Source organism: Oryzias latipes, chromosome 21 (assembly GCF_002234675.1).
Source record: "Oryzias latipes chromosome 21, ASM223467v1".
NCBI lineage: Eukaryota > Metazoa > Chordata > Actinopteri > Beloniformes > Adrianichthyidae > Oryzias > Oryzias latipes.
The window spans coordinates 27,480,128-27,552,216 of NC_019879.2; the positions used below are offsets into that span (position 1 = coordinate 27,480,128).

The 72,089-nt window shown below is 41.1% G+C and overlaps 1 protein-coding gene and 1 long non-coding RNA gene across 11 annotated transcripts; both read right to left on the reverse strand.

Moving 5' to 3' along the window:
* Window positions 1-4,723: 4,723 nt before the first annotated feature.
* Window positions 4,724-46,642, reverse strand: parp4 (poly(ADP-ribose) polymerase family member 4). Of its 10 annotated transcripts, none has more exons than XM_011489972.3 (48): window positions 46,542-46,642; window positions 45,403-45,529; window positions 45,128-45,332; window positions 44,389-44,452; window positions 43,936-44,014; window positions 42,478-42,576; window positions 41,733-41,888; window positions 39,836-39,973; window positions 39,591-39,761; window positions 39,367-39,518; window positions 39,159-39,290; window positions 36,974-37,072; window positions 36,669-36,852; window positions 36,459-36,597; window positions 35,585-35,727; window positions 35,377-35,508; window positions 35,208-35,294; window positions 34,964-35,128; window positions 33,200-33,246; window positions 31,136-31,217; window positions 29,951-30,088; window positions 29,421-29,610; window positions 29,240-29,310; window positions 28,402-28,589; window positions 27,973-28,072; window positions 27,066-27,236; window positions 25,583-25,663; window positions 25,425-25,505; window positions 25,264-25,359; window positions 25,078-25,191; window positions 23,359-23,409; window positions 21,935-21,958; window positions 21,329-21,364; window positions 21,168-21,218; window positions 18,983-19,018; window positions 18,815-18,847; window positions 17,257-17,298; window positions 15,535-15,588; window positions 13,057-13,155; window positions 12,260-12,349; window positions 10,667-10,708; window positions 9,058-9,285; window positions 8,733-8,786; window positions 7,306-7,547; window positions 7,156-7,210; window positions 5,304-5,406; window positions 5,076-5,205; window positions 4,724-4,995 (listed from the first exon to the last, which is right to left on the reverse strand). In XM_011489972.3, exons 2-48 carry the CDS (start codon window positions 45,526-45,528, stop codon window positions 4,788-4,790), a joined length of 5,208 nt encoding a protein of 1,735 aa, XP_011488274.1. In that variant the 5' UTR covers window position 45,529; window positions 46,542-46,642; the 3' UTR covers window positions 4,724-4,787. The 10 variants fall into 10 exon arrangements, with proteins under 10 accessions (XP_011488274.1, XP_011488273.1, XP_011488275.1 ...); XM_011489971.3 differs by having other exon boundaries at window positions 41,733-41,891; XM_011489973.3 differs by lacking the exon at window positions 21,935-21,958 and having other exon boundaries at window positions 41,733-41,891.
* A 995-nt stretch (window positions 46,643-47,637) lies between these two features.
* Window positions 47,638-52,894, reverse strand: LOC110017438. The gene is made up of 2 exons (XR_002872451.1): window positions 51,418-52,894; window positions 47,638-50,956 (listed from the first exon to the last, which is right to left on the reverse strand). It is a non-coding gene; the product is annotated as an uncharacterized LOC110017438 (long non-coding RNA).
* Between the last annotated feature and the right edge of the window lie 19,195 nt (window positions 52,895-72,089).

The following is a 72,089-nucleotide window of genomic DNA, read 5'->3' on the forward strand; positions in this document are numbered from 1 at the left end:
GTATGGGAAGTGAACTGTTTTAATTGAATAAATTGGGTGCGACCAGATAGGTAAGAGTGAAACCAGTTGAGAGGTATGTTTCTGATACCTATGGCGGACAGTCTGTCTAGGAGGAGGGTGTGGGAGATTGTATCGAAGGCTGAGCTCAAATCAAGTAGGAGGAGAATGGAAAGTAGTCCGGAGTCAGCAGCAAGGAGGAGATCATTGGAGATTTTAAGGAGAGCCGTTTCTGTGCTGTGAAGGGGACGGAAGCCGGACTGGAATTGTTCATATAGGTGATAGATGTATGCGGAGTTGTTCTGCAACGGTTTTTTCAAGGATTTTAGAGATGAATGGAAGATTAGAAATGGGGCGGAAATTGTTGAGGTTTGAGGGGTCTAATCCTGGTTTTTTGAGTATTGGGGTGACAGCAGCCTTTTTGAGAGTAGACGGAACAATTCCAGTGGTGAGAGAGGTCTGAATAAGGTTGGTGATGAGAGGGGACAGGGAGGGGAGAGTAGGTGATGTCTCAGCTTTTGTTGTTTCCTTGGTGGGAAAGTCCTAAAACTCGACCTTGACATGGTGTTTGGATCACCAAACAAACATGTGATAGTGCGGCTAAAAGTTGTCCTGATTTCATAAACAGAATTTCACAATTCTGCAAAAAGCAGGTCGATGAAAGATCTCTTGTTTCCATTTTGGGACATTTAATATAAGAAATCAGAAAGCCTTTATTATCATTGTTACACAGGAAACTTGTGACGACGAAATTTCCGGTGCTCTCCAGCTGCTTAAACAATATAAATAAGTAATATTCTAAAGAACAATAAAAAATTTGTTTAACTGAAAAATATACATATGTACATAGCTACTTAACTTTTCTATATTGCACATGGGAATTGTTTATATTGCACATTGGCTTCAAATATTGCACGATAAATGTGCAGGTTAGTGTTTAGGCTCAAAAAACAAGGGACGTTTCAGAGAAAATGTCAAGTGAACATATTTCTTCTGCTTTCAGTTTATTTTTTTATTCTTTTGCCCTGTCCAATAGCTCAGCAAACAGATGAGCGCTGAAAGCCTCTTGTGTTGGACATATTTTACTTTTACGATAGGGGTTATACATCTTTTGACACACCAGGTGTATATTTGAGTAAATCCCTTTTGTAATTTAGGTTAAACTTTATTCATCTTACTTATATTTGTTACAATTTTTGCTGGACTGGACGGAAAAGAAAAGGAGGGAAGAAAAGACAAGGATGTTAGAGAGAGGGGGGTAGGAGGGTGATTATAGAAGGGGGGGGGGGTGAAACCCTGAAGCAGCATATTGATGAAATGTTTCTTATGTGTTGGTCTGAAGGCATAAGTATGCGTGTGCGAACATTAGTTGTGTCGTACATGTCGACATATTCTGAATGTGAACATTTTTGGAGCCAACATGTATGTTTATAACATTTGAGAGTGTGTGGACAGGCCCCGCCCCCTTTTAGATTAATATTACTTATAAACCTGACTGTAATGATTGTAAACATGCAGCAACTTGTTGCTATATGCTGCTTCACGATTCTACCCGCCTTTTTTATCACCCAACTTAGCAGAGTAATACATGAGTAAACATAAAGATAAACATCAATAAGACATAAAAAAACAGGACAAAAAATACAGATAAACAGGATAAAAACAGGATAGAAAAACAGTCAAATGAGGTTGGGTTAACTGAATGGATTAACTGTATGATTGTTTGAAGAGATGAGTCTTGAGTTTGGATTTGAACAGTGGCAGCAAGTCAGTATTGCGTGAATCTGGAGGAAAAAATCCCATAATTGGGGGGGGGGCGACTGAAAGCTCTGCCCCCCATAGTGGCAATACGTACAGGTGGGACATGGAGTTGGAGAGAGGAAGTGGAGCGGAGAGATCGGGAGGGAACTGAAGTATGAAGAAGATCAGAATTGTAGGGTGGAGCCAGGTGATGGAGTGCTTTGAAGGTTAGGAGGAGAATCTTGAAACTTTTTTTTATGGGAAGCCAGTGTAAGTTTTGGAGAACTGGTGTGATGTGGCGGGATAACGGGGTCCTGGTGATGATGCGGGATGCAGAGTTTTGGAAAATCTGGAGTTTCTTGAGAGATTTATTGGGCAAACCAAACAGGACGGAATTACAGTAATCGATTCGAGAAGTGACAAGACTATGAACAAGAACAACAGTTGTATGAGGAGTGAGAGAAGGGCGGAGATATATATATATTGCGGAGATGAAAGTAAGCAGAACGGGTTATGTTGTTAATATAGGTTTATAAAAAACTTGGTTCAGACCAAGTAACAACTCGCTTTCTGGCTCCTCTCTCTCTCTGTGGGGTGGGTGGTGTGGGGCCTGGGGGGTCTGCGCTTCGGGAGGTGGGACCCCTGGGCTGAGGAGACATGGGCCCTATGCTGGGGGGGCTGGGGGATGGCTGTTTGACCACCGGGGGACAGTCTACCAGCTGTCCCCCGACTTACCCCCTTCCTCATATAATCTCTTATTAGGGTGAAGAGGTGGGGGGGTTTAGCCTGTAATGCAGGAGCTACTTGACCGTGGTCCCCCTCCCATGGTTGCCCTATGGAATGCCCCCCCCCCTCTCGGTTTTATTTGCACCTTAGACATGTAGGGCCCTTGGTAGGGGGGGTGCTTGGACATCACTGCCATCAAGCAGCAGATGTCCTCCTAGCACCCTACCCGCCAATTTTAACTACACCGTAGACCAGGGGTCGGGAACCTATGGCTCGCGAGCCATATATGGCTCTTTTGATGGTCACATGTGGCTCGCAGACAAATCTTTAATTATCCTTTTTTTTTTTTTCATCAGACCAGTCCTTTTCGTGCGCGATGCAATGCCAGAGGGGCGCAGTAGTAGCGGTGCTTGGAGAAAAAAATCTGCGCCAGCACTTAGTTTACTATTATCTACTATTTCACAGAGTTTGTACCAGCCGGAAACCTGTGAATTGCCGTGCCTTAAACTGCGCGCCCCCGTCTCTGAGAAAGAGCGCGCAGTTGCGGGGACGGGACGTGTGAGGAAGAAAGCAGAATTATTAATTATTGGCTACATGGTCCGTTAACAATGACGTCACGTCGTCACGATCGTAATGAGCATGTGCGGAGAGATTATTGTTCAATAAAAAAAAAATGTGCGAAGAAATTCAATTTCTTGAATTAACAATTTGATTTTGTTTTTTCCCTTTTAGAAAATACAATAAATGATCATGGCTTGACATTAAATAAAACTTTATAACGAATTTTACAACTTTGGTAAAAGTGCTTTCCAGAATAAACGCATAGTTCAGACCTAAACGACCAAAAGCATAACAAAGATCTTCTCGTAAAATTGTCTTCAACAACCCCAGCCCCACACACCTAACATGATATTAAAAATACCGGAAAATGTGGTCAATCGACGAGAGAGAAAAAAGGTTTTCATCAAGCCGAACGTTGGTTATCTTCTGAATGACAATGAATCATTTAAAAGTTGTTTCTGACGACAAAGGAGGTACATTTCTTAACCAAGTTGGACCTAAATGATGACAGAGTGGACTGCCCACTACCACAGATGATCTTTGTTCATCTGTTGAAACAAATGGCAGTGACTTTTTCTCCATTCTCATTATAGTTTATAGGTGATGTGGGGAGCATTTTCTACATCACTGAAAGTTAAAGTTAATCAATTAGTGATGATCTCGTTAGCCATTTCAGATGACATCTATCAACAATTGGTTTCTTCCAGATTACAACTAAATTTTTTTTTTTTTTTAACTAAAATACCCCAAAAAAACAATTTTATTCCACTATTCCTGGTGAACAAAAACCTGGAAGAAGCCAGGTAAAAACACACGCGACGGTTCTTGTCTTCCGTTAATAAGCCTACATATTTGAGGACATCAGTGAAAACGGATTCGGTGTGGCGACTCCTGACGGGAAGTGTTGAAAGGTGAACATGTTAATAATAATCATCTTCTATCTTCTCTTCCTTAGAAGCATCAAAAGTGTTTAAATAAATCCAGACACACTAGAATAAGGATTTTTATTATGTTTTCAACAGTGAAAGAAACAGATATCAGAATTATTTGCAAAAATGCTTTTAGCATGTAGAATCTGATGCTAAAATAATGTTTTAAACTGATGACAAATAAAGACGGAACTCCATAACAAAGACATGCTGTAAAAGAAATTATTAAATGCAAACAAGGAGATAAAAAGCTGTGATCCCACAGTCTGTCACACATGAAGAATTGCTCCCTCCCCAACCTGGTCATCTCTTTCAGCTGTTGAAGACCCGGGTGAAACCGGGTCGGTGTGTTCGGGTTTCAGAACACTGCTGTAGATGAATGGAAGAATAAACCTGAGACCACCATTCTTAGAGTCTCCCCAGCCCCATATGAGGACAAAGGAGTCCTAACGATCCGAAACCATGTAGGCTAAGTAGAAAAAACCATCCAGTTTCAGGTCTGACTCCTCCCCCATGACCACATATAAACCAGCTGTTTTTCCAGCAGAATGGATAAGAGGTGAAATTTCTTCAACTTTAAAAAAACTACGTCCAGATGACAACCTTTAAACCCACTACTATGATGGAATCAACCTGGATGAATGAGAGTCTTCATAAACATTTTTCTTAGTTATGGACAAAAGTTTGCTCACATCCAATAAACCATCCTTTTAGGGCGATCTTAAAAATTTATGTAAACATTTGATTGGAATAAAAGCATAAGAGAAGCATTATTTTTTTTCATGCAAGAGTGAGGCCGATGCAGGTGAGACTACTGAGGCTTGAGCTCTCATGTCACTGAACCAGCACGGGGGTGGGCGTCTCCCGCAGGTTCAGACCAATGAGAGGCGAGTACAGAGGCAGGCTGTCGAATCCCAGCAGCTGGCGGGTGGAGGACTCCCAGCTCCGACCAAACTCCAGCCGGCTGTAGATGCAGGGATACTGCCGGTCCGCCCAGCACACCCAGTCCACGGCCTTCTTCACCGCTTCCCAGCGGTCCAGCCTGAAGGAGAAGGATTTTCTGTTTACTTTCATAAAAAAACTGAACTGAACTTGCTGGTTCCTGTGTGGTGGTGAACTGACCTGGGCTGACTGTCTTCCAGGTGGAAGAGACTGCGCAGCAGCTTCCCTTCCTCCACATTCTCCACCCTCATCAGCTGCAGAACCAGCAGAGTGGCCAACATCCTCAGGATATCTCCATGGGCTTTTGGACCTTGAACACACAGAGAGTCAGTCGTCTGCCGAGAAACAGCTCAGTCTAGAAGCCTGAGGTCTTTGAAGGTGAAAGCACAGTTTGGTCAGAATTCTCACCCAGAGACTTGATGCCTTTGCTCTTCAGGAACACGTTCACAAAGACGTCCACGTTGAGGTTCAGCAGGTGACCCAGCTCGCTGGTCAACTCCCAGAATCCCTCCTGCAACACAAACACCAATCTGTCTGTCAGGGTGGGAACAAAGAGTGGATCCTGTGGAAAGAAAAATGTCTCCTGATCTTCTCAGCAGGTTGTTTTCAGGCTTCCTGAGGGTCAAATTTAGCAGCTTTGTCACTCCAACAATAAAAATGTGAGTTCTGCTGGAAGGAGCGCATTATTTTTTTTAAAATCCTGTCAATCTAATTTATAATCTAGAACTATTGCCGCCTTCTGAAGTACAAAACAAGAGTCCAGCTGTTTACCTGGATAAATTCTTTATCTGAACTCAACTGAAAAAGAATGTGTTTTACATCGTCCTCAGTGTCCCGTATGCAGAGCGTGTCCGTCACTGTTGTGATGTCATCAATGAGCGACTTTGTAGTTCTAAACAGAATTAGGTCCAAACGATGCCGTTAGGCCACAACTATTATCATTTATGTGAGCATAAAGCCCGATGTGGTGTTCATGGTAACGTAGAGGGCTGATCACCAAATGGACACCTTAAAGAGCATTTTCCAGCCTACGCCATGATTACTTACTATAAAAATAAATAATAAACCTGTTAGTACTTTCATCTTCAATTTGAATTGTTTTTAACCAAAAATGTTTTATTTTAAAGATCGTCTAGAAAAATTCATATTTTTATGTTCTATTTTTGGTTAAAAATGGTTTTCATTAGGGCTGCACGATATAAGGACAACCTGCGATATGCCATATTAGTGATTAATATTGCGATAACGATATAATTTTCTGCATATAGCAAAACAACCAAAAACATAATTTCCATTTCACTGCAACAGTTTAAAAATGACATTACAAATGACCAACATCTACATAGGAGACGAACATCTAACAGAAAAGGACTCCATCTGATTGGTCTATGATGGAAAGGAGTCCACTTGATTGGTCAAATACATAGAGGGATTTGTTTGTTTTGTTAAATACTTCAAGCTGCCATAAGATTGTTTTAGCATATTAAGGGTAACCATTTATTGTGATTTTTGCTGTCTTTTGCGAAATGCATATTGCACAGCTTGAAATTGCGATAACGATAAATGTGCTATATATTGTGCAGGCTTAGTTATCATCAAAGAAATTGGCCGTGCAGAACAGTCCTTAAGCTCCAAATAGGGTTTTTAACCTTTGCCAGTCTGATAGGTCTGACTTATATGATTTCCCTTTAGTTCCCAACTTTCAGTTGTATTTTAAGGATCTTTTGCTTTTTTAGGATTAACAGGTGATGCGTTTTCTTTGGACATGGTCATCTTTTTTTGGATTTCCTTAATTAGTAAATAAACTTTGTTTAAATTTTTTGTCAACTTGATATATTGTTGACCTAAAAAGAAGCAAAGAAAGTTCAGAATCACACCTAATGTCTTGCAGAGCATTTGTCCTCATAAAATATCCACGACATTAAATATTTTCTTTAATTAGTAAAATCTGAGCATATTTTTTATTAACTTTAAGGTGCTGTTAGTTGTTTTTGTATGTGAATGTTTCAAAGTATGTAAAGAAGGGGATTTTTGTTTTATTAAAGTCTTTTAAAAACTTTAAATTTATGATCTTGACTCATCAACCGACTGATGTTTCATTTAATTTTAGAATCACATTCAGAATCAGTTCAGATTTTTATGCAATAATTAGGTGGGTGTTAATTTTTCATCATTCATTCATTATTTGGTGACATGTCAACATCACATAACTTTTCTTTTTTCCGTCTGGTAAACCCAAAAGGAATGAAAAACTTCTCACCTGCTGCTGCAGCTGGAAGATCCTTGTCCATTTGCGTTTTGGGTCAACAGAAAACCTGCATGTTTTCAAAAACATGTGATCAGACTTTTACTTACAGCTGTTGTTCTTAACTTCCACTGGACTTGGACACAGAGGCAAAGAAACACAAACCTGCTTGAGAGCCATCGAAGACCAGCTGGAGAAAAATCAGCTGACTGCAGAGCAAAGCCCTGGTGGTGAGCAGGTAATTGGGAAGCTTCAGGGGAAGCTAGCATGAGCGAAGGATGATCTGGAGGACGCCTTCCCCTAAGAAAAGAACGAGGAGCTGATCGAGACATGGAACGCCTGATTAAACGGGCCTCTGTTCCGAAACTTCTTGGTTCCTGGTCGTCTGTTGGCGCTTCAGCTGGAATCTGGAAATCACGTTAGATTTAAAACTTTAAGATGAAATTCACCACAAAGATCAAAAGTTGAATACTGAGAAGCATGGAAGTAACAGACGCCAACTCTAAAAATAGACCAAAACAGCTTAAAAATAAGACTCTTGAACTCACTTTGGAGCAAGATTTGAGCAACCAGAGGGCGTAACCAACAACACATCAGCAATAGAAAGACCTTGTGTAGTAAAAAACATCTAAAAATTAAAGTCCCGGTAGTTGCGATTTTAAAATTTGCTCTCCAAATTTGACCATTGACTGTATCAGAGACCTGGACCGAGTGAGTTTGACGGCACCTGTAGGAAATGACTTGCTTGTAACCAAATGAAGTCAATTCAGTCGCCATCTTTTCACGAGGCGGACGCCGCCATGTTGGAACCAGACGTTGTCAGTAAGCTGCGATTGGTCACGAGTCGTTTCTGAGTCAACGTTTCTGTGGGAACCACTCTCACCAATTAAGGTATAATTAAAAAATATATTCTACTACTACTACTTTTTAATCTCTTGCTGATTCTTTTTGTCAATTTAGGGGGATTAAAAAAAAAGTTGCACTAAAAATAATACCTTCCGTTTTATAAAGAAAAAGATGGATCCAAGACTGATCCATCTTTTGGGGTGGTACCATAGAGCGATTAACTTCTGATCAGAAGATCGCAAGTTCGATTCCCGCCCCATGGGCAAGACACAGAATCCCACATTGCCCCAGTGTTGGTGGCAGTCTTCGGCAACACAAGCAGCAATGGTGCAGCGGCAGGGCGGTCGACCCATGATCGTAAGTTTGCAGGTTCAACTCCCGCCTTGCCCATTAGTCAAAGTGTCCTTGTGCAAGACGCTGAACCCCACCTCCACCTCTGGTGGAAGGTTGGCGCTTGTGTTGGGCAGCAGCATTTACCTCATTCATGGGTGTGAATGAGTGAATGGAACTGTGACTGTAAAGCGCTTTGGGCCTTCGAGCAAGAAAAGCGCCATGTAAGTCTACGCCATTTACCATTTCATCTTGGACTATGGACTCCGTGTTTTTAGAAATGATTTTGGATTATATGTGAACACACAGACTTTGTTTTGTTTTTAAGCAAACGATAAAGTGACACTAAACAGTAAAGAAATCACAGTCACCACAGGAAGATTGAAAGAGCAGGAAGAAGAGACTGAAGAACTTACCGAAAGAGCGGCTGGTCGTGGTGAGCTCATGGCGCCAAACAGGCCGTGCACTTCCTGTAAGAAACACATGACAAACCCAGAAATAAGTATTAATGTTATCTTACAGAAAACTGGATTCAACATTTCTGCAGTTTACAGACTGAATTCTGTTTTTTAATAATAGTTTGTGAACTAAATAAAAGCCTTATTTAATGTTTATCAATTTTGTAAAATTTAAGATTTTACTGTCACTACATGATCTTGATAAATCAAAGTTTACTAAAACACTCTCAGGAAACCAAAGTGCTTTACGAACGATAAAAAACAAAGATGACAGAACACTTACTGTAATAGAATCCCCAACATCCAGTTCTTCATTGAACTCAAATTCTGCAGGCCCATCAAACAATACGGCCCCTGGAGCAGTTGGAGCGTAGGCAGGCTCATGGCAGGGAGGAGGAGGAGGAGGAAGAGCATCCGAATAAGGACGAAGCGCATCAACGGAAAAGGATGAGAGACAGAATTCCGGCATCAGTGCAGGATAAACATCGACTTCAGAGACTTGAGCGCGTCTCTGTGGAAGGAATAAACATTTAAGGCTCAAATTCATGAACCTCACATTTTATCCACAATATGATAAGAACCTGTAGGATCTTATGATACATTTTATTAACAACTGTAGATCCAAAGCCAGTTTCTGAGCTCCACCTTTGTGGTTATCCTGATCTCTCCAGAGACAAGCAGATCGATGGGACAAATTAGCCTGACAGTTGTTAAAACACCACAAAGACTGATTTGAAGTGGACAATCACCTGTCAATCAAAAATGAAAAGAGTCGTTGGCGCACAGACAGCTAACACGACATCAAGTCGTACTATATACAGATCTGGGATGCCCAACAAGTTGTGGAAGTGTGGGCAGATTGCGGTCAATTAAAAATACATAAACAGAAATAAAAACATTTCCTTTTTTTTTTTAATTGCCGTCAGCCAATCATCATCATGCTCGCTTTGAGGTTCGTCACCTGATGGACATGCAGAACAGCCAATTGCCAATCCTTGGATAAACGTATCACTGCACAAGTAAACGCAGAGCTCCTCTGCGCTAGCAGAAAGAGTTTTCTTCTTCCTACACTTCATAAAGGTGTGAGCGTTCAGCGTAAGACTCCTAAGAGGCGATTTAGTTGCTAATGTGCCTTCCTTTTTCTCAACTGGTCAAAAAAGAAACAACGAACAGATCACACAAGTTGACTTAACAGATGTCTCTGTTTGCGGATAGGTCTCATATTAGTCTCACAGTAGCGTCATAGCAGTCTCATATTATAGGAAGAGTGTAAACAAAGGGATGATGGGATTTCAGTGGAGGCTAACTTCAGCACCAACAGTCCCGCCCACAACTTAGGGGTACGTTTCTGATGAAAACAATCGGTTTTCTTTCGTGCTTAAAAGAGGCATAATTCTAATCAAAGGACCCCTAGGAATGATTTTACAATAGATCAAAAAATGATCGGAGTGGGACTTGAAAGGAAACACTTAACTTAACACTCGGTGCGCCTTTTCTATGTGTCAAAGACTGAAATTCACCCATAACTGAGACCGCGCCCACTAACCCAGAGCGGCCTATGGTCGTGAAAATACGGTAGTCTCATTTTAGTCTTATTGTAGTATCATATTAGGCCAAATCCAAATTCTTCCACCAACCTCCATGGCTTCTCCCTGTTCCTCCAATTGTAGGGTCATTTGGAGGAACAGGGCTTTCAATAGTTTACCATAAAGAGTCTATGTAAACACGGTACATGTGTGTTTTGGGCTTCCATGTTCACAACTGTCATGTTCAAGAGTCACCACAAAATTCTGTTTTTTAAGAAAATGACACTAAACAGTAAATAAATTACAGTCACCACTTTAGGACACAAGAAGATTGAAAGAACAAGAAGGTGAGACTGAAGAACTTACTGAAAAACTGACGTTCAAAGGTGAGCCTACGGTGCCATACAGCTGTAAAAACACATGACAAAAACAGAAATAAGTATTATTGTCACCTTACAGATAACTGGATTTAGCAGACTTACAGTTTACAGAATAAACCATTTTTACTTTCAATATTAAATTCAGAAACTATGAATGCATAAAAATGTTTCTGGAAGTATTTTTACTGTTGGTGTTGCACAAAATTTTCTTTTATACACAATTAGATAAAGTATAAAACTAGAATAAACAGGTTTTAAAAAATTTAGCTCCTCTTTATTATGTTTCACAAGGATATTTGCTTCTATTTGACCTCACTTAGATTCATGACAATTAAAAAATCGAAAACAATTTACACTTTTGTTATTGATTTTGTTATTTCCTTTTTTATTGTTCCTAATATCATCAGTAATTATTACTAAAGTTGAATAAGAGTCCATTAGTTGATGTTTTTCTCTAACTGCAAAGATAGTGGATGTCATTTCATTAAAATGGGTTAAAGTTGGACTTTCAATCCAATCAGGAAGTAATCAACAATGGAACATAATTACTGATAATTATTCACTGATTAATATTTATAAAATAAATTACATTTCTTTGACATTCAAATGTGATTTTAGATTTAAAATTCTTATCAAAACATTTGGATTCTTGACATTAACATTGTCTAAAAGTGGACCAATAAGGAATAGGGGTGTGTTATAGCAAGAGTCTGGGGATACGATGCGTATCCAGATATTTTACCGAAACATGTTTTCTTTCTTTTTTTAAAAAATACAACTTTGAAAAAACAGAGCCTGAATTCAGGAGCCTGAATGGTGCTTCAAAAATAAAGGTGTGATGATGAGGCAGCATGACAGAACGAAGGAAAGCTGCTTTAATGTGACAAAGGTGCTTTGTTTACATATCAGTCAGCTCTACTACACTTTTGCAGCCACGCTTTACACGTGGAAGTAACCTAGTAACGCTGATCACCACGATGTCTGCCTTTTTTAAGAGCGTTGCACACATCCCTCTGATCCATCAAGTCGCTAAACTGGAATCCATTGTTGGGAGGTACTGCAGAACTTTAGCCCGCTTTGCCGATAGGATTTTAGCCGATGCTAAGCGCATTAGCCTATTAGCCGCTGCCGTACTTCACTCGTATTTATCTGATCCGCTAAAAAGCACCACAATCCACGTTTTATGTGTTACTGGCAGCAACATGGCACAGAGTTTCTGTTTGGTATCCATCCCAAGTAAAAACGAAGTGGTTCATGTCTCATAACAACAGAACAAGCTGCCTCTGGCTGCAGTCTTCCTGTTGTCTTGTGTGGTGTGGAGCTGCTCAAAGAGGCTTTGAGTTCTCTGCTGCCAACTAGCGGTCGGAGGGTGAAGTGGACAACAAGAGTCAGACACCGAAGGATGCTCAGAAAAAATTAAATAAATATCGTCCTGGCAGAATTTTGAATCGATACCAGTATCGCCAACTGAACTATTGCGATATTTTGCAGAATCGATTTTTCTTACACCCCTAGTAAGGAAGTTATTTGACCTTTTATCCTATAGGTAAGGATTTAAAAAAAAGGAAATGAATACAACCGATGCATAGGGCTTCCCAAATGTGAAGTCTGCCACAGCTGCAGATGCTAGTGGGGGTCCCTGTGAAAACACAGGTAATGGTGGGGGTCCCTGTGAAAACACAATCCAAACACAAATTCTGAACATTAAAAAAGGACACTGGTGAATTGTGAAAAACATCAGTTATTTGTTAAGCTATCACCATAAGGAATAATTATTTTGCCAGTGAATGAAAAGATAATTTTCTCTTCCTGCTCTTGCTGGAGTCAGATGCACTTTTCTTCTTCTCATCCTGTTTCTTTTGTCCGCTCTTCCCTCTGAGCCTGGATCTCTCACTTTAACCTTCTGGCTTTCCCACTCTGATAAAGGATCTAATGTCCATGACTTTGATCCACAAACATTTCTCTAGGCAGACCCTTCCTGCCCAAACTGAACCTTTTTTTGTCTCATATTAGTCTCACATGAACTTTCTTCATCTTAAAGTCTTTTAACTTTGAATAACTTTGTTACTTCTATCCTCTACATGTTTGTCCTTCAATTAGTCTCAGATTAATGTCAGATTAGTCTCAGTGATTTCAGTAAATCAGGAAGTAATCAACAATGGACCATTAATTATTGATAATTATTCACTGATTAATATTTATAAAAATAAAATACATTTCTTTAACATTAAAATCTGATTTCAATTTTTAAATTCTTATAAAAACGTTTAGATTCTTGACATTAAGGTTGTCTAAAAGTGGACCAATAAGGAGGGAGTTATTTGACGTTTTATCCTATAGCTAAGGATTTAAAAAAGAAAAGAAAATGAATACAACCGATGCAGAGGCCTTCCCAAATGTGAAGTCTGCCGCTGGTGCAGCTCCTGGTGGGGGTCCCTTTAAAAACACAGGTCCTGGTGGGGGTTCCATTAAACACTAAATCCAAACACAAATTCTGAACATTAAAAAAGGACACTGGTGAATTGTGAAAAACATCAGTTATTTGTTAAGCTATCACCATAAGGAATAATTATTTTGCCAGTGAATGAAAAGATAATTTTCTCTTCCTGCTCTTGCTGGAGTCAGACGCACTTTTACTGAAAAAAGGACACTCGACTGTGAGCTTGTGGTGCCAAACAGCTGTACGAAACGCATGACAAACACAGAAATGTTTATTATTGTTGCCTTACAGAAAACTGAATTCAGCAGACTTACAGTTTACAGAATAAAAAGTATTTTTATAATAATAGTTTATAAACTAAGGAAAAGCCTTTTTTCAACAGAGTTAAAACTTTTACTATTACTAAGCGACAGTAATGAATCAAAGTTTACTAAAATGCTCTCAGGAAACCACAGAGCAAACCACAGAACAAAGGTGACAAAAAGCTTTAGAAAAGACAGAAAAACAAATGAGCTTTTTGTGAAAAAATTATATAATAGTAAATGAATACAACCGATGCAGAAGGCTTCCCAAATGTGAAGTCTGCCACATCTGCAGGTGCTAGTGGGGATTAGAGGTAAGATCTTAAGCCTGAGCCCGAGTCAGAACTAAAATGACAATCATTACGTCCAGGTCGGGTCGGGCAGGGCTTCTCTCTCGCTGACTTTTTCATAAATTTAGTGTAACGACCCAGAGCTGGGGGTCGCCGGCGCCCTCCTCTGTCTGCCAGTTGCTGGACCACAGTGTATGTCATCCTGTGTGTGTGTGGGTTTGGTTAACGTTCTACCTTTGAGTAAGAAGAAAGCTGGCTGCGCTTTTTGGTTCGTGCGGTAACCGTTCTGACGTACTGGATTAATAAAGAGCTTTTTGACGACCGCCTGCCTAAGGAGCTTCTTTGCAGCCATTACAATATGTTTATAAAACAGTGATGAAAGTCAGGCAAGGAAAAAAATCGCTGAACTTTTCTTTGAGCGATATGGCGGGCGCGGAGCAAAATTTTTGAAAAATACATGGTCTTGGATGAATTCTGGTACATTCTGGCAGCTAGTTATTCACTTCTTAACCAAGAAACTAAGACTAATTGGAGCATCATGATTTGTCATTCAAACCACTAGTTTGACTTGCCATTAAGGACTTGCTGGTCCAAAAAAAGAATTTGGATAATTGCTAAAAGTAACACAATCCTACAACCTAAGCTTTTCCTAAAAGCTGCAAAACATACAATTGCTAAAATATAGTAACATCAAAGCCCCAAATGGCAAAAAGAACACCAGTAACTATGATATTCTATGAAAGTACCTCATTTATTTGAACCATTTCTGCTTTAGAAATACTGTTTTCTCAAACTAAAATTACATCAAAATATGGGATCTGCTTTACACTATCTTTCTATAAAATTATAGATCAATTCTTTAACACCAATACTTAGTAATCTGGGAAATATCAAAACAAACATACAAACAAAATTAAACATTGTAAACATTCTTTTTCTAAGGGAGTGTGGGTCCAAACCACCAAATACTTATAATTATAATTAATGTCAATAATGTTTTTGAGCAAAACTGAACTAAATCATGGTAATTAGGAAATACAAATAAATTAGATAGAGAAATGTATTCATGTATTTCAGTTTTGATCAATGTGGTCGGTTATTCTGCAGTCAGATCAAGAAAAACTCACAAAAAGCGGACTGTATGTTACGTGCGTCGCGCAGCACCACCGCTGCAGTCAAGATTCAGCGATATATATATGCTGATCGTGCCGATGGGTTGAATAAAGCATCAGTTCAGAGAGAAAGTTCATTTCTCATCCGAAAGCAACTAAAACATCCCGTCATTGGTCAATTAGGCTGGGAAGACGAAGACAAGATAGCCGCGCCCATAGAGAAAGCGATCCAAGGAGAAATACAGAAAATAAAGCGAAAGTTCGCAGATTTCAGACATTTTTTTCATCCGGAAAGCGATTTGTCCGTAGAGATCAGGTCTTTATTTCCCGTAACGTGCGCACGTGTCGTGAATGTAATCTTCCCTCTGCAGTAAAGCCTAGTGGGCTGCAGTATTTCTCCGTGTAATTAAGCGAGTGCGCATCAAGTTTTCTGTTTCACTCTCTTTGTCTGGCCTCTTATTCTGTTTTCCAGCGTTATTTCGTTGTGCAAATGCATTTATCATGATCATAAAAATATGTAGATTATCTTAACCTTAAGAAATCTTGTGGGTTTTTTTTCTGACAAAAATACTATGGGATAAATTGAAACTTCGGGTTTGCTTCGAGCTGGGCCTGCAAATCAAGTTAATTGGTCGGGCTCAGGCCGGGTTAAACTTTAATGCCCGCGGGCCTGGGTCGGGTCGGGCTGGATTTTTTAGGCCCGATCTTACCTGTTGTGGGGGTCCTTTTAAAAACACAGGTCCTGGTGGGGGTTCCATTAAACACTAAATCCAAACACAAATTCTGAACATTAAAAAAGGACACTGGTGAATTGTGAAAAACATCAGTTATTTGTTAAGCTATCACCATAAGGAATAATTATTTTGCCAGTGAATGAAAAGATAATTTTCTCTTCCTGCTCTTGCTGGAGTCAGATGCACTTTTCTTCTTCTCATCCTGTTTCTTTTGTCCGCTCTTCCCTCTGAGCCTGGATCTCTCACTTTAACCTTCTGGCTTTCCCACTCTGATAAAGGATCTAATGTCCATGACTTTGATCCACAAACATTTCTCTACGCTGAACAACAGGAAGGCAGACCCTTCCTGCCCAAACTGAACCTTTTTTTGTCTCATATTAGTCTCACATGAACTTTCTTCATCTTAAAGTCTTTTAACTTTGAATAACTTTGTTACTTCTATCCTCTACATGTTTGTCCTTCAATTAGTCTCAGATTAATGTCAGATTAGTCTCAGTAATTTCATAGTTTCATCATAAGTTTCATTGTAGTGACTGATCATTCTCACCTTAGTCTCTTAGTTATGCAATAGTAGTATCATTAGTTTCATGGTATTATCACATTAGTCGTATATGATTCTCAAAATAGTATCTGTTACAGCGTCAGGCCTTTTGTGTGTATTTTTGTGAGAGTATGGGTGTGTGAGTGCGTCTATCCTTTACAGAGGCCTACTCCACCACACCGTCTGAATTCACCTCCTGCAGGAGATGATTGCGGCCTCCTTCCTTGCTCCAACTACCAGGCTAGGCAGGAAGCATAAAAGCCTCAGCAGCCCCTGTTCCAGTGGCAGCTGTTTTCCCTGAGATGAATCAGTTCGTCAGCTTGGCTTTGGGGGCCAGTGGAAAAGGCCTGGTTTTCCTTCTTACATGTGGTCTTTTATTTCATTTATGGTTTTTGTCTTGATAGTGTTCCTCTGGTTTAAGTTTTACTTTTAGGATTTGTTATTTATTACTATGTTGCCTAAGAATTTAAGTTGTTGCTATTTAACTTCTTTTGCATCTGTCAATCAAATAAGCCGCTGCCCTGGCAGTCTAAGCCAGCGTTTTTCAACCTTTTTTGAGCCGCGGCACACTTTAAGCTTGACAAAAACCCCGCGGCACACCAGCATCCAAAAATTTGCGATTTATTGTGCAGGCCTCATCTTTGTCTTTAAAAAGTTTAACCTTTAATGAAAAAAAAAAAAAGATTTTTAAGCTTAAGCTGACCCAGAGCCATGCTGTGAGGAACGCTGCTCCAGGCCAGAACCCTGAGGTTCTTTCTGCAACGAAAGGCTGTACCAGGGCTGGCCAACCCGGGTCCTCAAGACCCTCAGGCCTCGCTGTTTTCCAGCTCTGCTGGCACTGCTTGATGCTGACCGCCTACATCAGGTGTGTTCAGTCATCAGGACGTGGAATTACTTGAGTCAGCTGATCAGCAACAAGCTGGTCAGGCAGGACTGGAAAACATGTATAGCTGTGGGTCATGAGGACCAGGGTTGACCAGCGCTGATCTATGAACAGACACACGGTTTCTGGATCCTCATGGACAACCAGGAGGGGGGGGGGGGGGGGGGGGGAACGCAGGTTTTTATTTGGTTTAAAAAACAGGCTGGCTGTTGTTCCGTAAACTAAAAGATCCAAAAAGCCTGAGGAGCCCTCAGTCATAGAATCTGAACCATACCTGATGTTGGGCTCTCTTTGCTCTTCGCCTTAGTGGAAAAGCCTGTAAGGCAGAGAACTGTAGTTTATGTGTGTTTGAACAAAAGAGACACAGATTTTAGGGTCAGTCTGTATGAGATACATTTACACTCCACATTCAATATGAAGTTATGTGTAATAAAGTGAAATGGCACAGGGAATAAGTATTGAACACGCTTACTGAAATTTATTGAATACTAAGTGCAAAAACTAAGTATATATATATATATATATATATATATATATATATATATATATATATATATACACAGCGGGGAAAATAAGCATTGAACACGTCAACATTTCTCTCAAAAAACATATTTCTAATCGAGCTATTGACATGAAATTATCACCAGATGTCGGCAGCAACCCAAGTAATGCACACATAGAAAGAAATCCAAACATTTATGTCCATAAATTAAGTTATGTGTAATAAAGTGAAATGGCACAGGAAATAAGTATTGAACACGCTTACTGAAATTTATTTAATACTTTGTGCAAAAACCTTTGTTGGTGATTACAGCCTGTATAATATATATATATATATATATATATATATATATATATATATATATATATATATATATATATATTTTTTTTTTTTTTTTTTTCCTTAAGACTTAAAATTACTACTTTAACTAGGGGATGTCGCCGGCTACAGGAAACACAGCGTAACACATTCTCTTTGAACTACCGTACAACAGTTTACACAATTAAAAGAATTCCAAAGCATGGTGAAGCTGAGAGAAGCAGCCGCTGCTAAGATAATTAATAATAATTTATTGCTAAGACGCTTTCAGAGTTTCTGTCATTTAAAGAACGCTGACACTGGTGCTAAAGTTCTTGTGGTAAAGGGTTAAACGTAGCCTGGAAATGTTACTTAATTGTTTCTGTTTCTGGGTCATCTTTAAACGAAGAAAACCCATTTAATTTCAGATTTCATTTTTTGTCATAGGTGTTTCGTGAAAAGAAATATTAAGGTAAGTCTGTTTCTTTTACTATGAGTCTGCCTGACCAAATATTTTGAACGGCTCAAAACTGAATTCACGTTGGGCTTCCATGAGTCAGCACGCCATTCCATTTTATAGAATTCACATTGAAAATGCACAGCAACTGATTACGCAATGAAAGTTAAACCAATTGAGCTTTGACCAATCAGGGGCTCAGAGTTTGTAGTGACGTATGGATGATGTCCCTTTTAATTCCTGAAAGTGCCAACCGTTTGATCATGAAGAGAATTTTAAAAATGGCGGTTTGTGCCCGGCTGGACTTCTATGACACCAAGACTTTCATATGTTAGAACACAGCCGTGAAAGAAAAAGCCTGGAGAACCAGGTGGTAAGAGTCCAGTGTGAATACCACACGCTAAAAGCGTGTTCAAGAACCTGCGTAAAGTGCATTTGTGAACCTGCGTCACAGGTCTGGTTTGATTGTAGTATAAGACACAAAAAGAGTTTGAAAATGTGTTTCCAGTTGTTTGCCAAATATTTTTGTTCATGAATCATCGATATCTTTAAAGCAAAAAAGCAAGCAGAACTTACATGGCATATGTCAGCATCATCTTCGAAAAGAAACTGTGGATCCACAATGAAACACAGTAACATAACCCTGTCAAACTCGCAATTTGGGATATGATCAATATTTTGATGACGATATAACATGCGCTACATGAAATAATGGCAGAACAACCAAAACCGTGCAGAACTTACATTGCCCATATCCTCTCCTGAACTTGACTCTTCGTCCTGTGGATCCACAATGAAACACATTAACATAAACCCCACATATTGAACTACAGAACAGAGAACTTTGCTGGAATTTACAGTCTTTTCTGCAGCTAACGGGATCCTATCAGGGTTTTGTTAGGCAGACAGCATCTTTGTTAGGGCTGCACGATATCAAAGGCAACTCACAACTTCAGATATAAGTGATCAATATTGTGACCACGACCAGGAAGGGGAGGAAAAATGCAGGTTTTGTTGTCATAAGTGTTTAGTACAAAGAAATATTAATGTAATTCTCTTTTTTTTGAGTCTGACCTACTAAATATTTTTTACAGCTCAAAGCTCTAGTTTGACCTAACACCTACTCTTTGTCTTTAAAAACAAAAAAACAAAGCCACATTTTGAAAATATTGATTTTGAAATCAGAGTTTCTGAAAAAAGCCGCAGAATTAGAATAATATTCAACATCATTAAAAATGAATATTTTAAATTGCAGTTTTAAAATAATGAACTGCTTTTTAAAGCAAAATGAATAATTTTTATTAATATAATGGCCAATTTAAAATCCGTGTGCAAGTTTTTCACAATTTCATGGTCTTTCTATATATTTATGAGAGATTTATTGGTTGATTGTGTGATTGCACGATGCCACATTTATTTATTTAATTGTCAACAAGTTGGGACTCCATAACAATGACCCAGAGCCGTGCTGTAAAGAACGCTGCTCCAGGCCAGAACCCTGAGGTTCTTTCTGCAACCAAAGGCTGTACCAGGGCTGGCCAACCCGGGTCCTCAAGACCCTCAGGCCTCGCTGTTTTCCAGCTTGCCTGCACTGCTTGATGCTGACCGCCTACATCAGGTGTGTTCAGTCATCAGGACGTGGAATTACTTGAGTCAGCTTATCAGCTTTAGCTGCAGCTAAATCACGGTACCGTCATTCTTATCAAAGTGTCTTTAATAGAATCAAATAAATACAAAGAAAAAAGTCTTTTACGACACCAAATTCTTAGTGTTTTAGCAGGGCCTGTTTGGATGAACAAAGAGCTGATCTCCCGGAGATGGTAAATGTTTTTAGATCAGTGAATGTGCAATTTCCCACGGCACACCTGACTAGTGTACTGCGGCACACTGGTTGAAAAACACTGGTCTAAACCCTACCGGCTTTAACTTTTTTATTTTTTATGTTACCTATTTTCTTCCTTCCCTGGGGTGGGATGTAACAGTATCAAATTTGTCTACAATTAGTCTCAGATTAGTTTCATAGTAGCATCAGATTAGTCTACCATAAATCTAATGGTACTGTTTTTGTCTGAGATTAGTCTCATTTTGGTCTCATTTAAGTTTTACAGTAGTAACATATTAGGCCAAATCCGAATTCTTCCACCTACAGCTTCTCCCCTATCCCTCCATTTGTAGGGGCATTTAGAGGGATAGGGCTGTCCGCAATAGTTTTTTGAAAGGGGAAACCCTTGTGGGGGAGAGCTATGTATCCCTCCGCCACAAGGTTGCTCCGTGTCGGACTGTGCTATGGAGGATGTGTGTGTTCTCTGAAGTAAATCTAAGTAAAGACTTTTTATGTTTTATCATGACTTTTCAGTGTTATAAAACCGATGTTGTTATGCATTTTCGGAGTGCTAACCTGGATGAAGGGCGACTATTGATGATGTCATCGAGTGACGGTGGGGTCTGAATTTGAAGACGCTATTATTTTTATAGCTCCGTTTGGAGGGCTAAAGTTTTCCTTTTTTAAGTTGTTGTGACGTTGACTAAATTATTGTTACTTTTTTCCCTTACATGTATGTTCTGAAACAAGTTCAATTACATGCAGGAGGTGGAACATTTGAAGGGCTGGAGCAGAGACGACAAACTTTGCAACAAATGTGGGGAAAAAAAGAACGCGGAGTTGTTGTCTTTATGTGAAATTTTCACAGATGTATCATAAGTGAACCATGTTAAAACCCACAGAAGTACGACTAAACCACGAACAGAACATGTAAATCAACGTAGAAGATAAATGTGCGTAATCTGTTAATGTGCAATTCATATAAAAAGAGCAGCAGTATTAGACACACACACACAGTTTGAAAATGTGTTTCCAATTGTTTGCCAAATATTTTTGTTCTTGAATCTGTTAGATCGGTGACAGGAAAAAAAAACGAGAAGAACTTACATGTTCCATTTGATCTCCATCTGCTGTACAGGACTCAAACTCGTCCCAACCCTTTGGATCCAAAATGCAAACACATTTGCGATATGATCAATATTTTGATGACGATATAACATGCGCTACATGAAATAATGGCAGAACAACCAAAACCGTGCAGAACTTACATTGCCCATATCCTCTCCTGAACTTGACTCTTCGTCCTGTGGATCCACAATGAAACACTTTAACAAAAACCCGTCACATTGAACTACAGAAACAAGACCTTTGCTGGAATTTACAGTCTTTTCTGCAGCTAACGGGATCCTATCAGGGTTTTGTTAGGCAGACAGCATCTTTGTTTTTCTATTTCACTGCAACAATTAATTTAAATAAGAGTCAACATAATTTCCATTATACTCCAAATGACCCTCGTCTACATAGGAGGAGACCATCTGATTGGTTAAGTGCATGAATGGATTTATTTGAATGAAGCTGCCGTAAGAATGTTTTAGCATACTTAAGGTTAGCATTTAGTGCAATTTTCGCCATCTTCTGCGATATACGTTTTGCACAGCTTGATATTGCGATAACGCTAAATTTGCGATTTATTGTGCAGGCCTCATCTTTTCCTTTAAAAGTTGAACCTTTATTTCAAAAATGGTTAAGGTTCAGCTGACCCAGAGCCGTGCTGCAGGCTTTTATTTGTTTAAAAAAAAAAGCTGGCTGTTGTTCTGTAAACTAAAAGATCCAAAAAGCCTGAGGAGCCCTCAGTCATAGAATCTGAACCATACCTGATGTTCGGCTCTCTTTGAAGCCTGTAAGGCAGAAAACTGTAGTTTATGTGTGTTTGAACAAAAGAGACACACATTTTAGTGTCAGTCTGTATGAGATACATTTACACTCAGCCACTTAGCAGACATTCAGAAAAAACTTCTCTAGAATTTCTTTGATAATTGCAATATGACATCTACATTTTTGTCGTATGGATGATGTCAGGATGTTTAATTCCTGAAAGTGTCAACTGTTTGAAAACTGATTATGAAGATCACTTGCCTGGTGTGAATGTAGTGTTAGACACACCCAGTTTGAAAATGTGTTTCCAATTGTTTGCCAAATAATTGTGTTCATGAATCATTGATATCGTCAAAGGAAAAAAATGTGCAGAACTTAGAAAGCAAATATTATCCTCCTCTTCCAAATAGGACCTCGACTCTACAGCATCTTGTGGTTTCACAATGCAAACACATTTATTTCGCCGTCTTTTGCAATATGCGTCTTGCACAGCTTGATATCGCAATAACAATGCATTTATTTTGCAGGCCTCATCTTTGTCTTTAAAAAGTTTAACCTTTAATTAAAAAAAAGATGGTTAAGCTTAAGCTGACCCAGAGCCGTGCTCATGGTCTTTCTATATATTTATGAGAGATTTATTGGTTGATTGTGTGATTGCACGATGCCACATTTATTTATTTAATTGTCAACAAGTTGGGACTCCATAACAATGACCCAGAGCCGTGCTGTAAAGAACGCTGCTCCAGGCCAGAACCCTGAGGTTCTTTCTGCAACCAAAGGCTGTACCAGGGCTGGCCAACCCGGGTCCTCAAGACCCTCAGGCCTCGCTGTTTTCCAGCTCTGCCTGCACTGCTTGATGCTGACCGCCTACATCAGGTGTGTTCAGTCATCAGGACGTGGAATTACTTGAGTCAGCTGATCAGCAGCATGCTTGTCAGGCAGGACTGGAAAAAAGGGGTAGAGCTGTGGGTCATGAGGACCAGGGTTGACCAGCCCTGATCTATGAACAGACACACGGTTTCTGGATCCTCATGGACAACCAGGAAGGTGAGCAAAAATGCAGGTTTTGTTGTCATAAGTGTTTAGTACAAAGAAATATTAAGGTAGTTGTCTTTTTTATGAGTCTGACCTACTAAATAAATTTTACAGTTCAAAACCGATTTCACGTTGGGCTTCCGCGTTCACAACCCTCATGTTCACGAGTCAGCACGCCATTCCATTTTCAGGATTTACATTCAAAATACAAGTGATTACGCATTGAAAGTTAAAGCAATTGAACTTTGACAGATTCAACTGTTTGAAAACTGATCATGAAAATCACAGGCCTGGTGTGAATGTAGTATTAGACACAGACTGTTAGCCAAATAATTGTGTTTGTGAATCTGTGACATCTTTAAAGGAAAAAAAACAGTGCAGAACTTACAAGTTCCATATGGTCAATCTCATCTAACCAGAGCAATGACTTTTCAGCATCCTGTGGATCCACAATGAAACACGTTAACATAAACCCGTCACAATGAACTACAGAACAGAGACTTTTGCTGGAATTCACAGTCTTTTCTGCAGCTAAAGGGGTTTCTATCAGGGTTTTGTTAGGCAGACAGCATCTTTGTTAGGACTGCACGATATCAGGAAAACTCATGAGTTGCGATAAAAGTAATCAATATAGCAATGACGATATAAGTTGCACTACAATAGGAAAACAACCAAACACATTATTTCTATTTCACTGCAACACAACAGAGACACAACGCAGACGGACCAGTGGCAATTTGGCATCAGACTGACTGACAGTCGAATCTCGATGTCTTAAACTTGCCATGCTGGGCGTTGTGCTCAAGGTGTTTGAACCGGTGCAAAAAATGGATGACAACTTTTTCGGTAAAGGTCGGAGGAAAAAACTAAATCAAATTGCTTTGGATTATTTGGAAAAAAAATAAAAAACTACTTCAAAACTTTTTTAGTTCGAGTCAAGGACTCATCTGACGTCCAGAAAAACTAGTCTGCTGGCTCCAAGAATAATTATAAACTGATCTGACATTCCCAGAGCTGACTGTGTTTGGCTCTTTAAACTCTCTTGGCTATAAGGAGTAGTAAAAATCTAGTTTTCATGTGAAGGCTGGAATATGCTGACCTTGGGGTCCAGCCACTCTTCCCTCAGAGCAAAATAGAACCAGTTTCATTTGCATCTGTGTAGCATTCTTCAGCCGCGATGTTTGGGGGAGGAGGAGTCTCCATATTTGCGGATTCTGCGGAATTGCGGGTGTCTCTGGTTTCTAACCCCCTGAATGGGAGGGGGAGGAATCAACGGATTCAGAATGAATGGATTCTGAAGCAGAGAAAAGCAGCTTTGTGCTGTTTTACAATTTTTTTAAAACAAGGTACAATTTACAAAAGAATACTGATCATGTAAAGCATGAACAGATGTTTTGTACCAGGTTAAAAGCACATTTTGCTAATTTACGCCTGTAGTCCCTACAAAAGTAAAAATAGGAAAGTAAGAACAAAATAATTAAGTCATGTCTTTCATAAGGCGTCAGAATCAGTCGGAGTTACATTAATTGCGTAAACAGTCACAGAGTCACTGTAATTCAAAAAGCCTGTGTGTTTAGTGTCGCCGGTGACAGCGACGGATTTAAAACTGTGATTTTCAGAGCAAAGACTGTTTTTTTTCAAGCAGAAGTGTAAGGTTTTCTTGTAAGATTTTCTTGTCAGGTTTAGAAAACAGTGTGTTTATTTTCTTCTTATTTTAGTGGCCTTTTAACTCAGTTTCCCATCACCCTGAAAATAGAAAAGTTGCTTCAAAAGAAAATACTTCTGCTAACAGAGAAACATAAATATTATGCTGCTAAATGTTTGTGCCAAAATTAAATAGTGAAAACTTTAACTTAGCTGATTGATGATTTATTTTGAATGTAACTATTTCTAAGTGAATTCTAAATTTTGAGCATTTTAACTTTTACTTGTTTTTCTTTTTATGAAGTCGTTTTCTTCTGGTGATTGTGTTTTTCAAAAATCCTTCAGAAAGTTGTGATTTCAGCCTCTGAATGAATGAAAAAGCAGCTCACAGAAATGTTTTCTGGCTTCTGAATGTTTTAAATTAAGAATGAGGACTGCATAAGGATGTGATGACTTCTCTTACACAAGATTGTGTTGGAGCATCAATCGTCCAGCTGACGTACGGCAGGAAGTCCACGTCTTCCTCAGCGATCAGCTTGGGAATGTCTGTGAAGCCGTCTTCCGGCTGCTCCGAGTCCTGAAACAAGAACATCCTTTATAGCGTAGATCCTCTAAGAAGATCCGTCTGTGTTTTGTGAGGAACACAAACCCTCTCCTCGATGGCCACAAAGCTGGTGAACTGCGACAGGATGGAATACTCTTTGCTCAACTCGATGATGAAGGACTTCAGCTCTTCTTTCTTACCCTGGAACACAGAGACTGTCAGTGCAAAGACACGAGAACGTCCTGGCTTTGCTTGTGACAGCAAACCTCGTGTTCTGCTTCGGAGGAGTCCAGGTTTCCGTCCTCGTAATCCCTTATGATGGCTCTGGCTGTGAGCTTGTGAAGAAACTGCATGCATGTATCAGAGGTCATTTGATGCTCTGGAGGGAGGGGGGCAGGCTTCATGAGGGGCCTCCAGTTCTTACCGTGCCTCTGGTTTTCTGCAGCTCGCTGGTGGACACCAACGTCTTCAGCTCCTCACCACACAAGTTTCCAAGAAGAGTCGCCTGCAACAGAAATCACGTCTCAGACAGACAAGTGGGGGGCGGTTCTTGGACTACATGGGCTCTTCCTTCTCCAAAGGGGATCCTCTGAACATTTCCTAAGAAAGAGCTCTCAGTTTGAATAAGTGGCAGCTGCTGGACTCTTTTGGGTCAGGTTGGGAACAGTTCTTAACAGATGAGTAAAATCTTTGGTCTGTTGGCGTCATTAGACTTTGCTGCTGATTAGACGTCATGGAATCATGCATGGCACGGAAGGCTTAAACCAGCACATGTCCAGGCCCGTCTGAAGTGGGCCAATGACCATTTGGGTGACCCAAAGAGTCATGGGAGAAAGTCATGTGATCAGATGAGACCCGAATAGGACTTTTGGGTCTGAACTCCACTTGCTGTGTTTGGAGGATGAAGAACTATGAGTACCATCCCAAGAACACCATCCCTACTGTCAAGCATGGAGGTGGTAGCATCATGGTATTGGGGTGTTTCTGCACATGGGACAGGACGACTGCCCTGTATAAAGGAGAGGTGCAATGAAGTGCCAAATTTTGGGTAACAACCTCCTTCCCTCAGCATTGAAGATGGGCCGTAGCTGGGTCTTTCACCATGACAATGACCCAAAGCAAACCGCCAGGAGAACCAAGGAGAGGCTCCGTAAGAAGCATATCAAGGTTCTGGAGAGTTCTAGCCAGTCTTCAAATCTCAACCCAATAAGAAATCTTTGAAGGGGGCTAAAACGGCATATTTCTCAGTGACAGCCCAGAAACCTGACTGATCTGGACAGGATCTGTGTGGAAGAAGAAAAAACCAAAATCCCTCCTGCAGTTTATGTAAACCTGGTGAAAAAGTACAGGAAACGTTTGACCTGTGAAATCGCAAACAAAAGCTACTGTACCAAATATGTTGTCCCATGTTCAAATACTTATTTGCAGCAGCAGCATACAAACAAATTATTTAAAAAAATTATGCAATGTAATTTCTAAATTAAGTGAACATACACCTAAGAGGAAAAATTTAAACCTCTCCAGTGACAGAACTTGCTAAAATCAAAAGGTGTTCAAATATTTCTTTGCTTCACTGTATTTCATATTGGCCACCTGTGTGATCTTTACAAGTTTGCCCATTTTTTTGTCCGTAGGCAGCCCAAATCCAGCTGTAAAAGAAAGTTGTGACAAAGGCTAAAGATGTGTCTAAGTTCATAAGAAAAAAAGTCTATTGTTCAAAGTGATTGTGCATCTTTCTCCGCAGAAAGCAAAGCAAGCAAAAGCTCTTTTTTTTTCTGGAAGGGTGGCAGATCTCCGTCACCTTGACGGAACAGTCCATCACCAGATGTCACACAAATGTGACCAACTCTGGAGAGCTACAGCAGATCAGAGGAACCAAACACATGTGAAAATTAAAGTGTCGCCACCTGAGTGCAGTGGGCCACAAAGCCGTAAACCAGAGTGTGGCAGTTGTTGAACAGGGCGCTCAGCTCCACCGGGGCCTGGACCGGAGGGGGCACGACTGAGCTGAACTGCTGCCACTTCACCGACACAGAGGTGCAGCCAGGAGACCGCATCCGGTCCACGTGACGCAGCATCTGCAGCAGAAACACATATTTTCAATGTGAGGGCAGCGTTTGATTAAAGACGACACGTACGTCTGTTTCTGCTCTCATCAAACCTTTTCTTTCATCTGCATTTTTTATCATTCAACTGTCAAGCTGACTGAAATGCAGCTTCCAACTTTGCAGAAACTCTTCTACCTTGAAACACTTTTAAAATCTGCTGCTGTTCATTTGAATGTCTCACCTGGTCCATCACTGCATAAAGTTTACTAATAAAGTCCAAGTCTGTTGTTTATCAGTGACGTAACTGAGTCCCCACAAAAGCCCCGCCCACCTACAGTTCATATCAATGAAAAATCATGTTTTTAAACAATACAGAATTATTTAAGCTAGTCTGCATCTAAGCAGAGATTATCGTGTGATTCTGTCTGAAACCTATTCATCACTTTATTATGATGCTACATGTTGTATTAAATGCACAGTTTAGCCATTTCAATGTTTTACTTTTGTTGAATTTGTTAGAAATATTTTAAGCTAAGCTGTACTTATTTGACAAGAAAATTCTGGACCGTTTCTTTAATGCTCACATGTTTTATAAGCCTTCTTTTACTTAATGCAACACTGTTTTGACAAATTGAACGTTTCCTTAAAGTAAAGGTAGATAAAAGTCATCCTGACTCAAAGAAAACGTTAATAAATGATTTTGCGTTGTGAATATCACTGCAGTAAAGAACAGAGAAGACCAGCAGAACCAAATGGACTTTCTCACCTTCTCTTCCCAGCTGTGTTTGGTTTTTGGATCAAAGAATTCATAAGCTCCGCCCCCTGCCTGGGCCAGGGCTCTGAGCATGTGGCGGTTGGCGGTCGAGCTGAAACAGCAAAGAAACGGACGTGTTGGTGAAGCTGAAAAGCCGCCCGGTTCCAGACTCAGCCGTTCTCAAGACAAGAATTTTCATGACTTAAAAGATCATTTAAGACCTGTTGTGAAGTAAACGTAAAATTTTCTTTAGCAAAAATGATTTAGCTAAATGTCTTTATGTATTTGCTCAAAACCATCAAGAACGCTTAAACTGAACCTATAAAGCCTCCGATGGTTGTTCCCACATGGGAATTCTGGCAAACCTTTTCTAAAACTCTACACTTCTTTTTGTGACCCGGTTTGAGTCTGAACACAGAGACGGCGGCGGGCAGGACCCACCTGAGGCCGCAGGTGAAGAGGCGGCTGTGGGCGGCGCCGTCTCTGAGCAGCTGCAGCGTGAGCTCGGGGTTCTGAATGTGACCATCCGACAGCAGCAGCAAGTTCCTGACGCCGCGCGACGGCGGCAGCAGGCCGAGCGCTCGCAGAGGACGCCACAGCTCAGTGCCGCCCCCGACAAGTGAGCCGCTCTACCAGGAAGCAGAGACGCAGACGGGACCATGTTGACTAACTGATATTGATAAATAGACTTTTTTCTGCAGTTTTATTTTATGGTTAAAAAGAATATATGTAAAAAATGTACATAGTTAAAAAGAAATCATTGAAATAAAAGGGGAGCAACTCACAGATTTATAAAAAATCTTCATTGATAACAAAAAGATAACCATGGAATGTATAAGCTAAGTTCACATTTCATCTTGATTACGATTCTATGAAGTTTGCTCATACAAAAAAATCGAGAAGCAGAAAAAACCCTTTTCTACAAAGATACTTCTCTCATTTAATCCATAACAAGATTATATTTCCTTGAAATATTTATTTACTGCTTTTTATTAAAATAAACAATAATGTTGTAAAGCGCTTTTAATCCTATACATTATTACAGTGTTTCCACTCGTGGAAAATCTCAGCTTTTATAAACAATTTTACTTTCACTGGTTAAGTCACTGGTAAAAATAAAAAATAAAAACAGAAAACTGATTCTAAAGCAGAGAAACAACTTAAAAACTGTTTAAATGAACCCTGAAGAACTGCTTTAAATAAATGAAGGCATGTCAATGATTGGAAAATAAAGAATAAAATCCATGAATAGATTTCGGGTTTAAGGGAACAAACTGACCTTGATGAAGCTCTCAGCGTCCTGAAGAACCTCAGAGACCGGCTGAGCTTTGAGGAAGGCTTCTTTGTGATCTAAAATTCAAAAGAAAAAGTGAGCAATTAAATAAAAACTTCCAACAGAAGTTAAGAAATGCTGAGCTGCTGTCTGAACACAGAAACAGATGCAGCGAATGGATCCCAACCTGAACCGAACAGAATCACGTTGAGTCTGAAGTCGCGATTGAGGCGATGGAGAAGCTGCAGGGCGATCCTCTGAGCTGAGCGGAGGGACTCCCCCCTCATGGACTCGGATGTGTCCAACAACAGGATCACCTCTTCGGCAGCAGAACCAGAGCTGACCTCAAAGTCTGGGTAGAAAACCAGCATGCAGGCCTGCAGGAGAAATCCCAGCCCCACTATAAGAAGCTCCTGAGTAACTTCAAAAAACCAGAGCCAAACTTTTCCTTATTTTAGCTAAATACACTTACAGACCTTTGAAGTTTGAACCCGTCTGACTTAATATGTCATAAAGACAAAATTAAATAAAAGATCAGAGTGAAAAATAAATGTTGTTTTAAAAATACACTAAAATGAAAGTTTTATTTAAACAAAAAAGAAATCTGCATTTAGCTAAAATGTCCTGATGTTGTTGGTAAACCCATCAACCTCAAAAGTTAATTTCGGGACATTTGGTAAAGGGAGCAGACACTTTCTTCTAAACCAGCAGAGTTACCTGGCTGTCTTTGTCTGGGTGGTTCTCCACCCACATCCTGGGCAGGTGCACATCTGAAAAACCGATGTCCAGATCGAAACCATACGGGTGCAGCGGCTGACCCGGCACAACGCTGATAACCGCCTTGCAGTCAGTCCTCTGAGACACACACACACACATATCAAGACAAGAGGGAAAATCCTCACTTCAGAGAACACATTAAATCCTACACGACAAAAGGAATGAGTCTTTTGAACCCCCCAGAATCTATCATGGAGTATCGTAGAGCTCCATGCAATACATTTTCAATCATTGTTAAGAAATATTCCATGAAAGTCCACTTCTATGCTGATAACGCTGCTAAATCAGGAGTCGGCTCGCGGTTTTCTCTGTTTCAACCATCCAACCATACAGAAAAACTTGAAATATTGTTCTAGACATGTATTTAAGAGGGTTTTCTTTCTAACAATTTGTTTGTACCTCAATTTTCTCCTGTTGCAATTTCTTTGTGTTTCTCAATCAAAGAAAAATTTGACTTTTTTGTTCTTTTACATAAAAGTGATATTCTAAATATTTTTTATTGTGGAGCTACTGTTAAAAAAAAGCTTCTTTTTCCTATTTCTGTATCTGGCCAAGATAACAGAAGATGTGTTTAAAATTGACAAATATTTAGTCAAAATCTTCCTAGCTGCCTGCAAGAAAACAATCACAAGACTCACAAGACAGACTCGCCAACACAGCAGGAATAGGAAAAAAACTGTGAAGGAAATATATATTCAATGGAACTCCTGAACTATAACATAAGAAGTCAAAAAGAACTTGGGAGGGAAAAATGGACCATCTACAAAACGACAGCGTCATCAGAACTCGTTCATGAAGAATGTTACAAAACCTGGAGACACAATGCATTATTTTTGTTTTATGTTTTTGTATATTTGTTTTTATTGCACTTCTGTATTTCATCTGTATGTTTCAATTATGTGTTTAAAAAAAGAAAAGAAAAATGTATTTTTATACTGCACTCTTAAGAATAGGTTAAATGACCCAAAGGCATTATGCAATCACAATGGCTTCTCACTTTACTGTCAAACTTTCCCAAACAGAAACTTAACCAATAAAAGATAATTAAATCTGAATAATTAACAGGATGCTTTGTGACATATAACATGCTGTCAACATTAAACCAAAAAAACAGGAGCAGCTCACCTTTGTCTTGATTTGGTGAGTGTTGCTCTTCAGGTAGACGATCTCGTTCGGCATCTCCACTGACATGTCCAATGAGAACTCTCTGAGAAAAGCAAACATGAGCACTGAGCATGTTACCATGGAAACCGGACCTGAAAGACCATGTGTGTTTTCTTGATTTAGCTGAAATAAAGAGTCTACGTTTGATTAGAAAATTATTGATCTGCACCAGATGAAGTTAGTTCTGGTTTTGCATCGTTGATAACTTTTCAGAACTCCTCTGCTTAGGTTCAAGCTTCTGTTTGCAACAAGTAGGTTTCCAGTCCACATTGGAATTAAGTACTTTTAAATGAAGAGGCAACCAGAGATGTTATTCCATTCCATTCCATTCCATTCCATATGAAGACTACAGTTTAGGATCCCGAAGGTAGACTTTTTGTGCGTCAATACAGGCGTCTGTATCAATTCCTAGACGACAGAAGATAATAAAGTCTGTGTGGATGATGGATTTCTCCCAGATGGAGCAGAGAATGCATCCACAAATGTTCTGTATGGTCATCACCTCTTTTTCAAGCTTCCAGGAGTAGCTGGAAGTCTTCTTGAAAAACGTGAAATACTGAACAGACACATGAAAAAGTGTTTTAGGTTTCTGGGTAAAGTCTGTGATGAACTCAGTTGTCTCCTTAAGCCTGATTCACATGCACCCATGTGGGGGTTGACCTGCATGGGTGCTGCATTTTTTTTGGTTATGGAGGGTCATAGAGAAGAGCGGCTGAATCTCAAGTTCCCTTGAAGTTCTTGTTACCATCTTAAGGGACATCATAAAAAATGGAACGTATAATGTCGCGTATTGTGAGGTATTTAAAAGGGTAATAAAGGTCACGTCCACTTATGACTTAACGGTGATGCTATTCTACAGTGCCTTTATAACGCACTCTAGTTGCACATGCCCAGTGGGGGCCCATAAGATGGCCAAACAAACACACAAACAATTGGGGGTGTGAGAAAAAAATCGATTAGCCAAAATATCGCGATAGTTTATTTGGTGATACTTGTATCTAGTCAAAATGCTGTCAGGGCGATTTAGAACCTTAAGGAACATTCATTCTTTGGTTTTTTTATTTATCCTGAAAAATATTTTGTTGTGGAAAATCAGACAATGTTGACTGTTCCCTTTCTATATTTTAAGTTACCAAAATAAAAGCACTATTAATTTGTTTGGCTAAAAGCAACTTATATGAGATACAGTTGCAGTGCTTAACATTGTGATCATTAAATAAACTGAATTTGACCATTTTTTTATAATGGAAGACATATTGAAATTCAGTTAGAGTTTTTCCGAAGTCATTTTTTAAAGAAAAAAAAGAAAGAAAATATGTTCCGGTAAAATGTTGGGGTATGTATCGGCAGACTCTTGCCAATTCACAAACACTACAAACAACACTCTGATTATCACATGTCTAACAGTCAGGCTGAACACATAAAAATCTGTGAAATTACAAAAAGCTTTTGTCTTATTCTTAAAGTGGCCTATATCATGCAAAATCATCTTTTTTGAGCTTTCAAGTGTATAATAATGTTAATTCCTCACTATAAACAACCCAAAGCGGTATTTTGATGCATTCACACATTTCTGAGTATTCCTCTAAAAATCTGAGCACCAGCTTCTCCCAATCCATTAAAACAAGTGGGTTATTACTTTGTGATGTAGATAAGTGAGGAAGAGTGTGCGCTGCCAGGACCACTACCAGGCTAACACACACACACACATAAACACACACTTTCCCCGCAGAGGTAGCGGTGATCAGCTGAACACTGTCAAACTATCGTCGTCCTACTTTCGGGCAGGTAAAAGGTAAAAGGGCTGCAAAAAATAACTAATATTTCATTTAAAATTTCATTTTTGAGTGTGCCAAAAGTAATATATTATCACATATATGGATAAAGTCTACTCTAAAAGACTTAAGAAAAGCAAGATATAGGCCCTTTAAGATTCACTTCACAGAAATGCATCTCAATGTATATTCAATACACTGACCTGAATACTTAAGAGCTCAAACAGTAAAACTTTACAGTAAAACTCACCTTGAACTTTGCGACTTGTCAGTCACACAAACTTTCTCCACTGAGACCTAGAAACACAAAAAACGCAGTTATTAAAAAAAAGAAAAAAAGAAAAAGGTCCAGCCAGTCCAATACTTTAGCATCTAAAACACCTTTTTCCAAAATTCTTTAATTGTTTTGATGTTTTTATACCTTGTTTCCATCATGAAACTTTTAGAATTTGTCATTAAAACTACCATGTCAACTTTCATTTTTTAGTTCCCATCCTTCTCTGGGTGATATTTTGTTGATTGACATTTAATGATCTGAATCATTTAAATTTATAAATAAATGTATTTATTTATTTATTAGATATAAATAAACCAAAAAAGTACATCAGTGTTAAAGTCTCCCTGCTGATTGTTGAAGTTTCATAGTTTAAAATGATTTGAATTTGAGCAGAACCTCTAGTTTCTTCGGTTCCTGAAGTGTATTCTTCGTGAAAAAGGCTGAATACGGAAGAGTTTTTGAACTCTGGTCCTCGAGATCTCCCACTCCGTTTCTGTTAAAAGTTCTTCACTGAACGAACCGTTTAACAAACTGATGGAGAAAATCAGCTGAAAGAAGTTCAGGTAGAGCTGGAAAACAGGTCGGATAGTAGATTTAGAGTACAAGGATTTGGTAGCCCCAGTCTAAATCAACCTAGTCAAACTACACTACATTAGTTACACCTTGCTGGTACCAGCTTGGACCCCCCTTTGGCTTTAGAACTGATTTAATCCTTGGTGGCATTGAGAGTTTGGTCCATGTTGACAAAATCACGCAGTTACTCAGATTTGTGGAATGCACATTCATGATGCCAATCTCCCATTTCACCACATCCCAAAGGTTCTCTATTGGGTTGAGATCTGGTGACTGTGGAGGCCATTTGAGTCCAGTGAACTCATTGTCCTGTTGAAGAAACCAGTTTGAAATGATTCTAGCTGTATGACATGGCACCTTATCCTACTGGAATTAGCTTTCTTAAAGTTAAAGTACCATTATCTGTCACACACCTAGGTGTGTGAAGTTTGTTTTCCGCATTTGACCCCCTCCCCTGGGGGGAGCGTTGAGCTGCAGACACAGCCGCGCTCAGGAACCATTTGGTGGTTTAACCCCCCAATCCAACCCCTTAATGCTGAGTGTCAAGCAGGGAGGCATTCGGTCCCATTTTTAGTCAGTCAGGTCCAGTTTTGAAGTCACGACCTTCCAGTCACAGGGCGGACACTCTACCACAAGGCCACTGATCACAACGTGGTAAGAGAGGGATGGAAATGGTCAGCAACAATAATCAGGTAGGGTGGGGGTATTGGAACCACGCTGAATTGGTACTAAGAAAATATCCCCCAAACCATGACACCACCACCTCCCCACCACCTGAACCATCGATACATGGCAGGATCGATCCATGCTTTAATGTTGTTGATGCCAAATTCTGACCCTACCATCGAACACCGAATATGGCAGACGGAGACTCATCAGACCAGACAACGTTTTTCCAATCTTCTATTGTCCAGTTTTGGTGAGTCTGTGTGAATTGTAGCCTCAGTTTCCTGTTCTAAGCTGACCGGAGTGACACCCGGTGTGGTTTTCTGCTGCCGTCTTTGTCCCTATTCACCTTTTATCTTTAAAGAACAGGGTTCAGTTTCTGACAGTGAGCATCCGATACAAATACTTCTAAAATCCACCGGCAAATAATCAACCCAGCAAAGGTAAATGGGCTGAAACTGAAAACTTGGACTTGTGAAGATCTGCTCCTCCTCTCACCTGCGTGGTCTGGTTGAGCCCGTCGCTCTCCTGCCAAGGCGCCACACTCCCTGGCAGAGAGAAATGAATTCGCCCTTCACTGACCACCAGCTCGGACACATATGTGACCTTAATGAGGACGGTCGCTCCAGGAGGCAGGTTGCCCACGCTGATGGTGAACACGTCCTACAGAGAGAGGAGAGCATGATGCTCCACAGAGTACAACCAGAAACAACTCTTCAATGGAAGACAGCTGGAGACGTACAGGAGCATCCTGGTCCATCAAGTACGCTCCATGGCCTTTTTCTACCGCCTGTCTGTACTCCTTACGAGCCGTCTCTTTCTCCTTCACCTGAGTTCCAAAAAGTCTGTCATGATCATCAGTATCAAGAACGAAAAGGAAGAACCATCAGACACCAGTGAAAAGAGGTTACCTGTCCCACCACATGCTTTCCGTTGATGAAGGCCTCAAAGCCACACACAGTGGCGGAATTGCCCAGCGGGAAGACATACTTGGCCTCGATAGGCACTGTGCTCAGGTTAGTGTATTTTTGGAAAACGATGACCTGTCAGAAGACGCAGGAGACGAAGCTCAGAGCTGAGCTCTAACATCACAGCACATATGAGAGACCAACATCTCACCTGGGAGAGCAGATCTATCAGCTTGCACTTAACGTGAATAGACTGCAGGGGGAGCTGCAGCCCTGAGCTGTCCTGCAGTCCGGCTTTCACGTCTTCCCGAGGATTTTTAACGTTTTCGGCCTGCTCCTCGTCCGGTCCCAGCTCTACACACAAAAACATTTAACAGTTTTCTATTGTCATAAGAGCTTTTTATCGACGTGGTGTCCTCTCCACCAAGTTTTGATCCAGATTCCAGCTCAGACGAGGAAAAAAAAAGACATGGATCTAGTCGTCTGCCGGTGGATCCATCAGAAAGGGGCGGAACCGGGAACTGGTCAGAGTTGTTTCTACATCACACCAAAAAGCTTTTTCCAACAACTTTTTTTTCTGCTAATTTACAACAATTTAAATTAAGAAATATACTAAAATATAATCTTAAGCTGAAATGTCTTTATACATGTCCTCCATCATGAGAAAAATGTCACAAGAGCACAAAAAACCCAATTCTCTTTGGAGTGGCGGGAGAGAGTGTAAACACAGAGCTCTCAGTTATGGGTGATGGAAAGGGGGGTGGGGTCAACAGCTCCGCCCACAACTTAGAGGTGATTTTCAAATGATCTTCTATCACTCTGCAGAAAATATGTCCTAGAAAATGGCGCACATTTTTATATTGACTAAAAATTTCATATTCATAATTAAAATACTAGTTAAAAGAAAAAGTTGAATTTAAAAAGAAAAAACAAGTATTTCCCTCTTACATGGCTCCTAGTTTTCACCACAGAATGTTAAGTGAATGTAGGTCAGTTTGCTATTTGGCTTGATCTGGTTTGTGGGGTTATTACTGCCATAACGGATGTTTTTATGAACACTAACATAGGGGTAAACCTGTGCTCACCTTGACTCCGCTGATCCAGCTCAGTGGCAGAAGTGTCGACGGTGGGTCTGAACTCCTTCAGCTGTTCTCCATCCACGCTGTAGCGAACCACGTACTTCAGCTTCACCTGGTCGGGGCTGTAGACGACGAACTCGTCGTCCTGCAGAAAACAACATGAGCAGCGGAAAAAGCCGGCTTGATCTTCTACCCATCAGGGTGGCTGCGTCTCACCTCAAAGTCGGATTGGCTGATCTGGGTGCGCCGGATGCCGTGCACGCTGTGGTGGCCCAAAGGCGCGTGGGTCAGAGTGGGGTCCCTCTGCCGTACATCCTTGCAGTTTCCCAGGGCCACGTCACAGACCAGCAGCAGCCGGGATCCGTCTGTCTCGCTTGGTTTGGAGTACTTCAAGCTGGTGCTGTGGACAGAAGGCATGAACTCGTGAAGGTGGAGAACACAGCTCAACCCAATTTGTTTGTCTGAAAACAGAAATTGTGTTCAAGGAAAGAAACTCTTTCTGGATCAAGACTTCCACCAACCTCAGGGAATCACTGAAGTAAATCCCGCTGCCCAGATTTCCCACATCTGTTCTTTGAATCCCATGAAGCTCCACACCGACGCGAGGAAGCAGCAGACCTCTGGAAACATTTCATGAAGCAGCACAGAAGAAGCCTATGAGGCAAAGAACTGTCCAAGAAGAACAGGCCAGACCTCTAACAAAAGCAATCTGATTTAATTTATCCTTGAAGATAACCCTAAGAACATAAGAAATGCTTTTCTCAGAGAAACAAAAGCACCTTTCTGACTAGGAAAGCAAAATCTGAATTTTAATTCAAATCTATCTCTGATAATCTTAGCAACCCAGCTAAATTCTGGAGATAAATAAAATCACTATCTGGGCCCCAGACCGAATCAACTCTGCCAGAAAGTATCATAGTTGATTCTGTTTTAGTACAGCAGAAGAAGAAATTGCAAAGCAATTCAATGAACATTTTATATCTGCCAGCTCAGTTTCCAATGTATTATCTCAGCTCACATCCTTTCATTCAAATGCTTTTTCTGCATCTTATCCTGTAACAACTGCATTTCGCATAAAGCCCATCTCCTGTGCTGAAATGAAAAAGGCGCTGAAACCAATTGACCCCAAAAAAACCCTCCTGGTCCAGATGACTTGGACCCCCGTCTCCTAAGGCTTGCTGCAGATTTTATAGCTGAACGCCTTGCCCACATTCTCAATTTGAGCTTTAGAGCATTCCGATTTGAACAACTACACATTTCCACATCATCAGTCCTCACAAAAATTCTCATGTTATTCTCAACTAAAACATTCTCTAACATCCAACTGTGTTTTATGTGAACCTCAATCAGGCCTCAGGGCCACAGTACAATAATAGTGTCTGACACAGATGACATAATCATGCCTTGGATAGAAAACTGCATTGAGCTGCTCTCTTTGTTGATCTAAGGTCTTTGACTCTGTTGATCTGTTACGACTATACAGACTACGTAACATCGGTGTGGGTGATTCTGTCTTTGAACAGCTTAGAGACTTTCTCTCAGAAACAACCCAATGTGTGTTTGTTGATGGTGTGAAGTCACCCAAACAAAACGGTTTACTTCTGGCTCCAACCAAATGAAGTCAATTCAATCGCCATTCTTTCGCGACAGAGACATTGCCCCGTTGGAGCCAGACAACACCACTATATAGTGATTGGTCGGTTTCTATGGCAACCACTATCACCAATCAGGAGTGACCTTGTCTGAAGTCCACACCCCTACACTTTAAAGAAAGCTCGGGCAAATCTGTCAAACGCGTTGAACGTCGGGGCCAGCAGGCTCCACCTACTTTTAATGAGGCATCTCATTAGTCCGTTTATAACTTGAATAACTTACAGAAAAAAATGAGATGAATAAAAATAAGGGTTAGCTGGAACATTTAAAAAAAAAGGTACCAGAGCAAGAATGGTTGTTCTGTGAAATAGAATTACTGAGTAACATCTGTTTATTTCTTTAAAGAAGTCGATGGGATTTTAGTTTTTTGGAGCCAGCAAGTACTTCCTGTTTGGAACGTGAAAGGGGAGGAGTCACTCGGTCCAGTTCTCATATAGAGTCAATGGTTTTAACTTATTAGGATGCAGAACAAACTTTATTTTGATTATATTCAAAAGTTGTTGAGGGTTATTGTTGTTTTGCTTGTTTCTCTTGTTTATCGTGTTTGTATTGAAAATTTTATACTTTGAATATTTAATCGTCGATTAAATAAACCAAGAGACCAAATTAGAACCTTCCCCTCACTTGAAAACATGAGACATATTTAAAAATACACCATAAAAAACATTTACAGAATAAAAAACATTTTGATAATTATTTTTTTTTTTAGATCTATGGTGTCGATTTTAAACAACGTTTATTTTTTATTTAAATTCCAACAGATAGTTTTAACCTATTCTCTTGTGGGGTGCCTCAGGGCTCTATGCTTGAGCTTACCTAAAAGTCAAACATTTTATGCACATTTATGTGGGAGAAAACTGTGTGAAAAAGCCAAAAAACACTTTAAAAATCTGTGGATTAGAGGCAAGGAACACAAGAAAGTGTGACTTTGATACATAACTGACACAAAAACCTTTTTGGCATAAAATGAAAAAGTTCAGTCAAAATGTTTCACTGCTGAGAATCTTTATGTTTGCATCATAAAACCATAAATATCTAATAGTCTCATCTCACCGGGACAAAATCCCAACAAAGTTGCTGGGGCCTGATGAATGCAGGAGGGCTCTGGTGTTGCCGAGTTCAGCGTTGAAGGTCTGAAGCTCCGCCCTCCTGCTGACACGCACAATCTGGTGGATCTGCAGTGAACTGCAGCAAAGGAAATAGGTTTTTTGTTAGCCATCAACAGCTCAGGTGATCGTAGGAAAAGATTTTTATTTTCTACCTGTGCTGCAGCAGACGGGCAACGTCCTCAAACTCTGAGCTGCTGGGGGGAACGACTTCCACGCCGCACCTCAGTGCCCGGTATTTCCCCACGCTGGTGGGGGTGGAGCTCCTCAGCGTCATCTCACTCACGTTCAGAACATCTCGAATTAACTGGAGGACATAGAGAATTTTGAAGAGCAGCAATTTCCGATACATTTAGGATCTACATAAATCAGTTTCTACCTGACAGAGGTCGAGCTTTTGAGACAACAAGCTGGCGCTGGGCACTGGGGGGCGGGGCTCCCTGTGAGGTAGCAGCGTGTACACCTCCTTCAGGAGAGACCCCGCCTCAAAGGGATCCCCGTCCTTCAGCTTCCTCTGAGCCTGAAGCAGCAAGCCCTCGGCCCTGCTCACCTGCAGACACACAAGCATCAGGGAAAGAGACGAGCCTTCCTGTCTGCACCTTTTCTCCCAGCAGAGGTCCTCACGTCATTCAGGCTCAGCTTGTCGATGGAAACCAGGAGAACGTTGGAGAGGCGACCCAGAGCCTCGGTCCACAGGAGCTCCACAAACGCTCCCACCTCCTGCGACACGCTGGCTGTGTTCAGCCGCTCCTCCAGCAGCAGCTGTTGATCAGCAGGCAGATGAAGCGCAGGTCCAACAGAAAACATGCAGAGCAGCGGAGGCTTCATCAGCTGTGGAAGCTTCGCTCTGTTGCTTGGATTTGTCTCCTCAGATTATTCACTTTTCTGTTTGTAGAAACCTCTGAAGGTGGATTTGTTCTTTGGCTGGAAAGTTCTGCAGACTCAAATCTCAGGTTTTATCCAACTCACTACTACTTATTTAATGGACCATTTGCCGCGCTCTCCTTTTTTTTTTTAAGGTTCCTGAATTTACAATCCAAAATCCAGTGCCCTGGAAATATCCCAGAAGTCTCTGGGAAAATCCGGTGTGCATAAATGTTGACTAGATTGGTGAATTTTGACCAAACTGTATTTATTGTGTTCAAACATTTTTTTATGTATAATAAAGTAAGTCCATTTCTTTTTTATAAAAGTCTTTATCATCAGAACACAGTGGGTTCATAAACAGTTCTCGTAAAATGTTCACATTTATTCGATTTTTCACTTTGCCAAACAGATGATCTCATATGAAGAAACAGTAGTGACCATGTGACAGAACTGTATTAAAATGCAGAGCACTGTGTCGTATTTTAGGGGACAGGACCTCAGATTAGACTCAGTTTCACTACGAGCAACAAAACTGTAAAGAACAAAGATCCCTCAGTTCCAACAGCTGGTTTGCATCCGTAAACAGGAAGTAGAAGTAAACCTTCCTCTCCTCACTACATTTTCTAATCATTTAGAGATTTTTAACACTTGGAGGCGCTATAACTCTGAGTACTTATATCACTGATTATGTAATGTACCACAGTCTAAATACCATCACTGTTTTCTGTGAACCTTGACAGGAAGGTTTCAGTTAATAGTTGTTAAACTATTAAACTAATTCAACTATATTTAGAACAATCTAATCAATTTATCCAGGCTATAAATCAATTTTCCTTTGTAGCAGATATTGCTTTTACCAGTCAAAAAAAATATTTTGTAGGAATTCCAAATTTTACTAAGAAAATCCTACCTTTTTATATACATATATATATATATATATATATATATATATATATATATATATATATATATATATATATATATATATATATATATACATATATATATACATATATCACTAGTAACATAAAAACTGTTTTTCACAAATGATATTCAACAGAATCAGATCTAATTGAGTTATGAACTCATAAATGAATGTCAAAGTGCTTCAGTTCTTTGCAGCGATGCTGGCCTTAGTTTCTTGTAGGTTTTTTGTTGGCAAACTTATATCAAGTCCTGAAGCTTGCGTCTTGGTCTGTATTCAGACTGCCTCAAACCAGACGTTTCTGTTCCACGTTACTAAAGATGTCTTCACTCATTGGTCAGAAATGATGGAAGTCCTGCGCTTTGCAGGCCTTGTCGGATTGGTTCACTTATTCAGACTTTATATTTGTGGCCGTTTTGGTCCAGCTGCTCCGCTCAGAGGACAGAACAAACTCAGAGCGAACCGAAGCCCAGACAGATTGGAAACCAACGGACAACCACTCTGCTTCACTTTAAGTGAGCTAAATGTATCTCCACTTAACAGACATGGATATACTTGTAGTAAAATTTTGGTCAGAACCTACTAAAATATGCTGGAAAGTAAAAACCTAAAAATCTTTAAACACCTCCAATCCCCCAGAAATTAAAAAGAATTCAATTAAGATGGACCGTCAAAGATTGCCCATCAACATGGAAAGTGAGGAGAGTAAGCAGAGTCACAGTTTCAGACCTGCTGGAGGGGGGCAGAGCCCAAGTCCTGAATTTGGGGGGACATGCTGGGCCTGATCTGCAGACCGGACATCTCCATGGAGTCCCTGAGAGCCTTGTACACATCGAGAGCGTCCTCTGAAGTGGACAGGAACACCAGCTGGTCCTTCACCGCCGCCTTCTGTCAGAACAAACACAAATGTAGGTTTGGTCAAACTTTAAACGTAACCCCTCCCATTATCCCCAGTGGAGGGGGCCCTTCAGGGTCTTAAATGGCTCTACCTCTACTCTGATATGTTGCGTTTTGTATATCTCATTGACTGTATATGAGACCTGGATTTAGTGAGTGTAATGTCACCCATAAGAAATTATTTACTTCTTAGTCCAATGACATGAAGTAAAATTCAGTTGCTATTTTGGCCGTCGCCATATTGGAACCAGATACAGTGGACTACACGAATTCTGCCAATCAAACGCTGAACGTTCTTTTGATTCCCCAGTTTACAAGTTTAAAAAAATATATCAAGAAGAAACATTAGCGATTAGCGTAAACAAAGATATCAGAGCAAGAATAGTTATTCTGAACAAATAGAATGACTGATTAATAGCTGTTTATGTCTCTCAATAGGGTTTTGGCTTCTTGGAGCAAGCAGGTACTTCCTGTTTGGATCCCCCAGTGGGAGGAGTCAACTCAGTCCTGTTTTCATATGCAGTCATTGGTAGTTCCACAGAGAAACTCAGCTGGAGCTCAGTTCGCTGCATCGCACCTTTGCTTCTGCGAGGTCCATGCAGTACTTGACCACTCGGTAGCGCCGCCTCTGATCCACGCTGACGCTCTGCAGCTCCAGCACACACCAGCTGTTGTTCTGCAGAAAAACATGCATGAGCGCTCCAATCAAACCAAGGAGAGTAAAGACAGACAAGGAATTAAACAGTCATTTTTTTATACTGAATTTTTAAAATGCATTGCCAAATTCCATGTTTAATTGTAAAATGTCAAATACATTTGAATGTGAATTTTGGTACCAAATTGTTTTGTTTTCGGAACAAAATATTTATTGAATGCACCATGTTACCTGAATTTGAGTATTGACAATAGTTTGGTTGAACAAGTGACTGAAACCAAGCTTCTGGGCATCAAATTAGATGATCAGCTCTCTTGAACAGATCAGATTAATCATATAGTATCCAAGATGGGCAGAGGTATTGCCTTGGCTCGGAGGTGTGTGCAATATTGTCCACCTTCAGTCATGAAGCCAGTTGTACAGTCTCTGGTGTTGTCACATCTGGTGTATTGCCCAGTCATCTGGTCTAGTGCTACATAGGGGCATCTAAGAAAATTACAACTTGCCCAAAATCGAGCTGCCAGGGTGGGTCTTGGTTGCTGTTATTGGACCAATGTGAATGAGATGCATACCACTTTGGGTTGGTTGAGGGTAAAAGACAAAGTACAACTCAGTCTTCTATGCTTAATGCACAACATCATTTTTTTTTAAAAAATGCCCACAATATTTGGTAAATAAAGTTTTGTACAGTGGATTTTGTCATCAATATCAAACTCGTCAGGTCAGCTCTGGTGATTTGATTGTTCCTTTTTCAAGATCTAACTGTGTGAGAAGAACAGTGCTGTTTAGATCTTCTGTTGCATGGAATCAAGTGTCTGGAAGGACCAGGCTTATTAGTAACAAATATCATTTCAAAAAGATTTTAAAACTAAGATACATGGACTACTTACAATAACTAACGATTTGCATGATTTGCTGTTATGAAATGTATTTGTTGTTGATATGTTGCTATGTGTTTTTGATATGCTGGTACAAAAATGAAACTGCTTTAACTTATTCTAACATGTGAAGCTTTTAAGGTAAATATGATGAATTAGTCAACGTATTTAGTGAAATCATTTTCGGTTTTTGTGAAATTGGTAAAAATGTATGTATTTTTTGCGTATGGACCCCAGGAAGACTTTCGACCACTCTGTGGAAGCTAATGGGGCTCCAAACTAATAAACAAATAAACCAAAAAACAATGAACGTTTGAAATCCAATTGATGCGATTTTGTTTAAGATTTTATTTTGAAAAATGTCAAATCTAATTGGACTGTTTTCATATTAAAGTCTAAATTCTAAAATGCATTTTCACTTTGAATTATCCAATGGCAAACTGAATTGAATCAATTTGAATTATTGGTGAAAAATAAAAATGACATAGAATCACAGCCTCACCTTCTCAAAGATGGTGTACTTGGCCACTTCAAAGTGATCGGGAAACTTGGGAAGGTTAAAGTCCGTCCCAGCATAGATTCTGTACAAATTCAAACACAAATCTGCATTTTTTTACTTTTTACCAACATTTTTTACATGAATCCTTGGCTAAAGCTGAACGAATTGATATGACATAAATGTCTTATCACTTTAAAAATGTAAATTTGTGATTGCCATGGCAACATCAAACAAAACATTTGCTGGGTACAGGGGCCAAAAACTCAGGAATGTGAACTGTACTTGTCCTGATGCTGTGCTGCATAATGTTACCATGGCAACGCAGTTGAAGTCCTATTTTTCTGTGCATTGTGATGGCACACATGTGAATCCTTAACGGAGAGTTTTTCTAGACTTTAAAGGCGGTGAAGGGAGATGAAAAAAGTGAAGGGAGGAGTGGGGATGATGAGCATTCACCTGAACTTTTCCAAAACATTCCCACTTTGAATATTTTCCTCAGCCGGAGAATCAGGCGCAAAGTCTGCAAAACACAAGAATGCGTTTAATCCAACAAACGTATACAACACTTTGAAATTCTGTGGGCGGAGTTTGCTATGGCTTCCTGGCCGAGCTGGCACAGATCCCAACATAAAATAAAAGAAACTATAGAAAGAAAGCAGGGCTTTGACTGGGCTCCCAGTAAAACGTCCCTCACTGACAAACGGTCAGAAGTCACTAATTACATGTTAGCTTATATCTGTTACTAAATAACCTAAAACAATTAACTTTCTTCCACTGATACACAGTTTGTGTGTTTGACGCCATTTACCGTCTTTAAATATTGAAAGGAAGCGTGATGTGAGGCAGACTTAGAAGAATGTGAAGTAAAAGCAGAATACTGTGAACTAAAACTTCCACCTGCATGCCCTTGTACAGGTTTGTCCATTCTACACCCACAGGCCCGTATCCCCCCCCCCCCCCCCCCCCATTAGACAGGTGTGTTTATTTTAAATTAAATTAAATAAATATTTAGGTTTTTGCAGACTGGTAAAGGGATCCTGTCCTTCAGAAGGAAAATCTCCAGTGATAGACTGGCGACCCATCCAAGGTGTACCCAGACTTTACCCAACAGTGGCTGGGATAGGCTCCAGCAACCTTGTGACCCCAATGGGGCTTAAGCCGGTTTGGAAAGCCTGCAAGCTGCATTTCCACAAACCTCTCTGTGTGGGCGGCTTGAGCCTGGGTGGGCTGGACACACTTGAAGGAATCTCCAGCCTGAAGAGCTCCACAGGCTGACGGGCGCCCATTTGCGAGCACCTGAGCACGTAATCTAGGCCGACCACGGGAATCTTGTGCTTCTGGACGCTGCGCAGCCGACTGGAGCTCAGGCAGCTGACATCGGTGGTCACCACTAAAGAGCACTGTGGGAAATTTAGGGTGTTAATGGGGGTAGAAGATGCAAATGTTTCAAGGAAAGGGAAATCTCCTAACCTGTTTATTCACCACGAAGGAGATTTTAGCTCCATTGTCCAAGAGCACAGACTTGTACCTTTCCTTTTCCTTGTAAGGCAGGTTCTTGAGCTCCAGGACGACCAGGCAGTTCTCGAAAATGCCCATCCTGGATGAGCACAAAAACGGTAAACACAAGCTATGGACAAATCCTGTGGTCACATGACCTTCTGGTTTGTAGCATTGACTGCAAATGTCCCCTGGAGGGAGTGAGTGTGACATCAGCCTCGCGGCTCCAATCACATGACATCAATTCAGTCGCCTTTTTTTTTGTTTTTGCACCACGTTGGAGTCAAACATTGTCAGTATGCAGCGAATGGTCCAAGTCAGTCTGAGCCAACGTTTCTATGGCAACCACACTCGCCAGTCAGCAGTGAGCTTGTTGGAAGTGCCACACCCCTACCACATGAACAAGTGCTTGTCAATCAAACTACTGGAGGTGGGGGCCAGTGGGCACCGCCTTCTTTTGTTGAGGTATGTGATTGGCCAGTGTATAACTTGAATAACTTGAACTACGAAAAAACTATCATGAAAAAAAATAGCATTAGAAAAAAAATAGAATAGGTTACAAAAAGGTATCAGAAAAAGAAGTTATCCTGACAATAGAATAACTGAGTAACAGCTGTCTATTTCTCTATAGAAGTCAATGATACTGTAATTGTTGTTGTCAATCCAAAACTTTATTAACAAAGTTTGCTTAAAAGTTCCTTGTTTATTTAAAAACTCTGGTTTTGATTTTTCCCTAGCTTGTTTAGACAGAGAATCGTTAGATACAGGTGTGTTTGTGCATTTGGGCGTGACTGACAAGAAACTGTTACTCATTCCCACTTACTTCCTGAAAAATGCGCGTCCCCGCACCAAACGTGAACGTATTTAATATAATGTGCTGACAGGACTCAATTCAACACCTGTGCACCTGTAAAGTTCACCTGACGGAGGAGAACTTTTCTGTTGCTGCGAGATAAAAACAAATTATAACATCAAACAGCAGCGGGGTTGAAAAAAAAACAACTCTTACATTTTAGTTTTACTCAACAAAATACAGAACCCGGAAGTAGTGTTTTTGTCTTTTTCTGTGTCAGTTTACGTGTTAAAATAAAAACTGTCACGGTGGTACTTACGTGTTTTCGACAAAAAACCTGAACCTCGGTCTGTTTTGAAGTCAGCAATCTTGCAACAGCTGACTGCAGGAAGCGAAGACCAAAAAAAAAATATCAATGCTAATGGTTAGCATCCATTTCCGGAGCGGGTCCTTTCAAAATAAAGAGGTGATAAAATAGGATCGAACCGGTTTGAAATACACAGGACGGACTGTGTATTATCTGTGCTGCTCTCAAAGTTAAATTTGTATTATTATTCGTGTTACTATTATTCAAAGATTTCTCCCTAAAATACGAAAAAGTATTTTGTTGTTGTTGTAGTTCATTTCATATTTTTAAAAAACCCAAGATACTTTTCTGATTAATTTATTCATTCTACTGGCAAATGTTTATATTTATAAATACTAAGCTAAACATAAAATGTCATATTTTCCTAATGGTCTATATCACACTCGTCTAACAGAAAAGTTCACAAAATAAATAATATTTGTGAATCTTTGCGTATGTAATTTAGCCCCCTGCTGGGTGTTTTTCTGGCCTTTTTGCAGAAAAACAGCCCCATACTATGATGCTTCCTCCCCCATGCTTCACAGTGGATATGGTATTCTTGGAGTTTTATTCACTATTCTTCTCCCTCCTAACAAGGCGAGTGGCGTTTAGACCAAAGAGTTCTATTTTGGTTTCATCTGACCACATGACCTTCTCTCAATCCTCCTCTGGATCAATCAGACGGGTCTCTGGAGAACTTCAGACGGGTCTGGATGTGTGCTGGCTTAAGTAAGGGGAGCTTTGGAGTTCTGCAGGATTTGAATCCACGAGTGTTTCATTTTGTCACTGTGGTCCCTGTTCTCTCCGGGTCATTGACCAGCTTCCCCCCGTGTCATTCTGGACTGTTTCCTTGCCGTTTTCAAGAATATTTCTACCACACCAGGTGGGATCTTGCATTCATGTCCAGGTGGAGGGAGATTGTCAAGGTTCTTTTATTTCTTCTGTTCCTAATAACTGCTCTTACACTTATTTTTCTTCACCAATAATACAAATAAATTCTTTAATATTCAAATAATGTGATTTTCTTATTCTTCTTTGTCTTTACAGACCATTAAAGACAAACCTTTTATAGTGACATACCGTTTATTTTGCACATTTTTCCAGATATATGTCAGGTGTTAAACACATACACTGCAGTATCAAGATGAAGTCTAATAAACTGCACAAATAATCAGGTTTTTGAAAACATTTAAAGGAAAAAGTCCACAAACTGTTTCAGAGCAACGCCTCTGGTCCAAACGTGAAACTGTCAGGTATCAGACATGTTTCTGATTTTTCCTAATGATGGTTCTCGCGGCTGAACGATGGTTCAAACAGAATGACTGGAGGCTGTGTTGGTGCCGGCTGCAGACGTCTTTCTTCACTTTATCCATCTGCTTGTTGCGAACAACACGCTGCCTCGGAGGAAGATCAGAAGTGCAAGCTGGAAATCAAAGTCGTGGAAACAAAGTGAGAACACGGCTGCCTGCAGGGCGACTTCTCTGTCTTCCCTTTGATTTTTGGATTTTTATTGTTTTGAAGAAGAAAAAAACAAGGAAAAATCGTTTCAAAGTTCTGGAGTCATTTCCTCTGAATATTGTTAAGAATGACCAAATCAAATACAGTCGACTGGTAAACATGCAAAAAAAAAGACACAAAAACACACTATGGGTTGCATTAAAATTACACAGCAGCAAACTAAGTCTCTTGAATAAATGTTTCCACTCACAGGTCGTTTCTTTTATCCTCTATAAAGAAAAGCTTTTTATAAATACAAATTAGGTTTTTCTGCAGCTAATTCACAGTCCTAAACTATATTTTATTTAAATTAAACAGGACAAAAAAAAATCCCCCAACCCTCTACATGTTTTAAATTAAGCTTCTCTTAAACAGTTTTTAAAGAACAAAAGAGCAAAATTTATGGAGTTTTTTCTACTTTTTTATTAAAAATCCAGACCTTAATTAGTTTAATAGAAGTCAGCATGTAATAAAACAAAAAAAATTAAGTCTGGAGTAAATCGTCTTTTTGCCCTGGACATAAAAGTACCAAGCCATCTTTGGGCATAATTTTCTTATTTATTTTGCTAAAAAAATTTGAATTTATATCTGAGAAAACTATCATGCGTCGTTTGTTAACAATTCTTTCATGACAAGTGTTGGAGGCGGTTAAAATTCAACTGTTATGGTTTTATTAGATATTAAATTCTGGCATATTTAAGGGCAAGTTTTTTTATTTTTTTACAGGCAGAATGCTTGACCCTAAAGTTTCCCTTTTGTCCATTTTTTTTGGAATTCTTTTAGTTAAAGTAAAGTCCGTCTCAATGCAACCTTTATTTTCAGGGTCTTGATTTCTGAGAGTCCAGTGAGCGAATGTCTGTGTTCTGGACCTGGATGGATCTTTTACATAAAGCCAACAGCTTTGAGTCATTCTGATGTTCCAGATAAGAAGAAACCATTAAACATCTCTCAGGTTAATCAAATATTTGATTTTTTATGACTAGGAACGATTCTAAAATGCAAAAACAATAAGCCAAATTTCTCTCAGAGCATTTAAGAAAAAAGCAAGCAATCACAGAATGAGATTTTCTCGTTTTTCTGTAATCCAACTCATTACGATTGATTTTGTTTTTTTAAATAAAAAGCTATTTGTGGAAAAAGCCGAATACAGGAACTTTATTAAGTTCAAGAGAACACTCTTTTGCTCCTCACTCACTGCTCATACCTCCCAACTTTGCAACGATGCTTCCTATCACCAGCAGAGGGAGCTGTAAGGCCGATTTCTTATGTGAAAACTGCTGCTCCGACAGCATGAGCCTCAGTTTACGGAGCTCATTTATGGTGTTTCTGTGTACTGATACATAATAAAATAAACTGACTGAAGAAAATATAATTTTGCCCGTTAAAGTAACGTGGGTCCCAATTTTCCACGATATCAGTTTAGCATCTGCGTTTGTTTTTGAATCCTTTTGATGCTAAAATTGATATCAAAAGAAAAAAGACAGATTTGACAAAGCTCGTTCACTGAGATTTATCTCCAGATGGAACATTCCTCGATGGGGTAAATCACATTTCATTTTTTTTCAATTTGTGCTGAATTGAGCACCTTTTGTTATTTTTCTTATTTTGAAAAACCATAAAAAATACATTTTATTTCATAAACTTTTCATCAGGCTTGAGGTTTATTTGTAAAAAATGTACTTAAAAAGGTTTTGATGTTAGAGGGGTCAAATCTTTTGTTTTTCCCCTCAGACAGACGGCAGTCATAAATCAGACTATTACTCCCTTTGTGTTTCCCTTATCCTTAAGACTTATTTAAGCGATGTCTCGTTCTTCCTGCTCCTTTGACATCTCCTCCTGACCTAGAGAGGGAATGAGGACTTCAGTACTGCAGCAGTTCCACTAAAACGGACCTAAACGTTTTATGGATTTGGTTGAATCATGCTGGAAAAGGCTAAACATGGCAGAAAACACACTCTTAAACCACTTTTTTCTTATTAGTGAATCTTGTTTTTTATTTATTCAACCGAATTCTTGAGTTATTTATCTTGGGATATTTTTTTGGCTTACTTTTTGGAGAATTATGTTTTGGGGTTATGGTTTCATTTTAATCTAATTTATCGGTGTGTGGTTATTTTTCTTGAATTAAAATAACCTATAAAAAAGTACCTGTTTAACCTTGGAGTTGGTTCACTTAATAACCAAAATGACAATTTTATCCATGTATAAACCTGGATTGGAATACTGAATTAAAAACTACCTTAAAAACTCTCCATTTACAGTTATTTGACTTTATTTCCTCTTATTGAACTGAGAATATCTGAGATAGAAGCACATGAAGTCAAAGCGTTGGAGTATCTTTCCTATCCTAAAATAAATAACTTCTAATTTTTTACTTTTCATTTCCAACACCCTCATTTCTCCAGGAGAGAAGCCAATCTGACTGCTGCAGTACACCATCCTGTCCACCAGGAGGAGCTCTGGCTCCAGCTGTGGGCTCATCAGCTGTGTGATCGGTGACCCAGTAAGTGGTGGTTAGTTTGAGGATCTCATCCAGCTCACATGCCTCCTTTTGGGAGCCACACATGCTCATCATTTTCCAGAACACCAGTCATCGCCTCAAACGCCACACATTTACCCTCCTGACTGATCCCACTCATGCAAAACAGCTCCAGCTCCTCCACGTCTCTCCTCCACCCTCCTGTCCTCCGTCTGCATCTGTTTCCTCTGCCTCTTTTCACATCCTGCTCTTCAGGACGTCGCATGAGCTGGGCAGCGGCGCCCTCCATCTCTCATTAGAAAAATCAGAAATCAAACATCTTTGAAGTTTGTACTTTAGAGGAAAATGTTCAAGAATTGAATTCCAGATTTCTTCAGCACGGGGCGGCCCACTTTCCTTTGAGACTATTGACCTACATGAGACAAAAAAAAAACATGTTAATGTGTATTTTTAATGACCTAAACTGCATGAAGAATGATGCAAGAATGATGCTTTGAAGTAATGAGGCAGCTTTCATCAGAAGGAAATATCTGGGTGACACGCTAAGTTTTGAATTTTAGAATTTGTATTTCTACAGATGTTGTGTTCAAAGACCCAAAAAACACAGGATGCATGAGAGAGGCACTTTGGGGTTGATTGAGGTTAGGTGTTGATCAGAGCCTGGAGTAGACCTCAAACACTGAAAAGTAAAGTGCGGATGATGTTAAGGTGACGGTGCCACCTGCTGGTGGCACTGTCACATCACACCTGTGAGTGTAGTAACTGTGTTCGGAACCAGAAAGAACTATCTTTATTCAGAAATATTTGGCTAAATTCCAAGAAGAAATCACATTTTTATATGACAAAATAATATCTTTGTTTTGCAATACCAACCTCCACCTATAGGGGGAGTCAGGAAGACATCCTTGAAGATCCAGAACGGACTTAACTAGAAATAAAGAAATAACTTGAACACATAAGTGAATAACAATAAGCCTTGAAGTTCAAAACAAAGTCAAAACAATTTGAAAACAAACGTATGTTGCAAACTTTAATGTAATGATTTAAATGTTTCCATTTCCTCCTCCGTCTCTGCTGGAATTTTCTCTTCATCCAATTTAATTTAATGAATAAAGAAACAACAAAAATCTTGAAATATATATACTTACTGGCCACTTTACAGCTGTGAATCAGGAGCAGATGAAAAAAATGCTGTGAGATAAAGATTGTATTTGATGCATAGAAATGTCGTTGCTGGGCGGGGGCCACAAACTCCCTGCTTTGCTCCATTCCAATGCACCACTTGTAGACTAAAAGATCCACATTTATCTTTTGTTTTCCTCAACTCCGCCCACAACTCAAAGATGTATTTCTAATGAACTCCAGCTGCTCTGCAGAAACTACGTCCTAGAAAACGACACACGCTTTTTTGATTTGGCCTAAAAAGGGCATTTTCATGACTAAAAGTCTACTGGGAACGCTCTGAATATTTGATCTTAGATCTTTGAGACACAAGCAATTGCAGTTTTCTGATTCCTTATTAATCAGTGCAACGGTGACGTTCCAGATTACAGATGAGTGGACTGAAAGTCCATGAGTTGAACTCCGTCCTGCTGCCGCCTGATGCATCCTCATTTCAGATCTGTGAGGAAACATCTGCCTCCGACAGATGGAGGCAAGCAACCCACCGGAACAGAAAACAGCTGGGACGGCACCTACAGACAAGGAAAGGTGGGAGAAAGAGTGAAGGTGTTTGGATCAGCATCACCCACTCCAGCAGTATTAAATAGATCAAGCAGAAGGAGCCTTCATCACTTCATCACTGTGTCGATTTATAGTGTTTTACCCCCCAAAAATGACCAGATCACAAATCACTTTGGTGCCAGAAACCTGAAAAAAATAAAAAGACAGGAGAGACCTGTGTTTCCAGATTCTTCTTCTGAAAAGTCTCTGTCAGTTTAGCATAACCCCCCCTCACCCTTCAGCTTGGTTGATTCACTTAAGTCAAGCATGTCAAGCCGTCCCCCCCCAAGCACCTCCACAAACTGTGTACGATTTTCTTTGATTGCAGTCGGCTAAATTACATTTTTACTAACTGTAAACGTGTGGCAACACTTTTGTGCGACTCTTCTGTGACACTTTCTAGTTCGCTTCTGAAATGTCAACTGGAAATAAAAGCAAAAGGAAAAGTTGTCCGTGAGGGCGACCGCTTCCAGGACAAGTGGAAATGTTTCAGTGTAATTCAAAACAACTGCATCTTCTAAATTTGCCAAGAAAGTGTAGTTGTCAAAACACAACCAGACAAGACTTACCAACTACAACAAGCTAACTGGGAATGGACAAAGCAAAATTCACAGTCATTTTGGTAAAATCATATTTAGATGGATTTGTATTATTTGTCAAGAAATGAAAAGTAAGCCACTGCCAAAAAATGAAATACTGCATTTGCCTTTAATGTTATTATCACAGTTCAAAGACATCAGGCTGAATGGTTGCCCCTCAAATACGGTCATATTTTGGCAAAATGTTTGGACAAAAAGTTACTTTTTGCATGTAAGTAGGGCGGGGTTAGGGTTCAAACAGGGGCGGTCAATTCAGCAAAGTGCATTTTGGCTTTTCGTTTCGTAACCTGTGCATTTCGTGGATTACGTGTGGCCATCATCAATTTCCATAAGTTTTGTGCTAAATATGCATAAATACGTGTAAATAATCAGCCAGAAATCAAAACAAGGGGACCAAGTACAAGTCCCTGTGGTACACCACGACCAACTGCTGTGTGAGGAAAAGTCACACAGGAATCCATCAGAAGCTTTATACATCAACCTCAACACGAGACCACACTCAGTAAATCAGAGTAACCATTGAACTGAAATAACCTTTGAAATGAAGACCAAACATCAGCAGCAACTCCACATGACCTCTATTCAGGTCTCTGATCTGGATTACCGAGAGCAGAAAAAGGATGAAAGGTTTATCACCTCTCCGTCTTCATCTCTGGGATCCAGCTTCTTTGCCCTTCCATCTCACATTGTGATTCCTGCACATTTTAGTGATAAATCTGGTGCTGAAGAGTCGCCTCCCGGTGCCTTTTCTTTTTTTCTTTTTCAGCGGCTAATCATTCTGGAGTATCACCTCCTCCTCCTCGTTGAGGATGTGTGTGGGAGCAGTGGAGCTGCAGCAGCACGTCCCGCCTCTTGTTTTAAGGAGGACACGCTCCGTGAACACTGAGTGCAGCTCCGCTCTGCCGCCAAGCTCTGGCCCGGGGCTCAGGAGACCCGTGCAAAGACATCCGGTCCCTGTGTTTGTTTCTGCTGTGAGCGGCGCTGCAGCAGATTGCTCCGCACGCCACACTGATCCCGACAGTCAAGCTTAATGATTCTGTGAATTCTCTGCTCTTGCTGATCGCCGTGGCAACCCCAAGCCTGAGTTTAGGTGCACTCCTCCAACAGACGCCCTGAAGGTGAAGTCAAGTCAGCAACTTCAGGACTCTTTTGAAAGTGGAAGATTAACGCTGTGGTTTCTGCTGCTCATTTGAGTGAAAGCTCCTGCTTCGCCTCCTCGGCTTCAAGTTAGCATCATTTTGTTCAGTCTGTGACCTCTGCTGAGAAATCTGTTTGAAGTGGAAATCCCTGAGAATTAGAAAAGGATGCCGGCGTGTCAGTCAATATTCTGTCCTTCGCTCACGAATTCAGCGCTGCATCAAAAAAAAAAAAAGAAGAAAAAACTCTTTAAGGATGCCGCAAATGTTTTGCTCGCAATTCATTAAAGTACTCCGGCTTCTGCAGTCGTAAAGCTGTGATTAAGGGGAGTTCTGTGTTTGTCGCTTCATGGAGCGATTAGCTTTTCATCACCTCATCACCAGAACGACTTTAAAACACAAAAGTTTCAGATGAGGAGCCACTGGAGTTTGAGGCCCGAGTAAATGTGCAGGTTCGACATCCGTCCTCCTAATCTGGAGTCCATAAACATGTCCGCCTGACCGCCAAATCTGTTTAAAGAGGGGTTAGGGTCAGCTTTTGAAGAACATCATGAGCAGGTGAGATGCCACTGACCTGTTTTAATGTCCCAAAGACGTTTCTGCAGTCTGAATCTGAGAACTGGACCCAATGAGAGTGATGTCATCCATAGGAAATGAAGTCCATTCAGTCGTCATTGCAGTGCATTGGTCTGAATCATCATTTTATGGCCGATCAGGAGCGAGTTTGTTGGAAGGCCACACCCCTAAATGTGTCAATCCCATGTTTTGAATGTTGGATGTGGGGGCCAGTGTTTGGAACCACATGCCTTCATTGACGCATCTGATTAGCTGGTTTATAACTTGAATAACTTGAAGAAGAAAAAAAAGGATTATCAAGAACATGTGTAACCCTTGTGCTATCCTAGGCACTTTAACATTGGGAGTTGGGTCATCTAGACCCACTAGACAGTGCGCAGAACCTTTTTTCTTCAATGATTTGTGATCTTCACTGGTGTCCATGGATTACATGAAATCTTTCCACCTTTATCCACCTTTGTCATGGTAGAGAGAACACGTCAATGTAAGGGGGGGGGTCATCTAAGATAGCACAAGGGTTAAAAAAGGTATCAGAATGGTTACAGAATGGCAATAGAAGGGATTTTGGCTTCCCGTTTGGAATGCCATGGGGGGGAGGGGTCACTCTGTTCAGTCTTTATATGCAATGAAAAGGTGTGACTCATCATCTACACATGGAGACAACTGTTAACAATGGAGAGCCTCAAGAACGACTCACCAAATGAAGTCCAAGAACACGATGAAGAGTCATCCAGGAAGTCAGAGGAACAGTGACTGGACTGGAGTAAAAGTACTGGAAAGCCTTAGTGACAAATGGATATGGCATGTCTGCAGGTCAACCCTGCATGGGACACATTGAGCAAAAATGTCCACATGGACATTTTTTTCCACAGGGACGCTGCAAGGAAAACAGCTCACAGTGAACACTTATACAACACGCAATGGTAAGTAAGTGAGGCGCAGGTGTGTTGCAATATATTTTTACATTTTTATACCCCTCAAAGTGTTCATGTTTTGCACGTGATAAGTGGGTTTTCCTTGTGTGCAGCCTGACCTTTAGAAATGAGGAATTTTGCACAATTGTAGCGCCGTTTGTGTAAACATCCTACTGGAATCCTACAGTGTACAGATACTCTCTATTTTTCAGGACGTCTCTTGTGGGGGACGTACGAGCCTCCAGGGAACCGAAAGACTCAGCTGAGTCGCCCTGAAGAGACAGCAGCTCCTTTGTGCAACCCTCTGCGGCCCCGGACAACTCAAAAACCCACAGCTTTTGTACGTGTGGATGTGACTACAGCTGATGGTATTACTAATGAATATTTTACTCATCAAATATTCAGTAATGTTTTGTATTTTAGATTAATCATCTGCAATGTTTTTATTCAAAGAGCCTTTTTCTTTTTGCTTGTTTTTACGTTTGTTCTCCCTTCACATGAACTCTAATCACCGGGCTAACTTTCCCGTTAGCTTTCACAGACCCAAACACTTTACCTCCATTTGTGCATTTTTTCTTGTCTTTCAACAGAGCCTGTTGTGATGTTGTGAGCTGGCTGTAGTCATTTGAACCTGCTTCTATTGTGAAGCGTGCTTTCATAGTTGGAGCTTTTCTGAGGAGCACGCACCTCAGATTTGGTTTTGGTTTTCTCGTTTTTTTAAGTATAAAAGCTGTATTTTCATTTTTTATGGACTGAACTGTGTAACATTCACGGTTGTGTAATGAGGTTATGAGAGAGCTGCAGAGAGAAAAGTGAGGGTGGCAGCAAAACACAAAAACGTAAAAAACCAACACACTAATCCACTGCTTATGGGGCTCCATCAGCCTTTGTTGCTTTATTAATCCCGTTCATCAACCTTATAAAGCCTTGATGCACAGCTACTGCCTTAAAAATACAAAATAATACAGAAGCTACCAAAGCCGAGTATCATAATAACAAAAAAATCAAAGATAAGCACAGCAAACACGTCGACCGTGAGGGCACGCTGCAGTCCAGAGAGGCGAACTGATGACCTCATCATTAAAGGACACCGGAAAGTCCCAAAAGGACAACTCCACCTCCTTCGACTGTTACAAATGACTAAAGCTGAAGGATGCTCCTCCCACTGTTCCTGAGCTCTCACTTTTCCGGAAAATTACTATGTTCTGGTGATCAGTAATAAACCGTCATAGAAATCAGAAAAGAAAGTTTGTCACTTCAGACATCCTGTTTTACCTTTACAGGATACACGAGGAAAGCAATTTCAGCCTTCCGGCATCAGATTAGCAGCCTTTTGGACATTGAACTACAGAGAAACAGTCAAACATGGCGGTGGCAGTATGATGGTCTGGGGGGTTGAATGACTAACATCAGTTCTAAAGGAGACAGAAGTTAAAACAGAAGAGTACTGAAGGGTCTGGAGTATTCTGGTCAAAATCTGGCCAAAATTCTGACTACGATTCTGTTAAATGCTAGAAAACTGGAAAACGGTCCTGAAAGCGGAGCCCTGGGCTTTTAAGAGATGCTCCTCCTGCTGTTTGACTCTGATACCAGACCTTCTAACACAGACAGATATCATGAAACGCAAAACAAAAGCGGATCATTTGTGGATTTTTCAGAAAGACCAAAAACTTCAAATGGATTCCAGCAAAGTCAATCTCTAAATCCTCTCAATTTTTAGTTTAAATGCATGTTGTCAGCTCTGTGGAAGATTGAAGTGACTCATTAAGATGAACTTATTCCATATTTCACCCCTTCAAGTGTTTGAAAAACATTTACTGGAAGAAGCTGATTATGGTTTGAATGAAGGTTTTCACAGCAAAACGCTGTAATGAGTCTGATGCTCTCATTTAATCTGTCTGTGAGATTCATTACGAAGTTCTCAGACATGAATCTGAGTGGCAACACTTCTGCTGTCAGAGATCAGTGAGGAGAAAACAGTCAAATATCTGCTGCACTGCAGCAGATGGTCTTTACTTTAGTCAGACTGATCACTCGCTGTTTTGTTCAATGCAGCTGGTTGACAGACGCTGTGGGAGGCGGAGTCACGTCTTCGACTGTTTCAATGTAAATCTTTAAGAACAAAGAGAGAAATCCCCAAGAAGAGGGAAGAGCTGCTTTCAGTTTTTTTTTTTTAACTTGTCCTGTCCAACAGCTAGGCAAACAGATGAGAGCTGATGGCCTCTTGTGTTGGACATATTTTATTTTAACAAGAGGGGTTATTCATCTTCAGACAAACCAAAGGTATGTCTGAATAAACCCCTTTTGTAATTGAGGCCAAACTTTATTAATTTCAATCATGTTTGAAAATCTTTGGTGTTGGACCGGACGGAAAAAGAAAGGAGGGAAGAAGAGAGAGGGATGCTAGAGAGAGGGGGGGGTAGGAGGGTGATAATAGGAGGGGAAGGGGGGTAAGACCATGAAGCAGCATAGAGCAGACAGGCTTACTGGTTGTTTATCGTTACGGTACGGTTCAAATGTAGTACAAAAAGGGCGGGGCCTGTTCACACACACTCAAATATTATCAACACACCTGCTAGCCGCAAAAATGTCCACATGTCAACATGCACACAAAACAGATAGTGTTCACGAACGCATACCTATGCCTTTAAACCAACTAGTGTGAAATCTTTCATTCATTCAATCATGCAAACTATTAGTGCAAAGGTGAGCCAACACCTGTGCTCAGGTGAGTGTTTATGTTCTTCTAAAATGGATGGTGGAATGTGAAAAGAAGGAGGAGGAGCGCCCAGCCACCCCCACACCCATACCCCCGCCGCAGCAGCAGCGGCAGCCGGAATTCCCCCAACGCCACACGGGAACAGGCAGGGAACAACCGCCCCCCGGGCGACCAAGACCGCCACCCAGGCCAGGGCCAGCAGGACCGCCGCGAGGCCCCCAGAGCCAGAGAGCAGGGAGGCGCAGAGGGAAAGAGAGCGCCGCCCCAGCCCAGCCAGGAAAGCAGCCCCCCGCCGCGCCGGAAGAGCCCAACGCAGGGCCCCACCGGAGAGGGACGCCCACAGCCCCAGACGAGCACCCCACCACCACCCAGGAGTTCCGGGCATCCCCCCGCCCCGACCCCAGGTACGAGCCAGGACCCCCCAAGGGAGACCCGCTCCGCACTCCAGGCAGCCACCAACCCGGCCCACGGTTGGTCCAGGTAAGAGCAAGGCAGGGGCCCGCCGCCCCCGCCCAGGAGGGGGGAACCCCGGGGAAAAAAGGGCGGCCCACAAGGGGTGTTATAAATATGGCCCGACCAGGCTCGGCCATGTTGGAAGTTTGGCGGGGCCCAGCGCCCAGGGGCAAGGACCAGGACCCACCCCCCAGGGACACGAACACCCCCGGCTCAGGTGTAATATGAACCCCCCCACCGCGCGGAGAGAGCACCGCCGGGCCCAGGGAGCCGGCACCCAAGGGACACGGCCGCCATCGCCAAGGGGCCCACACCCCCCACCAGGGAAGGGGTAGGGGACAGATGGACCCAGGTCCCACCTTCCTTGTAAAATGTGTGTGCGTGTATGGGTGCTTGAGAGGGTGTGAGCTGCTTTCAGTTTGAAGGAATCTGTGCTTGATAGATGGATGGATGGATGGATGGATGGATGGATGGATGGATGGATGGATGGATGGATGGATGGATGGATGGATGGATCATGGATGGATGGATGGATGGATGGATGGATAGATCATGGATGGATGGATGGATGGATGGATCATGGATGGATGGATGGATGGATGGATGGATGGATGGATGGATGGACAGATGGATGGATGGATGGATGGACAGATGGATGGATGGATGGATGGATGCATGGATCATGGATGGATGGATGGATGGATGGATCATGGATGGATGGATGGATGGATGGATGGATGGATGGATGGATGGATGGATGGATGGACGGACGGACGGACGGATGGATGGACGGACCATTGATGGATGGATAGATCATGGATGGATGGATGGATGGATGGATGGATGGATGGATGGATAAATGGATGGATGGATGGATGGATGGATGGATGGATGGATGGATGGATGGATGGATAATGGATGGATGGATGGATGGATCATGGATGGATCATGGATGGATCATGGATGGATGGATGGATGGATGGATCATGGATGGATCATGGATGGATGGATGGATGGATGGATGGATGGATGGATCATGGATGGATCATGGATGGATGGATGGATGGATCATGGATGGATGGATGGATGGATGGATGGATGGATGGATGGATGGATGGATGGATGGATGGATGGATGGATGGATGGATCATGGATGGATGGATGGATGGATGGATGGACCATTGATGGATGGATGGATGGACCATTGATGGATGGATGGATCATGGATGGATGGATGGATGGATCATGGATGGATGGATGGATGGATGGATGGATGGATGGATGGATGGATCATGGATGGATGGATGGATGGATGGATGGACCATTGATGGATGGATGGATGGACCATTGATGGATGGATGGATCATGGATGGATGGATGGATCATGGATGGTTTATCCCTTGTGCTATCTTAGTTGACCCCACCCTTACATTGACGTGTTATTCCTACCATGACAAAGGTGGATAAAGGTGGAAAGATTTCATGTAATCCATGGACACCAGTGAAGATCACAAATCATTGAAGAAAAAAGGTTCAGAGCACTGTCTAGTGGGTCTAGATGACCCAACTCCCAATGTTAAAGTGCCTAGGATAGCACAAGGGACAATGTAAAAAACGCTTCAGAAGAACACAGCAGAACTCTGCTACACTGCACTCCACCTCGCCTTGTTGAAGCTGAGCTGCAGCGGCGGAGGTAAAATCCCACAGGAAGCTGCAGGGTTTAGTCACGCTCTATTCAATTTGCCGTCAACCTTTGTAAAAGAATTAAAAAGAATCAACTGGAGGAAATCCTCTGGAGTGAGACTGGTAGGTAATTTCTGCTGTAATGGCAAATCAAAGGTACAGGCAGAACCGCGCTCGCACACAGAGACCTTTGGGATCTTCAGTTCCCAAACAGGTTCCCGACACTTTGATAACAATGAAAGAACATCCCGAGTTTAGCAGCAAACTCAGCCTTGGGTGATTCACTTCAAAGAGACAACAAGTGAAATGTGGAAAGGATTCATTTACATGCATTATGTATTTGATCAAGGACGTTCAGCCCATTTGGTGCAACCTCACGTAGCACATTTAATCGACACACCTCACAAACCACTCCAGAGACGCTGCTGAAAGCAAGGTTTTTATGGTTTTTTTAGATTTAAAGTAACATCCACTTCTTAATTGAGGATTTTTACGCACCAGGACAGCAGAGGAACATTGGTGCACTAAGTCACGGGTTCCAAGTTCAAACCATCACTCAACAGATTTTCCCTTTAACCCTTTAACAGAGGATTTTTGTTCTATAAAATACTGTGATGATGCAGAGAAAAGCAGCTTTGCCCTGATATTCACCCCATAACAGTAACAAAGTGTTAAAGGGTCTATATCATGCAGAATCAACTTTTTTGAGCTTTATTGATCCCTTCACGCATTTCTGAGTATCCCTCAAAAACCCCGTGCTTTGAGCACCGGCCCCTCCCAATCCACGGATGATCGGGTCAACACGTTGACACGTATGAACGTAGGGAACCGCCCCTTCCAGGAAGAGTCTTCGCTGCCAGCACCGCCCTCAGCCTGCTCTTTTCTGGTGGCGAAACGGAGACTCGCTGCCGAGGCCGGCCTTAGGTTGACCTTATGAAATAGGCGGCACCCACAAGGAGCGAAAGGCGGAGCCTTAGAGATTGAGTCGTTGTATTTCCTGGTAAGAAACAATAATAAATCTATTCTTCCTTTCCTGGCTGCAAAAATAACTCATATTTCCTAAATCATGTATTCTTTAGTGTGCCAAAGGTAATATGTTATCATCGACATGGATATTGTTTACTTCGAAAGGAAAGGAAAAGCATAATATGATATAGGCCCTTTTAAGGCAAACCAGCTGATTGTTACCAATCGCAGCAAAGTAGTTTTCTCTGCGTCAGAATGCTTAGGAATTATGTTAACAGCGTAAATGTTTGAAAAATTACAATGGTTTAAAGAGTGTGAATTATTTAGGTGTTAATTGTTTTGGTGTTGCTAGGGACATCTGTAATGTACAATAAAAACAGTGTTTTTGTTGTTTTTAACATTTTTCTTGTGGCATTTTGAATATGGAGAACATTTATAATTTGTAGTTTTTGAGTTTTTCCTTTTTTCAAACTGTTTAGAATCAGGAGCAGACAAGAAAAAGCAATTTGTGATGTAGAAAATAAGCTGGGTGTGCCACAAGCTCCCTGCTCCGCTCCATTCTGATGCATCCACTGGTAGACCAATAGATGCATGAACGTCTTTGTTTTTCTTTCTCGTTCCAGCTGGAATCTGGCTAAAACTGGATGGCTGGATGGCACTGATATTAATCGCCATTTTTGTTGCACCACTTATGCTAGGTCTTGGGTGTGAGGAGCTGTAAGATAGAGGGAGAGAGAATATATGGATACATGTCCTGGGTGATGGGAACTGGGGGTGGGCTTGCTCCACACCAGCAGTCTCAGAGGAGAATTTCTAATGAACTCCTGCCGCTCTGCAGAAACTATGTCTTAGAAAACGACAGGTTTTTTTTTTTTTTTTTTTGTGGGGTGGGGGGTAAAAATCATAATTAAAAGATCACTGGGAACACTTTAAAAATACAGTAGATACTAAGATGATCAGAGTGGGAATTTAAAGGGTTAAATATCAACTTGATATTTTGTCACCATTTTTGTAACGTTTAAAAGAAACTTAAACATTTCAATCTATTTTTTTTTTACTTGAAACATTTCTTGCATCTTTCTGACTCATGATGATTTACTGACAGATCCTGAAGACCAAAACTAAGTCCAGGTGAAGGATCCAAGGAAGGATTCTGCAGCTCGTTCCAGCCTGTGGGGTCATCGTTCCCTATTGGTACCCAAATTCTGTGCCAAGCTGGTACCGGTACTGACGTATGTTCCGTTCAAAAAGCCGGTTTCAGTGCTTCGTTCTGTTGATCCTTGTATTCAGTTTTCTAGCCTATCATTTTACCTTTCCATAGGTCGTGGGCGGGCTCATAGAAGAAAAGGTGGGGCTGGTAGGGTGGGCGGGGCTTGAGTCAAAATGTCGAAGGCAAAGCGAAACTTCGGCTGATGGTTGAACTTCGCAGCCAAATATTCTCATTCAGTGACCGGAAAGATAAGAGTGATGTGTACAAAACGGTCGTCATGGCGATGATGAAAATGGAGCTTGTCAAAAAGAATGAAATAAGGCATCTTCGGCACATTCGAGCGCTTCACCTTGTCACGCTGGTGGTTAAACACTTGAATGTACAAGAGTGAACGTGTTTTTTTATTTTTTCAGTACCAGTTTGGCACCGGATAAAATCCAAATGGTTCCCATCCCTAGTCATCATGGGCCTTGAGCGAAGAACAGGAGGAAAAATGAGTTTAAATAGCGACTGGATTGGACTGAAGCAGCTCTGAGTAACGGAAGGAGGACCAACGATCCGACAGGCCCTCCTCCCAGAGTCTGCTTTGAAGGCAGCATGTCAGGAGTCGAGTGTGCAGAAATGGTTTGATGGATGGAGTCAACTCGGAGCAAAGCCCCAGAGGAAGGTTCCCAACATCTCATAAATATCTGCGAGCAGGGAGCAGAAGCCTCTGTAGCCTGCTGCTCCTATCAGAGTTCCCAGAGAGAGCAGAGCTGCTTCCATGGCTGCAGGAGGCTGGAAGTCCGTGGGAGGACGATTCGGAGGAGGAGGAACGCTGCCGACGAGGGGTCACAACGGGCCAAACACAAAGTCTTCTTTTAGCATTTTCATTTTTAGAAAGTGTGAGAACTCTTGATTTATGGGAGACTCGTCATTCTCTGCTGAAACATGAGGATTTCTTAAAGAAAAGCTTTTGTTTGTCCACATCTCTGAGATGGTTTATGCAGGAGCCGTTCCTCCACATCAGCGCCGCGATCAAACAGGAACAAAGCTTGTTGTTCTACATCCTTTTGTGGCTCGAAGTCTGAAAAGATGAAGGCTGCCGGGACTCTGAATCCACACATGTACGTCTGTGATCAAGGACAGGCAGTTGACCACAGAGCTATACAGGATCGCATCTGTAAAAAGGAGACGAGAATCTGTTTACATCCAGAAAAGACCTGCTGTCGCCATGGAAACCAGAAATGAAAGCATTAAACGCATTTCACCTGAAAGGATGGAAAGAATAAAAGTCGTGGCTAATGTTGAACGTGAATAAAGTTAAAAAACAGAAAAATATACATACATTCAGCTTTTAAAGAGAATTTTCTTCCAAACATGATTCTGAGAGCATCACTTTGGAAATAGGCACAGATTTTGTCTGATCTCAGCGTTTCTCCAATATGAACCACATTTCCCAGCAGACCTCCAGCTGTTTGGGATCAGAGTGTTCCGGGTTCAAAATGATACCCAGCAGCCCCTCTTTCACCAACTTCGTCCTTTCTGGGACATCCAGCAGACCAAAGTGTCCTTCTATTCTCCTTCATCGAGATTCACAACATTTGGTGCAGAGCCATAGTGTGCCGATTTAATCCACTAAAAATTATGACTGATTTGAGATTTTAAGAAAAATTTCTCCTAAAACAAGAAAATGTTTCTTCTGGAAGTTTTTTTGGAAAATACATTTTCTCTGAAAATATGTCACTAAAAACACAGTCGAATTTAAAGCCTGGGAGCTTGAGGGTCCTGCGCAGTATCTTAGCTGTTCCTAGCACTGGGCTCTTCTGGACTGAGAGGTCTGAGGTCTTTCCAGGGATCTGTTGTAGCCACTCCTCCAGCTTGGGGGTTACTGCCCCGAGTGCTCCAATTACCACAGGCACCACTGTCACCTTCACTTTCCATGATTTATCCAGTTCTTCTCTGAGTCCCTGGTATTTCTCCAGTTTCTCATGTTCCTTCTTCCTGATGTTCCCATCGCTTGGCACTGCCACATCCACCACAACGGCTTTCCTCTGTTCTTTATCCACCACTACAATGTCTGGTTGGTTCTCCATTACCATCCTATCAGTCTGGATCTGGAAGTACCACAGGATCTTTGCCCTCTCATTCTCTACCACCTTCGGAGGTGTTTCCCATTTTGATCTTGGGGTTTCCAGTCCATATTCTGCACACATGTTCCTGTATATTATTCCAGCCACTTGATTGTGGTGCTCCATGTATGCTTTCCCTGCCAGCATCTTACACCCTGCAGTTGTAATTGGACCACTGGAAACGATTTTACAATAGAAAAAAATACAGTTGGAGTTTGACTTAAAACTCTTATTTGTTCCTGATCTCCGTGACCTGAAGGTGAGACGAGTCCACACCATCTCTGCTAATCGTCTGTAATCAGATCTGAACGCGTCGTCCTGCTTCTGACGGGAAATCGAGGACCTTTGTCTGCAGAGACTTGGGTTTCCAACTGGATGTTTTTAATGAGAAAAGCTTCCTAATAGGAGCTTGATCTGTCTAAGTGTTTGTCTCCAGCACAACTCAAGCATGCGCTGATTAAATATCTTGCAGCAATCAGCAACTCTCAACACCTCCTCCCCCTGATGGGCCCCCGTTTGGGGCTGACGGGCGGAGGAGCAGTTAGTTATCGGTGCAGTTCTCTGTAGACTTCGCCAAACTCCCAGCATCTCTGGTTAATGCAAGCAGACGTTCAGGAGAGCCAGCTTTCAGGGATTACAGTTGTGCTTTGATTGCACTTTACTTTCTCTGCAGCTTCTCTTTACTTGCACTTATTGGGAATTAATTGGACAGTTTCTCGTTTTGTTTGCTGAATAAATTGAAGCTAAAATAGAAGCAGTTAAGAAGCCTCGCTCTAATCAGATTACTTTAATGTTTCTCTAAATTGTTTTTTCAAGTGTCTTTGAGGAACTGCAGCTGCTTGTGTTGGGATTTTACTTAGGAAAGTTGCCACACAATGTTTGCGTGATTGTAATTATGATTTTGAGCGAATCTTTAGAACTTCCGTTGTGGCTTTAGGTGCAGAGTGGAGCAGTAAAGTATGGCGGTCAAATCAGGATCAGCTATAAGTGAATGAAAAACCAGAGTGAACATTTCAAAAATGCTTTAAGCTCAAAACTAAACGTTGCAAACGTGAAAGAAAAATTGAAACACAAAGTTTGTGAAAGATTTGCACCTTTTCTATTTATTTTCAATAAGCACCAAACAGTAAAAATAAAATCTTAAAAGTAAGAAAAACCAGAAATACAAGCAAAGTCCCAAAAAGAGACAATCCGGAGCTTCATCAACCAAACATTTTCACTTGAATTACCAATTATTCCCTGAGTTCTGGCTTCAAGGCGTGAAAGTTTGTCATGAAAACCAAAGAAGAGGCTTTTTTTCCCAAACTGCAGAAATTTGAAGCTCTCCATCCCAAAAGCTAGATTTTTCCTGAAAACCAGCAGTGAAGATCGGATCACATGGTGTCAGTACAACCAGGAAAATGAGCGAACCCAAAGAAAGAGGGGACAGAAACTGACTTTCAGCTACACAAAGCTTTGTCAGGCATCTCAATGCTCGTCTTTGATGCCTCTATGGTTAATTAGGAAATGACTAACCAGATGAAAAAGTAGCGAGCTGTTATCAGAAAAGCCTTTCAAATCCCACGGTGCCTGAAAGGGCAGCTCCTGGAGGAAGTTCCCGATGTTCCTCTCCTTTGCTCTCAGTCACTTTCACTGAAGCTGCCTCCTCCTTGAAATTTAATTTCATGCAGCTTTCACCGCGCGCCGTCCTCCGGTTCCGCTGCTGATCCCATATCTCAGCCGTTAGATTTACAGCGCCACTCTGCCATTTGGAACGCTTCCCACGCAGTAGCTCACATCCTTTTTCTCGTTGATGTCAGGAGGCCTTTTAGGCCGACAACTGATCACTGCGTGGGACGCGGGACCCAAAGACGCCCGACAGTCACTCCCACATGTCAGCGTGGATGACGGCAGGGCAAACAGTCTGACGTTGATGGTTCACTCATGACGCTTCATGGTCAAACGTGTAAAGCAGAGATTCTCCAGAGTCAGGTCAAGTCTTCGAACCTAAGGTTAAAATAAACGCCATTCGGCGCAGAAACGGGCAGTTGTTGTTTCGGCATTCCAACAGTTCGAACAAACATTCACATGTTCTCCTTGGGTCATTTTCAGTTTCCTCCAACAGTCCAAAAGTGTGATTCATAGGTTCATCGATTACTCTAATTTGTCCCTTTAGTGGGAGTATGTGTATGGGGAGCCGGTTTAGCTCGTGCTGGTTTGCGGCGCCTTCCATCCGTGAAACCAGGGTTCGAATCCGGGCTGCTCCCTGTTCCCTTCTCCACCTCTGTGCCGGTCCCAAGCCCGGTTGCTTTGAGAGGGTTGTGTCAGGAAGGGCATCCGGCGTAAAACATTGCCAAGTTTACCATCCGACTTGTTTGCTGTGGTCACGCCTGATGGGTAAAAGCCAAAAGAGAAAGAAGTGGGTGTAATATGTATGTATGTGTGTAATCATGTGTCCCTGCAGACTGAAACTTGTTTAGGATGTTCCGCTCCTTCATCTTCAGAAGCTCCAGCAACCCAGCAGCCCCAAAAGCTATTCTGATGATGGAGGGGTCACAAGAACCGGCAGAACTGGTTCCAATTTCAGAAGGTTTATTAGCTCAGCTAAAAGTCCAGAAAGCTAAATCAGGGTCAGACAGGCAGGGGTCAATAACGAGCATGGGAGCATCAGAGAAGAAACAGGAGGAGTCAGGATCCAGGCGAGATTCGGGGCAGGCGGCAGGCAAACAGAATCAAAGACAAAACAGGGTCAGGAATCATCAGATCTAGATGATCAGTAATGTAGGCAGAATGGCCCAAACAATACTTCGCACTGAGTGGGTGCTCAGTGCAGTGCTTAAGTAGACTGAGTGATTGCAAATGAGTGTCAGGTGTGTGGCATCCAGGAACTGTGCGCTGGGGTTGCTGGGAGATGTAGTGGGGCCAAAAGGGGGAGACAGAGCTGTGACTTCTGACAGATGGATGATCTGACAGAAATGTTCTCAGTGGAAAACAAGAACCAACATTCAAAAGTCCCAAAGCTAAAGTCTCAATATTCAGACTCAAACCTCCAGGGTGGAACTGATGCAGTTCAGGATTTAACAGATGTTAGACTTTTAAAAAAAGTCCAACTAGGTTTTTGACAGCATTATTTGGTTAATTTGATTACTTGGTCAAAGGTCATGATTGATTAATACCACAAAACATGAATCTCATGGCTGCACTAATTTAATTCAAATCTAGATTTAATGTTGACAAAAGTTTTTTTTTTTTTTCAGAAAGACTTTTCTTTATTTTATTCCTGGTCTTCAAATCAGAAATTCACCACACTTAGATGTATTTCTGGTTCATGTGAAGCAATGAAAAGTAAGCCATTGTAAAAAAAAATATCATTCAATTGTTTAAAAAAATGAAATAACTCAGTAGGGGTGGGATTATGTAAATTTTTTCTCTCACTAATTTTCAAACAATAAATCAGACTCTACTTGACTTTATTTAATATTAATATTTAATTAATCGAATGTGACCTAAGTGTGTCTTGTATGTATCTTTGTAAAAATCTCTATTTAAGATTATGAGTCAAATATTTTAGATATTTTCTTTTAATATTTACGTTAAGTTTTCTTTGTTTTTTTTTAATCATCTGTGTTAATTTTGTTGTTGTGTTGTCTACAATTAATGCTCGAAATAAACCAACAAATCAAATCAAAACAAGTAAATGTCATACATATTCCAAAACACACAAAGTTTCCTTGTTTCTCAGGTTCTTTTTGAAGATATTCAGACTTTTAAAGGATCTTTTATTGACAGAACCAGCAGCCTTGAACTTGTTGGAGCGAGTCGCTGAAACACGATGAAGACAACAGTCCCTCAGAGGAGGCAGCGGCGTTCAAAAAGGGTTTTTTCAGTGGACCGGCTTACTGTCAGGATCTTTTGGTCCACCTGGAGGAAAAACCAGCAGCAGTGGACTGTAATGGACATGTCAACCGCAGCGTAACAAGCAGAAAAGACCCAGACTGCCGGTTTCCACGGTAGGAGGAGGTGACGTGGAAGAGTACAGAACGTTTCCAACGTCAGCCTGAGTGTGAAGAGGTGAAAATGTGTAGAAGAGATGCCCAATGCACTGACCTTACCTGACTGACAGGTAAATCACATTTGAACACAAACTAAGATAAAAACAATCTTTGCCTGCTTTGTTATTTTAGTTTCAGATTCTGGAGAAATTCTGCCAACGTGGGAGTAAAGATTAGTTTCAGAATAAAAGTCCTCACCAAGCCTCACACTCTGCTTGTATTTATTCTCAGGTCAAGAAAAAAGGTTATAATTACTGTCATTTTTCAATAAAAGAAGTAAAGCATACACAAGCAAAAACATCCAGAACCTTTGTCCAAATATCTATGAGAAGTTCTGGGATCGGTCCAAACTGCTGAGTTTTCATTTAACCTCTTCTGCAGGCGTTACAATGCTTTAGGGTTCCTTTATTCGCCTGTAAGATGGCCGTTTGGTCAGTGCTTGGTTTTCTTCAATGCTAGCCAGCTATGGGCGAGTCAAAGGCTTCAACAGAATCACAGAGGAACAACCAAACGGCAGATCCAGAACATTTACAGGAGTGTCACGTCTGGAGTCTTGGGGAAGACGTGGGACGCACTGGAGAGACTACGTCTCCCAGCTGGCATAATCCCCCTTAAAGAGCTGGAGGAAGTCTGGGCATCAGACTGCTGCCGCCAACAGCCGGCTCTGAATGAATGGAAGAAAATGGGATATTACGTATTTTTATAATCTTTCCTCCTCCTCATCAGATTCCTATTTTGAGGATAAGATCTGTTCTAGACAAAAAAACAGAAACACACAATCCCCTGAATCTGGGAACATAAATTGCAGTGCTAGTTGTGTAACATGATTAAGAATGGTAAACCATTACAACATCATGATTTCTTATACTGAGAATGTACATTTGTTTGTTTGTTTTCTGAGGGTCAGGCTCAGCTCAGCTTCTGCTGCTCCCTTTCAAACGTGTCCGTATTGTTATTGTTGCTATTATTGTTATCATTATTACTATTCACTATATGTGCCATATTAAATACTATTAACATGTTTGAAACAAAATTAAAATAAAAAAAGACCCACTACAACAAAATTCAGGTTTTGGTGTTTTTAACATGTTCCTTTGACATTTTACGGATGGTGGAGGACATATAAAAAAGGAAAATCAAGACTTGATTTTCTTTATTCAAATTATTGGGAATCAGAAGCAGAAAACCATTCTGAAGACAAATAGATGTCTGTACATTTTTATTTTCCTCGTCTGAGCTGAAATCTGGGTCAAAACTTTTCGGAAGGGCCTGTAAGCTAGCAGGAGATCATGTTAACAGAGAGCTTTCAGCAACGGCGAGAGGAAGGGGGGATGGGATTGCTCCACATCAACAGTCTCAGAGGAGAATTCTGAACGTTTGCTGCTCTGCAGTAACTATGTCAGAGGTTTTTTTTATTTTGGCTAAAAACAGCACAATCCTAATTAAAACACCACTGGGATCACTTTGAAAAACAGATAGAAAGGTGATTGTAGCGGGGCGGGACTCAAATCCCTGAAGGGTGTGAATTATCTGTAATTGGAACCGAGGAGAACCTCTGTCCACCCGAAGACAGTCTTTGCTGTTGAGATCCAGATGCCTCAGAAAAGACTGAATTCGTTTGTCTCTGCTATTCAGAGAAAACTCGTAAATGAGCAGAAAATGTCTCTTTCACGAGAGCCTGATTCAGGAAATCTGGAGTCTGTAGCTGAAACGAAGCTTCTGGAAAGAAACGAATGCTTTCTATGGTGTGTGGTTCAAAGAGAAAAGAAATTTCAATTTAATCTGTTTGGCATTAAAGCCTAAAGTCTGTGAAAGTTTCTTTTCCTTCGCTTGAATCTCGATGATCTTTTTCAGAAAGACTGTTTGTTGCAGCTGTTGACGCTCCGCCTTTGGTGTTAACTACACATATTGACAGCCTATAAATTAATTGCACGCTTGTTGCCAACATTAATGAAGTGAATTGCTTTCAAAGCCACAAGCAAAAAGAAACAGTATTGAGTTCTGTTTATAATGTCAGAAGCCATTAATTTGCTGCCAGCTCCATATTGAATGTGTTATCAGACGTCGGCGTGCTGAGAGAGCCAAGACGGAGCGAGCCGCCGTAATGGCGTTTGGCAGACAGACTCACATTTCAGGCCCGGCCAGGATGTGAGCCGAACTGGGAATCTCCGAAACAAATGTGCTCGACCCGATTCTGCACCTGTGCCGGAATATTATCTGCTCAGCTTCCATTAGTGCTCCTTGATGCAGAACCGCTGCGGGTGTTGGATCGTTTTCTGTTTTCTGACAAGGAAGCTCATTGTCTTCTAACACTTGGCAGCCACAAACAACAACTTGGGTTTGAGCTGTGTGCTCACGTGCACGCCCACGTGCGCGCCGCGCTCTTATCAGTCATTATGAGCAGGAGCAGGAGGAGCGGGGTTATTCACATGACTGATCTGCAATAATCTACACGCTGCTTTTTTGTTCCTTTCTCTCACTGTTTGGCGCCCGGCATTCACGCCGCGTCTTCCACAGATTAGCTGTCATCAGCGAAGGCAGTCGATCAGAAGTTCCTCTTCGTGGATGAGCAGCTTCAGGTGTGTTTTCCAGCCCTTTTTTGACAAAACAGCCGGCAGGAAAACACAAGTTACTCTGCCGCTGCCCGACGATGCGTTCAGTGGAACGGGACACTTCTCAAGTGTCAGAAAACGGAATTAAAATCAAAAGAGAAAGAGTGGAAATGATGTAGGAGCAAACTAAGACAGGTTTTAATTTCACGTTTTTATGGTTTTTAACGGTTTGTGTAACAAGTTTTTCATTTGAGCTTTCCAACCAAACCCTGACGAACATCTGACCGTCATTTAGGAAAACAAACAAACTCTAAAACCAAATAAGAACACAGTCTTAACAATAAAACATCACAGAAAATGATTGTTCACGACTTTGGTTCTTCTACTGTAGATGTTCGGGTTAATCATACACAGAACCTGGCAGTTCATCTTTCATCTCTGATTCTTTCAATCCTCTGTGAACTGTTCTTGGGGCTGGAGCACTAACGGTCCCTCCATTTCTAGTACAGTTGAAGGTTTTTGGAATTTAGACGTTGACGTTTAGGCTCAGCGAGCAGGGGACGACGCAGAGGGCGCCATGGATTTGACTCCGAATGTTGGTGGTGATGGAGAACCCCAATGCAGACAGAAAACTTGTTTTCAGAGGCTAAAACTGTGAAGCTGAGCTCACGCCAGACGCCATTCGCGCGTCAGAGGCGACCAGTTTTAATGTTAAGTCAACGGTAAATCTGAGCAGTAATTCAAGCATCATGATGTGATTTAGGCGGCGTTGCAAGAATTCAAATATCTGAACTTTGGCAAGGTCACTGCAACACTTTAACCTATCAGGTACTCAGCTTTAAGCAGGTGACGTTTTCAGTGACACAAGTTGCG

What these genes read in the sequence shown, in the direction of transcription:
- parp4 (XM_011489971.3), bottom strand. Translation starts at nt 45,528, where the DNA reads ATGGGCATTTTCGAGAACTGCCTGGTCGTCCTGGAGCTCAAGAACCTG. An exon ending in CAAGCCGCCCACACAGAGAG is followed by an intron (nt 44,453 to 45,127) that starts GTTTGTGGAAAT and finishes TGTGTTTTGCAG; the next exon opens with ACTTTGCGCCTGATTCTCCG. An exon ending in CTCACCAAATCAAGACAAAG is followed by an intron (nt 30,089 to 31,135) that starts GTGAGCTGCTCC and finishes TGTGTGTCTCAG; the next exon opens with AGGACTGACTGCAAGGCGGT.